The sequence below is a fragment of the Crotalus tigris genome, unplaced genomic scaffold, assembly GCF_016545835.1.
Source record: "Crotalus tigris isolate CLP2741 ecotype Arizona unplaced genomic scaffold, ASM1654583v1 scf7180000024391.5723578, whole genome shotgun sequence".
In the NCBI taxonomy this organism is placed as follows: domain Eukaryota; kingdom Metazoa; phylum Chordata; class Lepidosauria; order Squamata; family Viperidae; genus Crotalus; species Crotalus tigris.
The window spans coordinates 2,349,786-2,421,874 of record NW_024100561.1 but is presented as its reverse complement, the minus strand read 5'-3'; the positions used below and the strand labels follow the sequence as shown (position 1 = coordinate 2,421,874).

Here is a 72,089-nt window from a genome sequence, read left to right as displayed (position 1 = left end):
GGCAGTGCTGAGGATGACTGGGAATTCTTTAGGGATGTTGTCCATTCAACTGCACCTGAAGATGATAGTGCCCACTACTCAGAACCAGCATGACTGGTTTAATGAGAATGATGAGGAGATATAGAGATTGAAGATTACTTCTTGAAAAGCATCATCTTCATTATATCCATCAGAACAATTGTGACACATTTGCCATGTGAGCCAGTGCAGTGTCCTTCTACTTCGTGCTGGCTTCTGTTTCACCTCATTAAGGACTGCTGCAATTGAGATCCACATAAAGTTAACAAGCTTCTATCAACACCAAAGTGTTCAGATGATGAATTGAAAATAAAATTAAAAAATGGCTGAAAACACCAGACCAATTGCTCCAAATCAGGGAACAAAATAGAAATTAACTTCAGTATAATATTAAGGAGATGTACATTGTGTATTAGCAGAATCTCTAACCTGGAATTTGTTTTTAATTATAAAGGCAAGTTGAATGCTTTATTAAGAATATAAATAGGGATCATTGTGACAGCTCAGCAAAACGTTAATGCAATGTAAAGCAGTTGTGGAAGAAGCAAATTCTGTGTTCAGGTTCTTTGGAAAAAAGATTGAAAATAAAATTGCCAATGTTTATGATGTCTTCGTTGTATTAGAGCTCTCCTGAGGCATCTCAACAGAAATTGTGTAAAGCTGAGAAAGCAGAAAAGAACAACCTAATGATCAAGAAAATGGAGCACCTTTCATATAAGTAAAAGCTTCTGTGATCTTTATTTTTACGTTTAAAAAGGAACACAATGAAGGACTGGAGAACAGCACATTAAGGCAGCCCTTGGAGAAAGAATTCTTGGTGAGGAGACCTTGGTGCTTTCTGAATTTGGTTGTGCTGATGATGTTACCTAATTTGGGTAATGAAATTTCTGCAAGACAACAACCAAGTTCAGACAGCATCAAGGAACCTCATTTCAACCCTGAGCTACAAATATTCTTCTTTACTAGAACTTTTGGTCTAATGATTAAGGTACTAGACAAGAAACCAGAAGAACTCTTATTAATGTTATCAAGAATAGAAAGCAGAAAAGCAAGACAGAAAACATTTACTATTTATTATTTGGTGGCCTTCAGGTGCAGCATAAATGATTCTTTTACATCTGCTGAATCCCAAAGAACGGAGGAACACAAATGGGTAAAGATGACTTAGGTTGAGTCAGCTGATTCAGCTAGAACGCCATCCTACATTTGCACAAGGCCACTGCAACGTATCAAGAATATCTTGTGACTTGACTTGACAGAGGTTTAGACTGAACTCTTCTACTGAAAATATAAATCATTTCTTTTAGTCAGAGTGTATCTGCAGGTTTTAGGCTGATAGTTAAACACATAAAGAAAAAGAAAAAAAATATATCATGAGTCTCGTTCATGTTAAATCTGAAATCTCATTTGTTAGTATGGGAAGGAGATTAGCTTCTATCCACCAAAGTTCATCTAGAGTCACCCTGCCAGACATTTGTTAGTTGAACCTCTTCCTGCACCCCCATTCCCAAATATCCATTTGAATACTTGGTTAATATTTTCTTGTTTAAATCTCTTATTTGGGGTCAGTGACCCAAAAAGAAATTGCATCTTTTACCACAAATGTAACAGCTGGTAGTACAACTGATGGCCTTTCCGATACATACACACACACACAAACTTTAAGGCTATCCTATCATTCAGAACAATTCAGAAATAGACACATGGAACATTTAACCAATAACATATCTAGCAATGATCCTAAAATGTCTTGTTTTCTGTTTTGTATTAGAAAATCTATCATTTTTATGTCATGTTCCTTGGTGTCTACATCCACATCATTCCTTGAATTCAGGACTTTTGATTTGTAACAGCAGTTGCTTGATCTAAATTTTAGTTCCCCCATCAATTTCAGATGTTATTTTCTAATTTGGACCATTTGGGATAATCTATAACATAAAAGGTAAATGGACCATATTATTCTCCTGCGTTAAGCAATAGCTGTTTATGAGTGGATTATACTGAAGATCCTACAGCAGAGAAAGAATGCATTTTTTCACTATTCCATTATCTTCCTTAACTAGCAAGCAATTCCAGAGTTAAATTAACTCCTGCTCCTCCTGAGATTCCTGACATAATGTCTAATCATATGTTGCTTGTAACATTAAAAGCCCTGGCTCATGATTCACAATATTATACAACAACAGGGTTTCAACAATTAAAAACTACCTCAGAAGGTTTAAAAATCTCTGTTGAAGGACTTGCTTCTTTGATAAGAACATGGTGGAGCTCAAACAAATAGTTACTCTGTGGCATGAGAAAATAATAAATCAGCTTCAAACCACGGATAAGCAGCACATTAAGGAAATAATGCTACAAGACTATTTATAGGAATTTAATTTGGTAAATATATGACAGATCTCTGAAATCAAAGCCAATATTCTTTTTTTCCCAATAGAATTTTTTTCTGACTGGATTCATTTATAAATTCTCACATTTTAATTGGTCAGGTATATTATTACAATTTATTGACTGAAATTTCTGATCAGGTCCAGCTAAAATATAATTACTTTAAAGAAGAAGCATTCTATATTTAAAAATGCCATTTGAAAAAATACTTATTTAAAAATCATGCTTTATAAGGGAAAAGGAACAGAAATTTGATTATTTTTTAATATAAAAAGATATTCTGCAAATTTAGGGGTTTGGATTATTGCTTATGCTCCATGGAAAAAGAAGCAATAAAAGTTAGAACATTAAAACTGGAAAAGAAGATTAATATTGTTAACAATTTGCAAGGTAACTTTCACTGAAACTACAATACATTCTCTATTAAAATGAAACTCAGTCATTTTTATCCCCTCAACACTGAGTATCTTTTTTAAAATTATATAAAATCAAATTATTGGAAGTAAGCAAAAAAATTATCATCTTTTGCATTAAAAAACGCCAGCAACAATTATTCCTATAGAACAGGATTTTTTTTTCATTTTTACACTCAGCTTAGGATATACTAATTAAATATTTTAATGGAATAAAACTTCCATAGATTATTCAAGAACAAACAACTTATTTAGCTGCACCATTATCTCCACAAAAAATAAAGAATACTATTAAATTGATGGAATTAAATAAAATATCTAGTCCTGATGGCTCTCTCGAGATTGCTATATGACATCCTCTGACTTTATATATTAATTGACTTTCCCCATACTATCGACCCAACCAACTTGATTCTGGAGGATTGGTGGGCTCCAGGTTCCAAACAATGTCATCTATCAGGACCCCAGGTGCATGGTTTTTCTGTGGCAGCACTTGCCCTATGCAGGGGTAGGCAACCTCGGCTCTTTTATGACTCATAGACTTCAACTCCCAGAATTCCTGAGTCAGCTATGCTGGATGCAATGAAACAATTGTAGTGCACCCACATATGCCAGGCAATCTGGTGATATAGCCTGACTTCTATCATTTAAATATATCATATCCATCTAAATATGAAGATTTTTTTATTAATACCTTTATTGATTTTCTTAGAGTATACCGATTAAATAAAACGCAAATAGAAGAACATATCTTATGAACATCAAACAATTTGAACTAAACTACATATTTTGAAAAAAAAATGAATAATATAATTTAACAAAATAAAATTTAAAAGAACAAGAAATAATACATAAAAAGTAAAAAGTGAAATGTTTCTATTTTTACAATACAAAAGTAATAGTTAGGTCTTTATGCACAATATTAAAACCATGTTTTTAAAAAATTAATTGAACCGTAGAACTGTATTTTTCAAATTCCTTATTATTGCTACACAGGCTAAGAGCAGACAAATTTCATTAAGCCAAACTTTAAAATCAGATATATAAAGGTCTTTTCAGGAGTAGATAATGAGCTTTTTTGCGAGTCCAAAGTTTGAAATATGTAAGTTATCGATATGTTAACATCTTTACATTTTAACTTCCTTCTACCATGATGCTCTTGTCTAATCCAAAAGGAACCACTAAACAGCACATCTAATCATAAGTACTAAAAACCTTCAGTTTTATTGCATCTCCAATAAAAAGGTAATAGCCAGCATTTTGTGAAGTTTCATTGAGGAAAATAATAAATTGGAAAAAATTCAAATTGACCCCTATTTTTCAGATCGTAAGAAAAATACTTAGCATTTATTAAGTCCCAGACCATTGTTTGAGTAATATAAGATCTTCTATTTCCAATGTCTGTGTAATTGCAATTATTTTGGATGAAGTTATAAAAATATTAATTTACTGATGTGTTGATTTAGCTTCTGGAACAATCCTTCCCAGATATATTCAAAGCTTCCAGGGTTTCAAAGGATGTCCGGTCTACAATTCAACCTGCTGTAAACAATTGACCCCTTCCACTTTTCTTTGAAGGGTAACAACCCTTGGTGCAGCAAAATTGCTCATCCTTCTCAGCAAAAGAAAAAGGAAATGCCTTGGGCAACAAAGAAGAGTCTTCCTTGCAGCTCTTGTTCTGCTGGAAACTGGAACGATGCCAGCATGGCAACTACTGCAGAGACAAGAGACCACCTTTCTCCTCCAGGCACAAGACTAACCATATGGCAACAACTCCCACAAAGTCACTGTAACAGAAGCCTAGACCTTAAGGAAAACAGAATGAACAGAAAACGAAGGCAGTGGCTTACACATGTAACTGACTATTAAAAGAGTAGAACATGCCAGCTTTGAACAAGGATGGAGGGGAACGTTGTTGCAATTCAATTGGGATTTGGTTTGCTTTTATGCATTCGTACAGCCACGCAACTGTTGTCTCTTAGCACAGCCTTTCCCAACCTGCTACCTTCACAGCTTGCTACCCTATACTTTCTACATGTAACTTTAAAATAGGCTCTTTCTCATTCTTTCCTCCTTCTCCCTTTGGATACTTTTGTTTTGTTGCAGCATATTGTCATTTTTTTTATTTATATTATAGCTAGAAATCTTAAAAAGCTAGATGCTTCTTTGGCCTTTCAGAAACTCTGAGAGAGCCTAAAACATTTGCACTAGGGATCCTGCAGTGAGAGATGATTACAAAAAATAGAATGTGCCCCTCTTGGTATTGGAGCGCTTCTGTGTTCTCCCCAAAGAATAAGTCAAGGCTTATACCCACCTTCAAGTAAGTAAGAAGAGCCCTTCTTTATAGACAAAGCTCTCTATCCAATGCTGCTTTCCAAAGAAGCCAGTCAGAGGCCCCTGGAAACCCACCCTTAGTGGGGCATGATAGCCCACCCACCCACCATATAAACAAAGTATAACTTGCTCCGAGAAGACCTGCCTTAGGCACAAAAGCAGAGGCCGACCTTTGGTCAATTGGTTTCACTTAGTCCTAGGAAAGAGGCAGGGACAAGTCACTTCCCACCCCCCACCCCTCCCCACCCACCCCCAGAAAAACCTTGCCAAGAAAACTGCAGGGACTAATCACCGTGAGTCGACACTGTCTTGAAAGTATTAAAAAACAAACAAAAACACAAATAAATGTATTATTTACCTACTTACATGGCTTCCATGCTGCTCCAATCAGCCAGACACTGAGCAGCTTATACAGTAACTCCTACATATAGTAACAAGGTTAAAAGAACAATAAGGGAGGGTAAAGAGATGTACTGAGGTGGTTCAAGAAAAAATATATATATTTATATACATTGGTGAAATCTGAGAATAGAGCCATCAAATGTAGGTCTCTTCACACCACTTTTATGTTTCCCTGGTTGCTTCTATCATATATCAATAAAAAAAATCAACATACTCATTTTTGACTGAAGGGTGGCTTTAATTAGAACTTCTTATGCAGGTTTCAACAGCTTTTTTATTATCTATAAAAAGGTGCACGCACACACATATTCTTTCCCAGGAAATAAGAGCAAATCTGTCTCTCCAGCTCAAAAAGGAGGAAATGAAAAGACTGTTAAAAGTATAAGTAATTTTAACTGATTCATTGATCTGAATATTTTTTACTGTAGGTATTTCTATAACGCTTTGAAGTTCAGCTCAGTGCTCAGTTACATCCCTTAGGGTTCCTTTACAGCCATTAAGAACATGTACCTTTTATCTGGTGCCTTCAATTAATTGAATTTCAGAAATATTTCAAGATTCTTTTCTCTCTTTTTTTCTTAAAGAAAATCATTGCACTCCTGGAGGACATTCCTCTGTGATTTACTGTTACAGTAATTAAAAACACTCAGTATTACAGTGGTCACTGCTGACGCTTTTGTCTGCTCCTGGCTATATTTTTGTTTAACTTAAAAGAATAAAGTAACATAGAATAGTTGTCAAGCCAAGCAAAACTGTCTTGTTTCTCCACTTCTTGTTCCTCCAAAGTCTGGCACAGTTTTTGGCTGAAGCACCATCATATTTACATGACCTTGATATAACCAATAATTAAACAAGATACATATATTAAAAAACCTGAATAACAATGTTTTGTTATTGTAAATGGTGTTTCATCCATCCCCTCTCTCCTCGGTGATTTGGATATATTTTTCTCCTCCCTTCTTTTTGGGGGGAGAAGTTACATCCTCTTCTTCTACAGCAATGATAGTTGTGAAAAGCCTTTTTAAAATGCTAATTAGACTCATTAGAAGACAGTTTTGTTCAAGCAGCTAGTAACAGGAATATATAAAAGCTGTATTAATTACAATATTATGGAGTAATTGTCAATGCTTTGTTAACTTCCATTTGCTATTAATCCCAGTTGTTATTAATTTAAATATGATAAGCATTATTCCTTTTAAAGCAAATATTCTTAGGGGGAGTTGACTTTTTAATGCAAGGTTTTAGAGCCACTAATATTCCATGTGTTTTAGGTGCAAACATGAGATGTACAAAAGTATTGAGTAGAGAACTGAAAAAGCTTCTTGGGTGAGAAGCAAAATGTTTTCAAAGAAAAAAAAACCAAGAAAGTCCAGTTGCCTTTTAGAAAAAGCACCTTTGGGACAACCATGACCTGGATGAGTGAGAATCTCCATGGATATCAAGTAGAGTTGATATATCATTACAAGGTAATCTTCATTTACCCAACCACTTGGTCAACAAATTCTCTAAGTTATAACAGTGTTGGGGGGGGAAGACTTGTGACCACTCTTTCAAGTTGTAGCTATTGCTGTGTCCCTGCAGTCACCTGAATGCTATTCATGCGCTTGGCAACTGACACATGTGATGAAAGTTAGCCCAGAGAAGAAATATTAAAAAAGGGCAGAAAAATATATTTTTCCTCAAAAGGACTTTTTAAAACCAAACCTGGCCCCAAATCTATCTCTCTGCCCCAAGCAAGAGCTAGCCCCATACAAATGCAAATGTAAAACCATCAGAAAGTTGAAGCCAGAGCAATCAAGAAGACAAAGGTGAAGATCTGCATACCCCACCCAAACTCTAGGAGTCATTAGCCCCATCACCTGGGAAACAGGATATGATAATAGAATTAAACCACAGATATCAAGGCCTAGACAAACACTCAGAAACAGCCTCAAGGTTCATGCCACAGGAACAGGAAACTATTCCAAACAAGGCTAGAGGGGGTATAAAAGCCTACTGCCCCATGTGCTCAGCCCTTCTCCTTCTTCTCTCCTCTGCACTTTCCTGAAGAACCATCTTTCTGCAATAAACTGTAACCTTCTTCCCAAAGCAGTCACCATGTTTGCTTATTTATTCCCGGCTTGGATGAACCAGGATGAAGACTTTACTTCTAACACATGTTTACAATTGTCACAGCATCCTATGGTCACATAATCACCTGTTCCAAACTTCACAGTCAGCTTCCAATAAGCAAAGTCAATGAGAAAGCTGATAGGAAATCACAGGGCCTGGTCACCTGGCATCGTTAAATTGACAACCACAGTTAGAACTGGCATCATAAATCTGCGCAGTACATTATGTTTCATTTCACAGACATGTTGCTTAGGAACAGAGTTGCTGGTCCCAATTGCAGTTGGTGAGGACTAGCTATATATTCATCAGAGAACTGTGATTGGCTGCAGCTACCTGTCTCTACCGACTCATACAAAGAAAGAAGTTATATAGTCTTGTATGAACATGAGAGGGAATATTACAAAATCCTTAACAGGATAATACTTCCTCACTTTCCCTGACCATGTCACAAATCTGCCCCTCCCCCCCCTTTTTTTGTCAAGTCCTCATCTCATATGCAGCCAATACTTGAGACAGCTTAAAGTAGGTCTTAACTGCTTCAATTTTAAAGTCAGAGGTTTTTTTTTTTTCTCTTCTACACTGACACAGGTATGATCTGGAAAGTATCATGGCCAGAGTTAGGATCTGTCCAAGTCCAATTGGCTATTTTCACTGGTGGGATTCAAATATGTGAACAACTGGTTCTCTGTGTGGATGACACTTCCGGAGGTCCATTCTGGGCCTGTGCAACAAAAAATTAGCTACTGGTTCTGCCAAAGTGGTGCAAACTGGCTGAATTCCACCACTGGCTGTTTTATACTGCTTCAGACACACCCATCCTTTTTGGTGTTGTCCTCCCTGCCCATTTTGGTTTGAGCTGTGGAAGAAACCAGGCCTCTGACTTCTGCAGAAACATCTGCCCGTGTGCCTGAGCTGCCCTCACCAGCTCTCCACATAAGCATGGGTTTAGTGCTACTTTGAAAGAATTCTAAAGCTGTTTTCTAAACATGGGATTAGCAGACTTTTGAATGGGCCCTAATCCTATGCTGCCCAGAAAGTTGATGTAAACTGGGTCCAGTTTCACCCAGGACCACTTTCATGCCCGCCACCTATGCATCAAGCAAGTTGAGAAAGGCACCACTCTATGTCCATCCAAGAGTGATCCAGCCACACAGTGATTAATCATTGAATTTTCCCCCAATAAATGATACATGGTGGGAGAAGAAGGGAAGTCAAGGAAACCCATCCATTCCTATCCTTCTTGTGGTAGAGATTAGAAATGGGGCTAATACTTTAGAGGCGACATACTTTTCTGCCAGCTCAGGTAGACTGCACTTTAACTTGGTCATCTGAAAGATCCCCTTAATTAAAACTAATTAAAAATAGTTTTTGGGAGTAGGCAGTCACAATCAAGAGGGAGAGAGGGGAAGAGGGGGAAAGAGAGAGAGAGAGAGAGAGAGAGGCTGCCTTTCTTTCAGAAGCTTAGTGAACTTAGCATTTTCTCTTCCAATTTTCCCAGCAAGAGGACTGAAAATGAGTAACTAATCCAAAGTCACCAATAAATTTCCATGTCTGAGGGTGAACTCCAGCATGAATTTTCCCATCTCTGCCCAATTCATCCACTATCATCATATGTAGGAAAGACTGGGGAGACTGGGCCAAGAGACACAGCCAAGGCAACAAACAGCAAGATAAGAAATAGCATAGGCTACAACTGGATAGTGGGTGAAGCAAATGGCTAAGAAGAGTCCATGGATAACTTTTCAGGCTGTAAAGGTGATGGGGGGACGAGATTGATGCTGGCCTCGTGGAGTAAACCAGGTCAAAATCATGACCAGATGTACCAATTTTACTTTATTATAAAGCTACATTAACAGAATCTTGCAAGTCTGAAAATATATTTCTCCCCATGTTAGAGCAATATGGTCCAGATGCTTTAGCAGCTTCAAAGTAACCTAAATATGGGGATTTTTATTTGAAGTAAAGTCACTAATTCAGTTCTATACATTTACCAACCACAACTGGGATTTGCAATTGTCACATGACCATACCCAACTTATGATGTCAGTTCCGGCTGTGGTCATTAAGTGAATGACCACAGCTTCTTAAGCTAACATGTCTGACCACAGCTTGCAACTTCCTGTAAGCTTTCTTATTAACTTTTATTTTTTATTTTTAAAATTTATAAACTGCCCCACTCCTGCAGGACTCCGGGCGGTTTACAATAAAAACACCATATAACATGACAAAACAAACAATACAATAACAGTCATCCAGGGGTCAGATTTTATAAACCCCAGGCCTGCCGGAAAAGCCAGGTCTTAAGCAGCTTGCGGAAAACCAACAGGGTGGGAGCGGTCCTAATCTCCAGGGGGGAGCTGGTTCCAAGACGTGGGCGCCATCACAGAGAAAGCCCTCCCCTGCAGCCCCGCCAACTTTGTTGTTGGAAACCAGCTATGAAGGTTGCAAGTGGCAATAGACAGTTGCAAGTGGCGATAGAAGGTCGCAAGTGGTGATAGAAGGTCGCAAGTGGCTGTGGAACACTGCAACCATCCTCAATATGCACCAGTTGCTAGGTGCCCAAATTGTAATTACATTGGGGATTCTGCAAAGGCCACAAACTTTAAGGACTGGCTGTGTGTCTGCTTTTTCAGCACTATCATAACTTCAAATAATCACTGAACAAGTGGGCAATAAACAAGGACTACCTGTAAACATAAGGAATACAATGAAGATTACTATTGGGGGGGAGGACTCAATGGATCTAAGCTTTAAGATATGTTAAGTATACTTCTTATGACCTAGGTCAGGGGTAGGCAACCTTGGCTCTTTTATGACTCCTGGACTTCAACTCCCAAAATTCCTGAGCTAGCCAAACTGGCGCAGGAATTCTGGGAGTTGAAGTCCACAAGTCATAAAAGAGCCAAGGTTGCCTACCCCTGACCTAGGGATATAGTTCATTCATTAAAAAATCTTCTTTCATGTTTACTCTGAAAGGATTTTTTTTTATAAGATATAAGTAACATTTTTGGTTTTTTGTATTGGCATTGTAAGAACTTTGATAAATGATTTGGACACATTCCTTTTTGGCTACTTTTTGGTTTCAAACATTTCATATGTTAATTCAACTTTGAGGGAAAACATCATGTAAATGAAATACTGAATAATACCCCCAAAATACAAAGTTTGACATTTCATGAAGAACTCCAGTTCTATGACTTTAAACTTTGGCTAAGAGAATCACCCTAAGGTAGAAAGAAAACAACACTCCAGATGTCAAAGGATGTGTTCAAGAGATGAGCTCTTTTTAAACATATTATATCTATATTGTAGAAATAAGAAGATTAAGCAACATGTTTCTATATTGTAGAGATCTAATAAAGTGCTAAAGAACTTGGCTAGTTATATATTAACACTACTTGGATCTTTTTCCTTTTTTAACTTTTGGTTTACTTTAGTTTATTCATTATTATATATACTTTCTTTGTATCATAAATTTATTAAAATTCACTATTTTTTGTAAACACTTCCAAAGTAGTGCAATTTTACCTTTTTAAACAAATTATTTCTTCAACTGTGGCTCAATTAGTTGACTGCCCAATATATTAACCACTAGATGGAAGCGAAGAGTTAGATATTTGTGCATCTGCTCAGATTCCAGTCTCTCTCTCATAGCCAAAAGAAAACTAAGGAATGGGACAACAGGCCTGAAATCAGATGAAAGGGAGAAATTCTATAGGAAACCAGCAGAACCAGCTGGAGCCACAAGTTTGTTTATTTGCAACTCGTGATTTCCAAATGCTTCCCCTATGTGCATCAACATGCCTTACATTGTCCACATGCAACATCTAGAGCAGTGGTTCTCAACCTGTGAGTCGGGACCCCATTTGGGATCGAACGACCATTTCACGGGGGTTGCCAATCAACACAGTCCGCCATTTTTTCCCCCTTTTCCTTAGCTGTGCTACTCCCTTTTATTCTATTGGCTTTTGAAAGCCCATAGAATAGACTCTCTTGAATAGAGTCTAATTCTATGGGCTTTCAAAAGCCAATAGGAATTGTCCAGGCTGTCTCTGCCCTGCTGAGCCCACCAAAAGTCCCATTCTGCGAACGGTGCTGCACCAGTTGAGTAGTCCTCGACTTACGACCGGTTTGGGGTCGCGGCATTAAAAAGGTTGAGAACCACTGATCTAGAGGCAGGATAAAAAAGAAAACACCACTTCTAGAATAAAGACCTTAAAACTATCTTTGGGTTGCCTCAGCTTCTGGTAGGCAAAAGATGCAGGTGTTGGCAAGTGGACATGTCTTCTGGATGGTTAATAAGCAGAAACCAAGGCAACAAGGTTATGTACATCTGCCCTTAGAATATGCAATTATTTTGAAACAACTGAAATAGTGAAAATCTTTAGAATCTTTGATAAAGCCAAAAGGGCTCAAGCTGGAAATATGCAAGGTCTCCAACCCTCAAGGAACCATACATAATAAACATGGCACCTTAGATCCCTGAGCCTGCCAAATTGAACAGGAAGATTAGAGTGCAACATTGCTAGTAAAGACAAATGGATACAGATAAATCTCTTGTCCTAGTAATATTGTCACCGACTCAGATAAAGGTCTGCAATTCTGCTGAAATGAATGAGTGAACAACTCCCCTGCTGCAGATGTTGCCATTGAGTTCACCAAAGCTCAAATATATTAGCAGATGGGATCAACCAGCATGGCTCAAGTCCATGTAAAGTCATCAGGCAATAAGAAAACACACAAAGAAGCTTTCAGTCTAGCATCAACTCATTGAGTGGTTAGTTTGTCTGAAGATCTCACCATACTTTATACAACACATAGTCTTTTCTGCTCACTGTATGTTATATGAATTCATTCTCCAATAGCCTGTCCTGCTCTGGCTTCAGAGTTCTCTTACAATATACTTTACAATGTTTAGTAGACTGAAAACCTGAGTCCAGTTGCTCCCATACAGTTACTTCCCTTTAGATACCATGGCACTCTTCATCCTAGCTGATCTAATTTTCCTAAGCAGTAAATATACTTCTAAACAAAATAGTAGACTGCACTCTTGTGTCAACCTTCTTTTCTAAGAAATATATAATGTATTGGGACTAGAAAAAAAAACCCTGGAAGTTAAATTTGCTTTATATGTGTGAGCTTCCTGCACCCATACAATTTTAAGATTGTAAGTAATGTTTTAAAAAATAAATTGGTTGGGCAGAAAGCTTGATAATGCCAAAGAAAGTTTCCATACCATATTGATAACCATAAAGATCACACAAGTTAAATATAATAGAACCTTAATTACCATAAGACGGTTCCATAGAGTCCAATTCTTCTTGATAACAAAATATGAAAATGGTTAAATCAAAGCTTTTGCACTAACATTTTACATCCAAGAGGCAATGCATATTGTAATTCCATATCAGCAGAGAATCCAACTTCCTGCAGACTTATACATATTTCCTCCATCCTCCATTCACCCATAGTTTCTAACCTATAACTGTGTCACACTATGCTTAAGAGTTTGCTGATGAGATCAGATAAAATATCTGAACTGGGTTAGCATCTTGATTTTCCCTCAGTCAGGGAAAACTGAATAAATAATGCAAAGTAGTAAGAAGTGCACAATGCAGTCTTCAAAAAAGAACTGCACTAACTTATTTCATCTTGTGGAAGCACAAGTTAATCAATACACTATAATGTGTTAATTTGTTGGCATCAAATATGAATAATTCTGAACAGAGATTATCGTGTCATTGCTCTGTACCAAATATCAGAATTTAGAACAGAAGGGCACAGCAAAACATGAATGAGAACACACGTATGATTATATAATCCTGAAAATGCCATAATAGCTTACCTACCTCCAGACTGTCTGATGCAAATAAGAAATTTGCATTTGCATGACTGCCTCATCCTGCAGCACATGTCATCACTTTCCAAAGCCCATGAATCTTGATCTGAACAGTTTTAATGTTTTCATTCTTAGCATTTTAGGCTTACTGTTTTTGGGGCACTGAAGAAGAGAGAAAATTATGCTCCTTCATAATCTATTACATTATTGCATTGTTTTTAGATATGGAAGTAAAACCATAATTTATAGACTATCAGAATGTATAGTTTCCTAATTAAGATTAACTGCATCTGAAAGGAAACATATGAAATAAATAACACTACAAGAGAAAAGAAATTACAAGACTTTGTTACAAACCAGGAGGGGAGATTATATAAACACGTATTGGCAGACACCTCCCAAAGGCTCCCTAGGGGAAAAAGATTATTATACTAAGCTGCAAGCAATCAGGCTGAATCTTAGTCTGTCCAAGGAATTCTTCCTTCAACTCACTTTTAGGCAGGAAAAAAAAAAAAAAAGCAGGATCTTGGATCTTTGGATCTTTTTATCCAAAGTTCAGAAATACAGAACTTTTGTAGTACCCATGAAACACAAAAAGCAGTTGTGTAACTCTGCAGACCTCCATGAGAAGGAGAGGAAGGAGAGGATTTCTTTTATTAAACCAATCAACTGAAATGTGTAGATATGAAAAGGAATGTATGACAGAAAAGGGAATACAGAAAAACAAAACAAAATGTATTCCATAGTTTGATTTCATGTAAGACATACTATTTAAATAATAAGAATCAGTTCTCTATTATTGTTCTTCTCCTATGTCACCTATATATATATATGAGTAACATATGTGTGTGTGTTACATATATTTATATTTAAACTCTTCAGTTCTTACACTAATGGGATTGAATAAATGCAGGTCAATACCAGGTAAATCATTAATTTTTAAATATACTTTCTGCCATCATAGTTCAAATTAATAATGTTCCTTTCACTCTGAAAGCCCTAAAGGGCTTCCTAATATGTTTCAGTCCTTTGAACATCACATCATGGTGTGAAAAGAAAAAAAAATGTTCCACTTTGTGGATCCTTGTACATTAGAACCAGTAATGCTCTCTAGGCATCTCCAAAAATGAGCAACAAACAGGGCCCAAGGCAGAAGCAGATTCAAAGCATTACAACAGCTAAGATCAGATCTCTCATCCATTCAGTCTTCCTGAAATATTTACTGTATAAAATAGCTTGCTAGTTTTGCAAAATCTATCCAATTTTAATTTAAATTAAAACAAAATTAGACAAACTACTAGTTTTACACTTAGGATGGCTTTTTTAGGATTCCAATTTGGTATTTACAGTGTGTTATTTCCAGATTTCAGAGTGAGCTTCCTGGATTGTATCCAACACAGCCTTTGAGATTGGCCTCAGATAAAGCAAAAGTTCATCATTGTTATTTATAAAAGACTCAGTGAAAATTCAACTTTCAAGTGGACATTTGAAAGGGAAGGAAACCTCATCCCATGCCAAATCACAATACAGGAATAATACTGTCCTTCCTTCCTTGCAAAGTTGTTGCATAGAGGTCATAACTGTGAAGCTCTTTGAACATTTGCTAAATAAATGCATTAAAGTTATTATATTAATAGTGAGTGTTATGGCCCATTCCATCCATAATTTTCATGCTTATGTTTTCATATACTACACCCATGAAAGCACAACATGTATTTCTTATTTAAATGTTCTAGCCTACTTATTAACCTAATATGTAAAATAGGCATCTCAGTATAGGTAATACAAGCTAGCAGAATGTTCTGAGGAAATAAGTTTAGTAAGGTCCAGTTGCTCCCAGAAAGGTATATACAACAGCAATTTGAATACTTGCATACCACTCATCAGATGCACCTTCATCCTTCTTTCTTTTTTAATAATCTTTCATATTTGAAAATACCAGTAGCAAGGAAACATCCCAGCCTTTGAACTAAATGATGTTGAAGAACATAGAAGTTAGTTTCAAGGAAACATCTTTAGGACTAGTATGTAATATTTTTTTAAAGGTCAGTGCAACATTATGTATGTCTAAGCTAAGCTAGCAGGCTTCAAGAATAAGGGACAAGAATGTTCTAATTTCAAATATCAGCTAGCATTCTAAAATGGCTTTCTTCAAAAAATATCCAATTAGAACAAGATTCGTCTTCCAGGTAAATATGTGCAGGATTCTTGGAGGGGGGGGGGGGCTTTAATTCACTCATCGTCATTTATATGATTTGCATGGTTTTCCACTGAATCCATTCCAGTTAAGGATTTTGGTGATCAAAATATAAAGATATGAAACCCTGTTTAAATTAGTGTGTTTTGCTTTATTTTGTTTTGCTTTGTTTTGTTAATAAGGGCATATAGCTTCCATGTACATACTCAGGTGGGTACGTGATTAAAAAGTTCTCCTGACTATACAACATTAGGGTACAGATGCAGAGTACAGGTTAACAAAATCCACAATACATAGAAAACTATCACCTAATGACCTTTTGTGTGTGGCATCCTGTTTTGAAATGTGCATGGACAGTTGTTGTTTTTTTTTTTATTCTTGCTTTTCAAATCTTTCCTTGGGCAGAAAATTCAAACATGCAGTTTTTCTCTACATGAAGCCTGTTGCCTGTTCATTGCAGTCATAAATCGATAAAATTCTACGTACCCGTGAAGTGATCCAGTTCTGGAAAAAAATAATTTGATCCACTTGAATGTTTCTAGTCTAGCAAACATTTCAAATTGAGGCAAGATTTCAGTTATCTGAATAGAGAAAGTAGGGAGAGGGAGGAGGGAGGGAGGGGGAGAGAGAGGGAGGGGGAAGGAGAGGGAGAGGGAGAGAAAGGCAGAGGGAGAGAGAGATTTAAAGGAAGTTTGAACCCATTTAGCATGAACCGAGATATTCCAGATCAAGATGTAAATGTTACATCTAAATTGAGTGAGATTCCCTCCTGCCTACTGTACTTGGACATGCTTTTAAGCTTGCCTCAAGTCTCTGGGTGCTGGAAAGAAGTTTTTCCTGTACTTGATGGGCCTTCAGCTGGCTGCTTTTGAAAATGAAGGACTTTTAGTAAAAGTTAGCTCTTTTACTATTTAAACTCCCTCCCGAGACTGCCAAAAGTCTATTCTACATCCAGCTAGTAAGAGTGTGTTGTAACAATAAATTTTAGCCAATTTGTTAAGTAAGTGGGATGGGTTGTTTATGGATTCCTAAAAGCTTATTCTGAATAGGAGAAGAGGCCAATCAGACCAAGGCCACCGTAGCTACTGAAGGCACCTCAAAAATAAGCCTCACTAAGGATCCCAATGTAATTCAGAGGATTCTGTATGAAGAAACTGAAAAAGAGTCTAAATCTGGGATTCTATCTAAAGGGTAAACTCCTCAGCCAGGCAAACAGGCCTAGGCCTGTGCTGCAATCCCTTGGGCTTTCCTTAGGAACAACTTCCACTGAACTGGGGGGGGAGGGGGGCTCCCTTCAAAGAAAAGTTCAGAAAGCCCCTTGGAGGCTCTTAATAGTGGGCCAGCCTTCTGCTCCGTTTAGCCTCTTGAGGGGCACGAGGGACCGTTGTTCGCATCTTTCACCACCCAGGCTCCCCATCCATCCATCCATCCATCACGGGGCACGGGGAGCAGGGGGGTGACAAATGGACCTTGTTGCTGAGAGTCCCGGGGCCAAGCAAGCTCTTCTCCAGCATTCGAGTTTTCGGGACAAGCTTGCCTGCTGCCAAGAGCCGCCCAGCCACCTCGAGGGTTCCTGAGGTGAAGAGCTACTGCCCCCACCCCCGTCCCGGAGCAATGGACGCGTTTGTCTCTCCTAAGCACCGTGGGGGTTGCGGGGGTGGGGGTGGGGGTGGGGGGGTTGCCTCGGCTTTCTTTAGCCAACGCCCGTTTCGAACCCGCGCTGGCAACAGCCGCCAACCAAAGTTAGGAGCGGCGGCGGCGGCGGCGGCAGCAGCAAAAGCAGCAGAGCCGCCAGCGAGGGAAAGTGTTAATCAGGCGGCGCGGAGGTGGGGAGAGGCGCGCGGCGAGCGCAGCTATTCACTCGAACGTCACTCCGGTACAGGGGGTTAGTGAAGTGAGTGGGGCGCCTGGGGACTGGAGGCACTCACGAGCCGGGCTGACTCCAGCCAGGTATACACCAGATACCCTGAGCAATGTCTCCATTAGCGCGCGGCTGCCGCTGCCGCTCCCTCCTCCAAAGCGAACCGCAGCGGCTGAGGCGGAAAGAGGCGGCCCCCCTTTGCCATGGACAAGCCCTCGCCCGACGAGCCTAGGCGCAGCCCGGCGTGAATCCGCAACTCCCAAGGAAGACAACCCGGCTCCTTTCCCGACTTCTCCAGCTCGGCCTTTTCGCCCTTCCGACTCCCACCCCCCTCCTTCCACACCCTCCCCGTCAACAACCACCACCGCCGCCGCGTCCTTTATTTAGCCTGTCTTTCGGCAGCAAAAGCCGCCTGGAATAAGGAACCGCGAGCTGGAGGTGAGAGCGACGACCGGTGATCAATCATCCAGCGTCGGCACTGCTGTTTACAGGGGGAAAGGGACGCGTGGGGCGGGAGCTGGCGTTGCGGGGGGGGGGGAGCAAAAGAAGCCGACTGGCTCTAAAGTATAACTTTCGTGGGTATCCGCGGAAAGTGGGGTTGGTTGGTTGGTTGGTTGGTTGGTTGGTTGGTTGGTTGGTTGGTTGGTTGGTTGGTTGGTTGGTTGGTTGGTTGGTTGGTTGGTTGGTTGGTTGGTTGGTTGGTTGGTTGGTTGGTTGGTTGGGAGGGAGGGTAAAAGACAGCGATCCGCGTTTGCTGACCTTTGTTATGAAAGTTTGACGGATTCAGAGAAGTGCTAGCTTGTGTTCAGCGTATGCGATTGGGGGGGAAAGTGTCGGTGTAAGGGCTTGTGCGCCGGGGAGACTTTTCCAAGTGCAACCCTTTCCTTGTCTACCGAGGAGTAAGTGGATTCAACACGGGTTACTCCCCGCTGTGTGTGAATGTAGGGTTGCGAGCCCATTTTGTGCTGTAGTTTTCCGAAGAGCGAGGTACGCCTGGTTGAAATCGAACCCACGACTTCTTGCTGGAGGGAAGGAGGTCGACCTCTTTTGCTCGGTGGTGATGGCGCGGCACTCTGTACATGCTCGGGAGACCCTTTCATTAGGATTTGCGGCTCTGGGCTAGGTCTGCCTAGAGAGCGGGGCTGAGAAAGGCATCCCAAGCTGGCTTTCGCTTTAAGGATGCTCTCTGGGCTGAAGTTATTCAGGGACTGCCCCGCCGAAGTGGAGCGTAGTATGTTCTGATGGATTTCGCCGCAATGTAAGCCGCGAAAGAAAGGTAACGGGGATCCCGGTTGTTACCCACAATGGTAACTAAACCCCACCTGGTTTTGAGCTAACAGGAATTTTGTGTTGCTGGAAGCTGCTCTCTGACTTTATTGCCCATTACACCGCCCTTATATAGCGCACGCAAAAGGCGAACGCCTCAAAACTTCCGCGTGGAGCTTCAAGCTTTAAGCCGGGGCGGCGAGGGAGGGGGCGAGGGCCCAAGAGTCCCCTGGCCGGACAGATTTTTAAAAACAGTCGATGCAATTGCGACGGTTTTGTCCGAGACACCACCGGCTACTTTACGTTCAGCATCATCCCAAGCGAAGGGTCCTCTTCGTTTTTGCCCGGGCCACTTCAGAAGCCCCGCCAGCCCTGAAATAAAGAGCGGGGAAAGGCGGCAGCTTCTCCAAGGTCGCCGATTCTTAGTCCGCTTACTCAGCAGGACACCCGCTGACTTCGCTTGGAGTTATTCGCCGCTTAAATAAATGCAGGACCGCAACTCTCCTTCTCCCCACCCCTCACCACCACCACCACCCCGCGTCATCTGGAGGCCCGAAATGAGAAAGGGATAGGAATACCCCATTTCGTAATTTAATGCCGGAGGACGAACTGCAGAGTGCAATCCGGACTGAAGCCTTTTTACATTCAGAACTCGAGGTAGTAATTTCTGGGCATTTAAAACGAACGGCGGCTGGAAAACTCTGGCGCACCTGGCCAGATAAGACAGGCGTTTCTCTTACTATTCTGCATCTGCCAGCCAGACCGCCTCCCTTTGACATCTTGCAGAGCATCTGTCTAAACCGCTGGGCCTGTTCCCGCACTGCCTCCAGGTTTCAACTATTCCTGTGGAGGGGAGGGGGAAGGGAGGGGAGGGGGGGAAGGCACTTAGAAGCATCTGATTTTATTTCTTTAGAGGAGAAAGGCGCAGCTAGACACATGCGCGCGCAGCGAGATCCTGCAGACATACCCATGTTTCCCCCGCCTGCTCCTAAAGGTAGAGTTGGTTGGATATTGGATTGTTTCCCCTTTCTTTAGTATAACTTATTCTTTTTGGGATTTGAACTCTCGTGCTGGTGGAGGGCGTTCATTGGTTTCTCTGTCTAGAACTCTTGCGCCTTTACATTACCTGTGATTTGCCATTTAGTGAATGCTACCAGCGAAAGCGCGCCTCCACACTTTCCCCAGGATATCCGGGTGGGTAAGAGGGTTTTTTTTTGGGGGGGGAGCTCTGTTTTACGGGACGCCATCGCTCGTCCCTGTTCCTGCCTCCTCTAAAAGTTGGGGTGAAGGCGGTATGGACTACGACTCCGGGTAAGAAACCCAATAGCTGGGAAAGTGATCTTTTTTTAAAAAAATGGAAGCCGGCTGGAGAAAGTCGGGGAGTGCTTCAAACGCATCAGACTACAGAGCCCATAGTCCCCAGCGGCACTGTTGGGTATAATGATGAGACATGAAGTCCCCATATCTGAAAGACTAGACTGGAGAAGGTGACAAATTGGGGGGGGGACGCTTCACAAGGACTGGCATTCTTTACCCCACGGTAGGACTCGTTTCTGAATTCTTAGCGCAGACCACCATTCCTTAACTTTCTCTGGATAAGACGAGGCTAACTTCCCGGCGGTAGACACGGGGATGTGTCCCTGCCCTGCCCTCTAATCTAAAGCGTCAAAAATCGGCCTCCGAGTCAACCTGGTTCAGAAGAAAGTGTTGCGCTGCACGCAGAAGCGGATCCATTTTGAAAACAATCCCAGCGCCAATGGAACCGCCGGCGTTCAAGCAACAGGGACAGAAGAAAGTCGCCTTCGGCCAAGACTTCGGAGGGGACTCTCTCCTTCCAAAATCGGCAGCAAAAATTCCCCTGCCAGACTCTGGAGCAGCGCCTAAAAGAAGGAACCCTTTCGGGTTGGGGAGAGAGTCCTCCCTGTAGGCAAACTGGGATAAGCAGCAAATTCCCAGTACCTAAATCGGGGGTTGAAAATCGTCGCGAAGTTCTGCCCCCCCCCCCACCTCCAAGGTCCAGTGATGGGATTCAGCCAGTTCGCACCAGTTCGGCAGAACCGGTAGCTAATTTTTGGTGGCCCAGGCCCAGAATGGACTTCCGGAAGCGGCATCCACACAGAGAACCGGTTGTTCACATACTTGAATCCCACCACTGCCAAGGTCTCTTGCCCGCCCTTCCTCCCTCCTTCCCCCAAGTGCGGCGTCAAAGGTTGGGCTACTTTGGCGATCAGAGAAGCTGCACATCCACCCGCCCGCCCGCCCGCCCGTCCCGGTGGCCCCTAGGGTTGCAGTCCACAAACCCAGCTGAGGCTGGGCTTGGTTTAAGAATCCTTCCGCTTTCCAGGGGGTTTCTTCCTGGTCGTAACTGGGCTTAGGTGTGTGGATCCGAAGCAGCCCCCACTTCGAGCGGTCTCTCCCGAGGCTTAACATTCTTCGGAGTTAAACTGGTTGGAAGGGTTGCTTCAGGCGCCTCGCGGGGCCTCCCCTGCTGTTTTCCAGGGTAGCTTAATTGGCGAACTCCAAGTTTCCTGCAATCGTTTTCACAGGGAAAAAAAAAAAACCCGGGAGGATCCCGCTTCGCCTTTCGCTTTTAAGGAAAGTTGCCACCCGTTTCGTGCGCTCATGGGTGTTCTGTTGCTTCGGGGAAGCGGGTGCCTTTGAGCCCCTGGGGAAAGGGAATAAACCCCTTCCGTTTTCATCTAGACGCCCTTACTTGCTGAAAGGCAGGCAAGCCTCTGGCGATCCTCAACCCCAACCACGCAACGCTCTGCTCGCTTGTATAGACGGGATGATCTGCTACAACCCACCGGGATTGAGCTGCTACGCGCCGGGGAGCCCACCAAACCGCTTGGAACGATTCAGGAGTCGCCAGTGCCGGCTCCGCGGTGCCTAAAAAAGTGAAAGTGGCCCTGGAGGGAACGGGACTTGCCTCCTCTCCCAGAGGAATGCCTCTCTGTGTCAACCGAGTTAACCCTCGCTCTCTCTAGATCAGCCCGTGCTTTGGGTTCCCGCCCCTCCCGCGCCCTCCCCCTCTTCCCTCGTGTTCCTTGTCCGACACAATCTGGAAAGTTGCCCTTGTGCCTTGCAAAAGGACGCAGACTCCCGGAGACTGCCTTCCTTTTGGTCCAGCAGTGTTTGGAAAGGCCTCCGCTTTTGCTCCCGCGTTAAGATGGGAAAATAAAATACAAGTCCGGGAGGCACCAAGACCGTCCAGGGGACCGAAACCTTATTCTTGAGGTCCTAAGGTCCCCTCACCCCCGTTACGCATTCTGGAGAAATCTGTTCAGCTACTCGTTGGGTGCATTTATTCTCGTAAAAACAGCTGGGGCAGAAACGGGGAGGGGTGGACAGAGGAAGTGGACCCGATACAGCTTCGTTTCCCCTCCGTTTGAAACTCACCTTCAGTTGTCCTTTGCCTCCCCTTCCCCTCGGAATGAAGTGGGACTTTGGAATCACGCGGAGAACACGGTGGCTACTTGGAAGTCAGCCCTTTTGGGTGGCTTCCTAAATTAAGGAGATGTGATGAAATGAACTGGAAATTAAGAGTGCCGGCTGTCCTCCAGGTAAAAGTGACTGCCGACACCGGAATCCTGCAAGGATCTCTTTTCCAGAGGCGTGCTTGGGATCGGGGCCGTCTTAATTTTTGAAGGGGCCGCTATTGCGAAAACTCAACCTTCCTAGAGCCAAGCTTTTGCCTCGGTAAATTACAGCAATTACGCAGCAGATAGGATTATATGAGGTGTACTGCGGTCTCCAGATAGTCATCCATCACCCTCAATCGAGCTGTCAGAGCGGGCAGATTTGTCCCTGGGAGGCACCAAGTCTTCCAGCTGGGGAGAAGAAGGGAACATCGTCATTAATTAGAGTGTGACCCTGGGGCTATTCACATGTCTGAACCCAGGCAAGCTCTCCGAGCAAGTCTGCACTTCTGCCCTCCCCTCCCTCCACCCCAGCTGCCCTTCTCACTACAAATACACCAGGAGGCTTGCAAAACTCCTGAGGAGCTGGTTAGTTGCCCATTGCAAGGAGTCCTCCAAGCCCAGGACTCCTCTTTCCAAAGAATTCTTTCTCCTGCCTCCCTGTCCCAGACTACACACACACACACACACACACACACACACACACACACACACACACACCATACCTGGAGGAGAGGTGGGGGTGTCCTGATCTTAGCAAGGAGACCTAAGCAAAAGGGAGAAAAGTGGATGGGTAAAGGAGATGGGTACACTTTGAACACCTTCCATCCTTGTAAAGAATTTCTCATTCTAACCTCCTAAACTAAAACCAGCTCTACCAATAGGCAGAATGGAGCAGTTGACCTTGAGTTTCAAGAAAAGGCAATGGCATAAAAATTACTGGGTGTTTTGTTTTTTTTTTATTTCTGTCAATAAGAAGGAAACATATTTGTGGGATAACTGCATCTCTTTTTTGTAGCAACCACCTAGGTTTGGGGTGAGGAAGGTATCTGGCAGCAAAGTATCTTAAACTGGGCCTTGCCTAAGTAGGCTCTGACAAATTCTTTTGGATTTAGAGTCTATGTGCCACTCTTAAATGACTTTAGGCTCCATAAAAATGGTATCTAACCCTGCTAAGGTCCCTTAGCAGGCTTCCTGAATGGACTATTTTATATTCAGCCCTTAAGTTACCTTCATCCAAGGGTAAGAAACTAGTGATGATTTAAGGGCACCTTTGTATATCTGCTCACTTGGAAATAAATGGTCATTTAAATAAAGGATTACTTTAGGATTAATAATAAACAGGATGGGAATAAATGTTGAGGAAGGGGAGGGCAAGCAGTGTCTTGCATTTGTATACCTATATACTGCTGCTCACCTCCAACATGGAAAACATGTGGGTTTCCCCAGCTTTTCCCAGTTCTTTAGCCAGATTCCATCAAAATATGCTGTTCTACAAAGAGCATTTGCTCTTTGAATCCCTTTACTGAAATGCCATTTTTTTCCCCACTTTTATCTTGAACACTCTTCCAGAACTTCATGGGTTGAACCAATATGAGTCTCAAACTATCTTTTTTATCTGGGATGTAAGTCCAGCCAAGCATGAGTAATACAAACATAATCCCCAAATGTTCATTGTGTAGAGTTCCAGTCTAAGAATCCCTGAAAGCCATCTAGGGATGGTCTTTTGAACTCCTGCCTCCTGGGTTCTGCTACTGAAGTATTCAGCAGTACAGAAATTCCAGCTCTATTAAAATTAATTTGGCATTTGGCTGTTGACATCAGTGAAACATTTCTAATAGCAATGGTGTTAGTGATTTAACCTCACAGGCACATCCAGAGGGCTTGAGCAATTATTCTCATTAAATGTGAAAATACTGTACAATGATTAAACATGAAAATGTATTTAATGTTCAGATTAAAAGGGCCTAGCAAGAGCCTTGAGAACAATTGTCAGTGCTGAACTTGGGTAAATAGTTAGCATTCAAACCAACTAAACCTGGACACAAATTACACACATTAGGCATGTCTTGAGCTTATAGTAGGGTGGCTTTTATCTTTTAGTATTCTCTGTGTGGCTGTAACATCTGATCTAATGCTACCACCTTTTCCTGCTTCTCACTTTCCACTTTGGCTATGTTACAGTCTTAGCCAGATCAGACAGAAGCAGAGCAGGTGCCTCTGTGCAGCATAAGTTTGGTAAAATTGGGTTCAGTTTCCCACTACTATCATGGATTAAACATCTAGTTGGTTCTAATAACAGCATTGTCAAATTGTTAATTTGGAGGACTCCCTCCCATCATATGGCTCCGTGTTTGAAGAGTTTTTCATTCTTACTAATGTAAAATTTTTAAAAACTTAAACCATCAGACTTTGGAAGGGAAAATAATGCTACTTTGCTTCTTATTATTAGCAAATTTTGTTTTTTAGAATGGTCAAGTAGAATTCTGGAACTGTGGTGAATGTCATCTAGATTTAGATGGGACAGAACTGAACTTTGCAAAACAGAATCAAAGTTTGCTGGTCATAGGTGGTGAACTTTCATTCTGTCAGAGAGACAGAGAAAAACATCCTTACTAATTTTTTTTAATTGCTTCTCAGCAACACTTCAAGCATCATGTCAAGTATGTGGAAGGTGATGGAAAGAGATGAAGAACAAGAGCAATAAAGCGATTTCCACCCACCCATCAGATTCCAGCTGATAATTTACACTAGTGATAAATAAATCAAAGGAGGACTTGAAAAGCAATATAAAGAGCAGGCACAATAGCCTAGAAAACCAGGCCTAAAAGATCCAAATACAGGCCTTGAATATAGTCTTTTGCAATAAGAAATGAAAAGTTACCAGTGGCAGCATTTCACCAGAGCCTTATTTACACATAGACCAGCACTGTGGACAGATACTGGTCAGAACAAGCCAGAGCGAGTAGCACTGAAGAGATCAACGTAATCAGCTCCCAAGTCTCTTTCTCCACCTTGCATCTTACTAACAAGCATTGCCTTTTGCCCACAAGGTCGGGACGATTACACTGTCCTACTTTGCGGGACCAATGCTTGTATATCAAATGCCAGCAGCATTTCGAGGTATTCGCTAAAAGCTGCGGATCGGTATATCAGACTCAATCAAAGGTCGTAAACCATTTCGTTCCTCCATAACGGGACGTAGAAGTCCTCCTCACCAGACATGCCTGTTGTCTTTAAGATAATCCTCCCCCCAACCCCCACCTCCAAAAGTGCCCTTCTAAACAACTCCCAGCCTCCTAAAACAGCGAGAAGAGAGAAGTGCCTACTCTGAACGGGAGCGAGAGCTGTGGCTAATGGGTTCACAGGATCGGGGGCGAGGGCGGGCCAGGAGAGCAGGGGGGGGTCTCCTCTCGGCGCGCGCTTGGCTGTCAACCTCGGAGCTGCTTTCAACTGTTGATTTAAAAGCGCTGCTGGCACGCGTCCCTTGTTGGCCTCGTTTGTAAGCGGACTGATGACTACAGGACGGGGCGGGGGGAGGAGAGAGAGAGAGAAGTGGCAGGGCAGCTGCTCATTAATTAATTTCTAATTAAAAGTGCTTACCACCCTTCAGTGGTTCCGCGCACGCGCGCCGGGAAACGCGTGGGGAGGGGGGAGAGAGAGAGAGAGAGAGAGAGGAGAGGGAGAGAGGGAGGGAGAGAGAGAGAGAGAGGGAGGGAGGGAGAGAGAGAGAGAGAGGGAGGGAGGGAGAGGAGAGAGAGAGGGAGGGAGAGGAGAGGGAGGGAGGGAGGAGAGGGAGGGAGAGAGAGAGGGGCGGGAGGGAGTCCGAGCGTAACGTGGATGCCTCCTGCTTCGTCCTGGCGTGGTTCTCTCGGGGCGCCGCAGACTTCGGTCCCGCTTCACTACTAATCCACGGGCGAGAGAGTCGCCTTCCCCCCCGCCCCCAAGAAAGCAAACTCCGAGCTGTTCTGCGTTGCTTTGGGCGCCGCTTGAATCGCAGTCGCTCCAAAGGGAACACCCAGCCCAAACAAAAGAGGTGAACCCGGGGCAGGTCCTGTGGGGGGGGGGGTCTTCCCTGGCTGTTCCTGGCCTGGATTCGCGGATGGAGAGACGGGTCATTTTTCGCTCCCCGCCTTCCGCCGCCTGTGGATGGGCAAAATATGTTGTAGTGTGGTTAAGTGAGACAGGCGCCACTGGCCCAGCTCCTGAGGCAGCTCTTGCTTAAAACTGTTATTTGCATTTGTGTGCCGGCCGGAGGGGAGGGAGAAATACATCCACGCTACTTTTAAAAAAAAATGCAACGTCAGTAGTAATGTTCAATGTATTTTTATTTTTTATTTTTTGTATTTGGTACTCTAAGGCTCCTGGAAGCCCGAGTTATTCACTCACCGGGACCAGTAAGGCTGCCTCCCAAGCTCACAAACCCACCGCTTCTGCTGCTGCTTCCTGGACTTTGAGAGCACTCCAGTTGCCATGTCCTACCCCCAGTTTGGATACCCTTATTCATCTGCACCTCAGGTAAGACCAGCCCTACACAGACTGTACCAAATATTGCACTGGAATTCCCACACACACACACACCAAAAGTTCCCACTAAGGATAAATGTGGAAAAGCTTGTTTTTTTTTAATCTTTCTAGAGCAGTGTTTCTCAACCTTGACAATTTTAAGGCATGTGGAGTTCAACTCCCAGAATTCCACAGCCAGCAATGCTGCATGTGGAATTCTGGGAGTTGAAGTCCACATGCCTTAAAATTGTCAAGGTTGAGAAATACTGCTCTAGAGGGCAATACTGATATCACTGAAATCAAAAGCACTTACATCCAGGACTGCAAGATAGAAATGTGGAAGCTGGACAACCATTTTCACCTGGATAATTAGGCTTTGTGAACGGAATGTCTTTGCAGTCAGTGGGTTTTACTTCACAGTAGGATCGCCTGTCAATCCAAAATAAAGTTCAGTTGGAATCAGTTTATGGGTGGAAGGAGGACTGTGAAAAGTAAGAGACAGGGCAATTTTGGGAGGGAAGCTGCAGGGTTAACGGCCCAATCCCCTTTGCCTACTCCAGGGGTAGGCAACCTTGGCTCTTTTATGACTCATGGACTTCAACTCCCAGATTAAGTCCCACAGAATCTTCAGGGAACCCTAAACTAACTGAGCAAATATGTAAACTGTCTTTGATTCTCACAATACTCAGCACCAACAGGAAACCAAATCAGTTGGGCTTCTGGCTGAGTTCCATTCAGTTCTGCTTCCAGATGGGCAGAAAAGAAGACTTGGTCAATTCATATGACTGAGCACCTGGGAAAGAAAGGGTCGGGTGGAGGGTGGGTTAGCAGACCCACAAAAACCCACCATGCAGGCAATTCCACTTAAGATCCCCCAAAATCAGTCTCCCATGGAATGGCTGTCTGTACCTTTAGATTAAGCAATCTATTGCTCAAGGCAGGTGGGTGGATTAAATATTCCCTGAATCCTGGAATGACTGTTATAATAATAATTATTGAATGATTTTCACTGAGGACCTGGGAGCATATTTCTCAGAAGAAATCTGGAGCTTTTATTTAAGGGGGAAATGTTATGAGGAAGGCCCAAGAATAATATTCTGCCAATGTCAGTATAAACAGGTTTCTCCTTGGAAAGAATGAATTAATCCTGTAAAATATTTTTTTCTTTTCAACTAGCTTTCCCTCTTCAAGTGCTTTTTACACTACTACACGGTCTATACACTGGTGAACTGTAAAATACTTATTTAAAGATCACTAAAACCAGATCAATTATTCTTTCACTAGTTTCTTCTAGGGCAGTGGTTCTCAACTTGTGGGTCGGGACCCCATTTGGGGTCGAATGACCATTTCACAGGGGTCGCCAAACCACGCTGTCCGCCATTTTTTTCCCTTTTCCCTAGCTGTCCTACTCCCTCTTATTGGTGGCCACACCCACTTGGGGGTCACCACAACATGGGGAACTGTATTATGGGGTCACGGCATTAGAAAGGTTGAGAACCACTGTTCTAGGGATTGCAGAGAGCAGCTATACTCCATGCACAATTTTCTTCACAGCCAGATTAGATTAGAACAGTCATCTGAGTTAATTAACCCACTGAGCTGAGTAGGACATATTGCTGTATCTGAGCAGATATGCATAGGATCACTCTGGTCTTTGAGAGTTCAAACTATTGTTGGGGTTGGGTTCTGCAGATGACCATTTTGATATTTCTTCCATTTGAGTGGAATAACGCTCTTCTTACCCTTGGTTGAGATGATGTTAACTCTAAAACCCCAGGGCTGTACATGTGTAGGTGCCTAAACGGAGGGCAGGCAAGGGAGAAGAGAAAGTTTATTCCAGTTTATTATTAACTTTGAGAAACTGCAAATAATTTGCCTTGAAATCAGAGCAATGTTTGCCCCAGAAATGAGTTCTGTGATTTGGCATCAAAATGTACTTTACATAATTGATTGCTGGGTTGGCTAACCAGCCTCCTTGACTCCCAGGTCTCTCTCCTTTTCACCATCCTGTTCTTTCTTCTTCTAGTTCCTGATGACCACCAACTCCTTGTCAACTTGCTGTGAGACCAGTGGTAGGTCCTTGGCGGACTCGGGAGCAGCACCCTCCACTCAGACCCCTGTCTACTGTCCAGTATATGAGAGCAGGCTGCTGGCCACAGCCAGGCACGAACTCAATTCAGCAGCTGCTCTGGGAGTCTATGGGAATCCCTACACAAACACTCAAGGCTATGGCAATTATGTCACTTATGGGACAGAGGCATCAGCTTTCTATTCCTTGGTAAGTCTCTGCCATTGCTGTGCCCTGAATTTTCTCAAGGGAAGTAAGGAAGCCTACCAGCTGTTCCTAAGAGACTTAGTAAACTACTTCAGAAAACCTGGATTGGTCACCAATTGGGCTTGCCTAGATCTTAAGATCAGCCTCTAAGGCTGGGATGGAAGCTCAGTCTTAGAAAGTAAACATTTAGCTCAAAAATGAACTGAATTAGGATGAAAAATGTAGGAAATTGGGGTAACAATACCATTTAGCCCCTCTAGAACCAGTGGTTCTTTTTTTCCTAGACCTAGAAAGCTCTACATGCTTTGGAGAAAATTGGTGTCTACCACACACTTGGAGGGTACCTGATGGGGGAAGTTTAATAGGGGTTGGGCAATCTTCTCCACTCCAATTACACGCAGGTCTGGATGAAAACCCACATAGTCAACTGCAGACATTTTAATATAATCAATGATTGATAACCAAAGATGAATGCATGTAAAAACATACTATCCTCATTACACTCCACACTACACTACACTACACACACACAAATTTATACAGCAATTTTTATCCTGCATTCCTGATGCATATTCATCATAATCTTCTATAAAATATCACATACTGAATTGAGCAGGTAAAAGATCTGATCTGTTGAAAATTTTAAATATAACATAAACTTTGGTGTAAAATATTTGCTTCAAGCAAGACCACCATTAGTATCAATGGATTGGGCTCCTCATTGGAAGAAAGTGGAGTCTGATCCTCCACAGCTGTGAAGTTTCATTTTAACTTTTAGCTTCAACCTGGTTCAGAATTGCAATTTAGAATTTCAGGTTTCAAAGGACAGTAAATCTGGGAATTCGTGACTTAGTAGAGAGCTAGCATTTCCTGAAAAAAATGGATTTTTTTGTTAATCTCTTAATCCCCGGAAGAAAATTGCAAATCAGTGTGGATAATATTGTGCTCAGTGAAGTGTGTGTGTGTGTGTGTGTGTGTGTGTGTGTAAAAGAGAGAGAGACAAAGAGAGGGAGGGAGGGAGAGAGAGAGAGAGAGAGAGAGCGTCTTCTCCATACCCAAACAAATACACTTAGAAAGATCCCACTTGTTAGGTGTATTTCCTAACCTAAGGTGGTCTGCCATGATGTTTTCAATTTCAAGATCATTTGCCTATGCTTAATGACTTACCACATTGATAGCAATCTGTTTTGAACCCCTGAATGAAGAATGCATACAATTAAATCTTAGTCAAGTACAAGGGTGTGGGTTTAGTTTGGAAAAATACCCATTACATACCTGTTTTTGAATAAACAGGCATGAGTTTGGGCTGGTAATCAGTGCAGAATTTTCTTGCTAGGGGGAAAATACTCTATTTTTGATTGCATGGAGTACTTTGCTGTCTTGTTCCCATCTATGTTTCCTCGTGAGGAAGAAGAAATTGCCCCCTGCTTTGCTTTGTTTGCTTTCCCATTACTGGCAAGGAAAGGGGTAAGCTGAAAGAAGCCATTCTTGGTTTTCCTGTTCTAGAATAGCTTTGATTCAAAGGATGGGAGTGGATCTGCGCATGCGGGCATTACCCAGGCGACTGCTTACTATCCCTACGATCACACGCTCAGTCAGTATCAATATGACAGGTAAGAAACAAACAGCTATTAATTGCGAGGCGGGACAAGGGAGGGGCTGGGGGAGGACACTGGCTGTTTGCTCCCCCATTGGGAACCCGGTTTAAAGATAACTACACCCGTAAGCGTTTGTGGGGGTGGATCTCAGCACTTATAAATGTGGAGCAGTTGTGCTGAATGTCTGACTGCTTGCATGTTGACCTGGATGAATAATCCTGACTAGCAGCAGCACGTGCAAAATATATTAAGCTAAAATACAAATGATTATTCTGTTTAAATCAGTATGAGAAAACATCTCATTGACTTCTGTTGAAGCGTTCTCAGGTCTTCTTGTATTCTAGCCTATAGCTGAGAGATTATTTGTGCAAATGGATTACGCAAATCCTTCTAACCTCCATTAGGTGTTATGTATGGATTAGGTGTTATGTATGAATGCGTTTCCCACCCTGTGAAAAGCCCATGCTTTCAGCTATGGGAATGTTCGCTCTAGCGGTAATGGAGAGTAAGGCTGAAAAATGAATTAGGGAGTCATTTGGTCACATTCCCCCCACTGTGGAGGCTTAGAAAAACCTTTATCTTAACTGCACACTATCCCCATCTACAACTATAGGAGTCATTATGGACCTTCCTTAAAGGGTTTGAAACGCTGTACTGAAGTCAGGGGAGCCCCAATGACAATTGAAAGGGGCAGTATCCTATCACCCAGCATAGGATATACAAACAATTATCTATGCATTGATGTTCCCAAGTAATGTTTCTTGCATAGGTGAACTAGCTTTTAAACTGAACTCATCCTATTTACTTTAAAAAAAAATCTCAGTCGTATATAAGCCAGATGAAAAGACCTAGAGGGTTCAATTCAGCTTATCCCCATATTACTGGCTACAGGATTATCATCTGCAAAAAGTCCCACTGCATTTATTCACTGTAATTCTTCACACACTTCCCTGGGAACTGAGCTTTATGTCTGAGCATGCATGCATTGGTTTTTGCTATAAGCAGTCCAAGAAGGAAAGCACAGAAAGCAACTCCTTAATGAAACTACTTGCAGAACTCCAGTTTACTCATGCGCCTGCCCAGTCTTCATTTCCATATTGACTTTTTTTTTATCGTCTCTAGTCACAAACCCATAACTTTCTTCTAATCCCTTTTATCACTTTGGCCTCACAGCTCTATTTTCAAATTCCTATTTGTATTTCTTGAGAGGAATACCTAAGTGATCACACGAAGATCAGTCTCTCACTGATCAAGAGCCAGATCCGCCTTGGGTACTAGGTAATAATGACTGTGTTGAGTCTATGACCATGGAAGATTTAGGAATCTGCCTAGGTAGGTGTCATGAAAAAATAGCTTCTGCAAGGTTTCTCTGGGTCCAGCAGAAACTAATGTTTTGAAAGTTCAAGCCTGAAAGTTTTAGAGCACCTGAGATCACAGTGTTTCTCAACCTTGACAATTTTAAGGCACGTGGACTTCAACTCCCAGAATTCCACAGCCAGCAATGCTGGCTGTGGAATTCTGGGAGTTGAACTCCACATGCCTTAAAATTGTCAAGGTTGAGAAACACCGGAACAGTGAACCTCTAAACATTGTAGTCACCCAATGAGAATAGAAGTAAGCTCTGATTATGGAAGAAATCTTGAAGTGAAAAGATTGGGGTTTTTTTCTATAGTGATTGAATCCTTGTCTAGTTGTTCTCCCCTTCAATATTTTGCAGCCTTTAGGGTCAATGACAGCATTATCTTTAAATCTAGATATTTCCCTCATTTCAGTCCATCAGCATTGATTTAATCATTGCTTTCTCTTCGTTTATGATTCTTTTTTTCTCTTGGCTGCTTCACATAGGCATAAACCATGTTTGTTACCCAGAGCATTTTGCACTTCACAACTGGCATCCGAATGTGTGAACTTGCTCTAAGAATCAACCCTTAACTCATCCCTATGTATACTTTTCTTTCAGAGGCAGATTTCCAAATAGTTCCCATGAATTCAGATAGCTTAAAGTTGACACCCCCTCTTTTAACATCATGTTAAACAAACCTTTTTTTATCTTTGATCTCGTTTATTGCTTGTTTTCTAAAAGAACATGCGCCAAGAATCCCCCGCTTCCACTATTTCAACCTTTTAAGCCCAGTGGGTGCAGGTGACCTTTTCTTAGATGATGTATATTAAATATTCAGGCACAGTTTCAATATCTCTTTCTGTGTGTGTGTATACGAGAGTGAGAAGGAGAGAGTATTTTGCCGCTAATAAAAGGAAATATTTTTATTACCATCGCATGCAGAGGTTACTCGGAGGTCCTTACTGGAGAGAAGTAGCACCCCAAAAGGGATATTTTTCTGACACATTCCTTTTATATTAACTGTATATTAATTCCTCCCAAAGGCCACATTTCTTTGGCAAACCGTCTGCTGTAGTCTGATCCATCCTTCCCCGAGGAATCTCTATTGAATACAGTGATGCTTTCCAACAGCCCTGCCCTTCATCCCCAGCAGACTGCAGAGCCCATCCACATACTTCTACATAGTCAGATTGTTTATTGGACAAATGTTGAGTACTTACAGTTCTTACCCCCCAAATGAATGATTTGTGAGCTAGAAGAATCTCTATTCCATGGGTAGCAGTGAGACGTTCTCCTCAGTCAGAATAAAGGTAGGTCTGTTAAGTACCCGTCCTCTTTTTCTCACACTCTTTGTAACCACAGATATAGCACCATGGATGGAGGGACAAGGAGGAAAAACGCCACTCGGGAAACCACCAGCACGCTGAAAGCCTGGCTGCAGGAGCACCGCAAGAACCCTTACCCAACGAAAGGCGAGAAAATCATGCTGGCCATCATCACCAAAATGACCCTGACGCAGGTTTCCACCTGGTTTGCCAATGCCCGGAGGAGGCTCAAGAAGGAGAACAAGATGACATGGCCCCCGAGGAATAAGTGTGCCGATGAAAAAAGACCCTACGAGGAAGACGAGGATGGAGAAGGTCAAGGGGAGAATCTAAAGAATGAGAAAGTCGAGGGTATCGCTTAACACTTCCTTAAAATACTGCAAGCTTATACTTTTTCTCCCTATATTACCTTTGCCCACCCAGGGACTTTTAGACCTACTGGACTATAATTGTGTGTTGACCTAGGATGGTGGCAACTATAGTCCAATACATTTGGAGGCATCAGGTTGGGGAAGGCTTCCTTACATCTTCTGATCATCAGAGCAAATTGGAATATGCAGTCATCATCTGTTCCTGGGACTGTACAATATAACTATTGGGGAACACTTGGATATGGTATCCTAGTTCTCAGTTTATGGAGAAATTATCTATGAGGGGACGCTCTAGATTATATTTGATAATACAAGGACATATTTCACTCTTAGCAGGCAATAGCCTTGTAGTTGCATTGTGCAAACCAATACCCTTAACAACTCAATGGCTGTATTCGCATGACATGCTTTAACTTGATTTCCAAGTTAATCCATGTTCCCATAGCCCCATAAATTAACCTGATGTGTTGAGGTGGCGCAACACCCAACACCTAAAACAAAATCTAACCTAGATTAACACTAAACAAATTGTGCATGTTATGGTAATAGACCTTCTAAATCTTTTGTGATTAAGGAAGTGTAAATCCATCCACTACTCATAAGCAAATACACTTTCTTAGAGTTGCGAACAGTACTCTTGAATTCGAGAATTTTATTTTAGAAGGCATGATTTATAGCCAGTCCTGTCATATCATTCTTTGGGAAACTGGTACTCTCAGGTGTGCAGTGATGGGACTGTATTTATCTGGAGATGAGAGAAAGTTGCTGCATTCAGCTGTGTGCCAAGCTTAATCTGGCAGGGTGAGAGATGGGTATCAAATGATTGTTCCAAGGGTGGTTACTTCTCCAAGGCTCAAACCTAACTTGGAGAAGTAAAATTACATGCAAGAGGAAAAGAGTGGTAGATATAAATATTTAGTTGAAGTATTTTTTACTCCAGCTGGAGCGAATATCTTATTTCAGGCAGCATCTGTATCCATTTGAAAGGTTTTGACAAGTGACTACCAGCTTAAGTTTCCTAATAACCAGTTCCAAATAGTGGCTGACCGTTCACCAGAGTTAAGACTGAGGAAAAGTGAAAGGGGATTCTTGTGAATGATTTGTGCCAGACTGAGGAAGAGACATTTCATTCGCAAATGCTAGATAAGACGAGAATGAATTAAACAGTGTTTCCCCCTCTTCTATTCCCAGAATCCTCCGGGAAGGAGGACAAAGAGCTGGGCCTAAGCGACCTGGACGACTACGACCCACTAGAGTCGGAAAGCTCGGAGAGCGAGCTGAAGCCGCCAGCCTTCGGCCACGTGGAGAGCAGCGGCGCGTGCGCCAACGAGCCAAGCAAGGAGCCCACTCTGGGCGCGGGCGCGGCGGCTTCGCTGGAAAGCACCCTGGACAGAACCAAGAGCTGCCTGAAGGAGTCCGCGTCGGGGCCGGAAGGCTGCGAGGCGACGGAGCTGCTGAACGCCAGGCAAAGAAGCTGCGAGGCCAAGCCGTGTTACCAGCCGCAGCCGCCGCCTTCGCCGCTCCTCGAGGGCGGCGGGAAGCCGAGGATCTGGTCGCTGGCGCACACGGCCACCTCGCTCAACCAGGCGGAATACCCCTCGTGCATGCTGAAGCGCCAGCAGGGGGCGTCGAGCGGCGGCGGGGCGGCGCAGGCGGCCGGCGTCCTCGAGAGGCCTCCGAAGGATTCCCCCGTTACCAACCTCAGGAACTGGGTGGACGGCGTTTTCCACGACCCCCTCTTCAGACACAGTACACTGAACCAGGCCTTGAACAGCACTGCAGTGTCTTGGGCGACCACCAAGGGCTCCATCTTGGAGACGGGAGCCTTGGGGCGCTCGCTGGGGGGCGGAGCCGCCGTGCTCAAGGGGCAGCTGGCCGGCCTGGCTGGGCCTCAGGACTCCGGTAAAGACTTCCTGGCTTTTCCCAAAGCGGGTGGCAAAATGTTCTGCTCTTAACGACCGAGCCCCGTCCGCGTCCGCCTTCCCTGGGTCAGGGTGGGGGAGAAAAGGCAAGACGGGGGGAAAGACTCAGACCTGGTGAGCCGCTGAGGCCGGGATGGGTCCTGGCGGGGAACTCGAGAAAGACTTGGAGAGAGCTGAGATTTGGGCAGAGCACGTTTTACAGGAGCGGAACAGAACGGGGGATTTTAAAAATGCGGCTGGACATTTCATGCGGGAGAAAGAGATTCCCATTCTCAGCTTTTGGGAGGGGGGGGGGAGTTTTGATCACTTCCAGCAATCGAAGTTTTCATCACGAAGCTTGCCCTCTTGCGCACGCGGTACTCGCGCCGCCTTTGGAATGTCCCGGGGCAAGTTTACAGGGCGCGAGATTCAAATTCAGCTTCTTCGAGGAGGGGAGGGGGACGTTTGTCTCGTTCTTTTATTTCCTTTTAATTTGTGGCATGCCGATCTTAGTTACCAAAAATACTTTCTCGGACTTCCCCCCCCTCCTCTTTTCAGTATTAACATCTCATACACACACACACACACACACAAATCGCACTTCTTTCACCGAGTTAAACCCCATTGCGCTCCCGTACACAAACACAGAATTTTTGACCTTGACAAATAGGTTATGTCGAAAGGGTATGTTCACCCAAATAAATTGTCTGTCTCTCAGAGTTATCCTATGATTTGTGATCTCTTTGCCTTGCTTGTGAAAAAACTCCCCCCAGTGGGTTTTTGGAAAGGGAGACAAAAGTGAGTTTACGGGTACTTTTCGCCAGTCTATTTATTTCGAATGTCTATTTCGAAGTAGCTCCGTGAAAATGAGTATCACTTCCAAGTTAAATAGGTATCGAGCTTTTTGGAAGTCAGATAGTATAAATATGAATATTTTCATCCAGACTAGAGTCCGATACTGTACTTTCTAGAGTCACTTCACATGGCCTCCAGCGATAAAGGTCAAAAGACAAGACAAGGGGAGTTGTGGCACAACTTTTAAATCAACAGAGAATCTGTTGCAGCGCGAATTTTCTTATTAAACGACTTTTAAGCTCTATCAAGGGTTCGGTAGTTCAAGATGAAGCAGCGACGCTGGAGCAGCGGATGGTAGTGGCTGCTTAAAGAAAAATATTTCAATTATTTCTTACCGGGATCCCAAGCAAAATCATTTACATCTTTCATTTTCTCTAAAACTCATTATAAAAACTCAAAAGACGATTTGTGAAAGGGAGTTAATACAACCCATCATTTTGGGAGGAGGGTGCTTATGGAGTTTGGCGATGGGTAGGGTAATCCGGAGAACGCGAAGGGCCAGGTGCTGGTTTTAGAATGTTTTTAAAAATTAAGAACGTTTATCATTTATGCTCTTCTGTTGGAATATTTATAATTGTACCCGCGGACAAAGTGGGACACACCTTTTCCTATTTTTCTATAACAAGTTATAAACTGGCAAAGAAAAATTTGGATATGATCTGAAATTCGGAGGAAAGAAAAAGATTATCTATTAAGAAAAGTCGTATTTTTAAAGGAACCCAATAATAATTCAGCTTCTCAAGCCAATCAGGAGAAGGGCAATATCGTGACCAACTGAGGCTTGCTGCCCTTCTGTCTCCTGACCAAAAGTGCAATCTTAGACAAGTTTGATTAAAAGGAAGCCTGGAAGAGGAAATTGTTTCTTAGAAAATTTCCACAAAATCGAGTTGCATAAAGAAATTTTAATTCGGTTCCCCAGGTAGAACTGATTATATAGACGTTCAGAATTAAAAGCTCGGAGAGCTGCTCGCTTATTCGGGTTGAGAAGCAGGGGTTTCCCCCCCCCCCGAAAAGGAAAAAGGCGAGCAGGGGGATTTTAGAGAAATGAAATTGTTGGGAATGTAAAGTCGCCAAGGAAGTCTTGATACTGTATTGCAGCCGCTGCCGGCACCTCTCGCCCTCCTCCCCCCCCTCCCCGCCCCGTTAATGTGAGCGAAGCAATTGATTCACATGGAAGATTTGATGTTTTAAAGCGCCGTTTTAACTTGAAGCTTCTCCCCTGGTATGGAGAGCGAATCGTTGGATTCTCTATGAATATTTCAGCACTTCAGGATGGATGCTTTACCGTTTTGACATTAAATAGAAGCGCAGCCAAGAAGAAGAAGGAGTGCTCCCCCCACGGCGCGGGACTTTCTCGAGAAACGTCGGGCAATTTGCCACTTAGCCTGCAGAAGACAGCGCCGTCAAGATCCCCTCTCGCGGCCGCCTGGGGATGGAGACGGGGAGCAGTCTGCGGGTTACAGGGAAAGCGAGGGTTGCCTGAAGTCTGTCCTCTGATTGAGACGCTTTAAAAGACATCCTTTCATCATTCCGACCGGCAAAATAAATTAATAAATGAACTTTGTAAATTCCATAGAAATAATTTTGAAAGGAATATTAAAAGCCATGGAACTAAAAGTTGTCCGGTTAAATTCACCGGGTGTGTGTGAGGGTGGGGATTTAAATCTCTGGGACGGTTCCTTTAGAGCGAGTGGATTTCTGGCCAGGGGCTGGTTCTGGTTTCTCCGGAGAGGGGTCTTGGATGGGATCACGCAAGAGGCCTCTGCCTGGAAAGGCCCTCTGCCTCCCCCGTTCCCCCCCCCCACACACACACACCTCAGCCCGCCTTCAAAAGCCAGTATGTGTTTGGTCTTGCTGTTATTCTGAACCACATACGCGCAGGATTAAATTGCTAACACAAAAACATACGGCGCTGTTAAGAGAGTTCTGAGGGAAGCTTGTGTGTGTGCTAGCTGCATTTGTCATCAGTCAACACCAACTCCTAAAATAGACCGAGTGCGAGATATTGCAATTTAAAAACGCCACCCACTAAGTAATGTTCATCAGATTTATTCTGAACTGAGTTTGTGATTGTGCGTAAAGTCTGCGCCCCCACACCTCTTCAGGGCGCCAATTCAACCTTCCAACCTCTAATCCTTGGCCTGACTCATATTTTCTCAAGAACTTTATTTGGTGGGCTGCAATGCGGAGCACTGGAAAGCAGAATTGTACTAACAATCACCTGCGATTCCAAGTCAGAAAGGGAGCGAAGAGTGGATCCGGAACTCCAGCGACTCTCTTTTTGTCCAACAGCAACTTTAGACCAGCCAGGCGCCCAATTTTAGGGACCGCTGCCGGACTGGAGCTGCGAGGTAGCCGAGAGGCGCTCTGGAGCCGAGTGCCGAAGGAAAGGAGCCCCGCGCAGCCTTTCCTCCGCTCTCTTCACAAGCGGCCCTAATTGGACTCCGAACTTCCCCTTTCCTTGTCCTCCTCCTCCTCCACCCTGTCATTATATTGACTTTCGCTCTCTGGGATGATATTATCGGAACCTCTCTGCTGATGGGGGCTGTCAAAAGGCGGAGACGGGAGGCTCCCGGCCTGGGGAAAAGAAGGAGGGGGGAGAGAAAGAGGAGAAGCGGGGGCCCGTTGCATCAGCCAAGATAATTTGAAGTGAAAATTTCATTTTGACAGGAAAAGAGGGAGGGGGGGGGACAACCAACCTCTTCAATTTCTAAAAGGCTCTGCATCCAGAGATCTCGGTGGCAGGGAGCGAGGGTGGAAGCGGGGGGGGGGGGGGCGAAGAGGGAGGGGGAAGGAAAAGGGTGGAGGGAACGAAAGGAGGGCAGACCTCGCAGAAAGCCACGTCTTGGAGCTGAAAAGGGCAAAAGAACTCGAATTAGTTGTAATAGATAAAAAGGGCAAAAATAAAGAGTCAAGGGTACTTGACAGTAAGAGCGAAAAGTGGAGTCTCCGGGGAGACGGGTTTGCAGCCAGAGGCTGGACCAAGAAGAATGTTAATGCCGTCTGGACAAGCGGGTGGCTGCCGAGAAAGGCGCTGGCGGAGAGAGAGAGACAAAGCAAATCCTCTTGGCAGCTCAAAGAAGGGCGGGAGGCCGCGTGAGAGGGAGGGAGGGAGGGAGGGAGGGAGGGCGGGAGGAGGAGTGACTGGGGGGGAAGGTCCACCCTCCGGCGTGGGCAACTGGAAATAAGCCCCCAAATTCATGGGGGGGGGGATTGAGATAGTATCTTCAAGAAAAGCTCTCGCTCCGTCATCTCTCGGTGGACCCTCGTGACTCTAAATAAATATATCCTGCCTGGGAGAATCACTTGTTTTGTCCAAAGATTTGTCTTTCGCGCCTTGCGGTTCTTTCCCCCCCCCCCCCTTATTAAATCTCCACATTTTCCTAAGCCAATCAAATATTTACTTTGGCACCACCGAGCCAAGAAAAGGGGTTGCCAAGCGTCAAAAAGACACAAGGCAGTTCCCACCCCACCCCGGAAGCCAACCAATTCCTCAGAAAATGCCAGGCCGCTGTCGCGTCTCTCTCCCAAACCTCTCCCTCTCCCGGATACTGATATCCAGGAGAAGAGAACCCCTCTTCTTCGCCGGCTTTGGTTCGGTTGGAGCAGGAAGCCAAACGCACGAGAGAAAAATCTCTTAACATCCCTTTCACTTCCGGCGAGAAGGGCAAGGTCCGAGTTAAGGTTCTCGCCTGGCAGCAAACGCAACTTAAAAGCGCCTTAGGTACGCCAGTTGAGGAACGGGCCTCTTTTGGCAAGCGGAGTTAAACTGCCCTTGGAGCGGCGCCTAAATTTGGGAGGACCGTACCCACTATCGGAAATACCGTAGTTTCTATAGGTTCCTTTAAAAAAATAATAATAAAAACCGGGATCTGCATGCTGGGATCTAGGCTGACTAGCAAAAGGCGGGAAGGTTTCTGGAAATTAGAAAATAATAGCAAGAGCAGCGGGGGGCGGGGGAAGAGAGGCGCAAACCTGGGAATGGCTCTCCAGCAGCGACACTTCGGAGCGGCGAAACAAGTCGCTCTCCGTGGCCTCAGTTCCTTGGGGGGGGGGGAATCTCCCACACCGAAACAGGTGTTGTTGTTTTTTTTCTCAAACTGGCGCGGCAGAACTTCATCTGGGCAGATTGGGTGCCTTCTGTGTTCATACCAAGAGGGCCGAGATCTACCGATTCCCAAGAAAAAGGCTGAACGGTCGCAGGGAAATTAATCACCAGCATGGCTGGATCGATACTTCCACATCTCACAGGTGCAACCGTAGGTTTTTGTTTTTTTTAAGGGAAGTTCTCCGATCTCCTCGAGGCGGCGTGTTGAAAGTGTGTGTGTGTTCCTGTGCGTGAAAGAAATTATCGAGCATGTAAGGGGGCGCCTCTATAAGTCATTTGGCCGTGGCAAATTCCAACCCACCGCGGAGGAGACGGGAAATTAACGGCGCCTTTTTACATAGGGCCCACATAAAACTGTAATCAGCGGCGCGTTACTTTTCATTAAGAGATGTTGACAGCGCGGCAGCGGCGGCAGCAGCTTCAATCTCGACAAGGGAATAGGAGCAAGGGAAGGGGGGGTCTCTCCCGGCCGGAGTCATAAGATAATTCCTTAAACTCCATTAACAACTCTTAGCCGCAGGAAATGGGCTCCCTGAAAACATCTTCAAATCTAAAAGCTTTATCGACCTCGCAAACCTCGGCTGATGGGCCTGTTTCTTTATTTTCTTTCCTTTAAAAAAAAAAAAAGAGTGCTTAAAAAAAAAAAACCCTCGGAAGAAGCCAGCCAGGCAGTAGACTTTGACACAACGCTTCTTATGGAGGTGGGAGAAGAGGGAAGACGGGAGAGCAAGACCTTAAATGATATTTAAAAGGCAGCCAATTAAGATTTCAAATGATTGTCTCCCGAGATTATGCATACAATTTATGTCACTTGCTTTTCCTTCTTCTCCCAAGCCAGCCTGCACAATCGCAAGCCAGCACTTGGCTTGCCCCTTCCACACATCTGTTCAGCAGAGTGGTTCAGAAGCTAATAAATAACCGGACTTCACCTGGGCAAAAGAAAAGGTTCTGGGGGATGAATTAGTAGTCAAGTTTGCTTTTTGTTTTTTTTTTTTGAGAGTGTATGAAAAGCTTAAAGAGAGCATCAAGGTGTTTTCTGGAAACAGGATATTGAGATTTTCCCTCTCTGTGTCACCCTCCCCCCATTTTTTTCTCAAAAGGGCTGTAGTCTGACTCCCTTAATTAATGGATCCTCCCAATACACCATGTATAATAATAACCTGTCCTCTGTCTAGGCCACCAGAGAATAGGCAGAGTATTAGAAAAATCAGACCTTATGCAGGGAAGCTAAATGTTTAATTCAGATTAATATCAGTTCTGAGGAAAGTCTAGGGCAGCGGTTCTCAACCTGTGGGTCACGACCCCATTTGGGGTCGAACGACCATTTCACGGGGGTCGCCAAACAACGCAATCCGCCATTTTTTTCATCAGCCGGCGCAGGGGTGGCGCATGCACGCCGCACAGGGGGGTGCCACCGAGCATTGTGCCGCGCAGGGGGCATCCCCGCGCATGCGTGCCACGCAGGGGGTGGTGCCACGCATGCGCGCCGCCTGCTTATGACCAGGGTCGCCGTATAAAAAGGTTAGAACCACTGGTCTAGGGTCTAATATGAAGCAATTTGTGAAGAAGCTCAACATATTTCAATGGGATATGCATGGACCAGATACCAGAGATACAACTTTTGTGGCTTGACTGGTTTTAGTTCAGTTTTTAGAACAAAGAACTTCCAGGAAGCTGAACCATAAAATTTCACTTGGTTATAACTTGTTGCTGGAAATAATTGTTTTGCTGCATCAAGCAAAAAGCTTGTTTCATTTTCATCTAAGCAGCTACACAAGGATAAGCCACTGAATGTTCACAAGCAGAAAACAGTCTCTTTTCCCCAGCTGCCAGGACTCAAGCTCATAGATCAGTAATGGCGAACCTATGGCACGCATGCCAGAGGCGGCACTCAGAGCCCTCTCTGTGGGCACTCACGCTGTTGCCCCAGAACCCCCTCCTGGAGGAGAGTCACCCCCAGCACAGCTGGTATGGAGCAGTCAAGAACATGGTAGCTGGGCAGCAGGGACAAGATTCCGCCCTTGTGCCCCGTGGCGCGCAGATGATGCTGTGAGGCGTGAGCAGAGGGCATGGCCACCATGGCGCTGCTGGGCCACCTGGGCAATCTGTGGCGGGCCATGGAGGCAGTGGGTGGCCCTGCGGGCGGGTGGGGGCGGAGTGGGAGTGGAGCGGGGAAGGCGGGGCTGGTTTTTGGGACCTCAGTCTCTAAAAGCTTCGCCATCACTGTCATAGATAATGGGAGATCAGTTCATCCTCCAAGAACTCATACTCCTATTTTCCAGATTTCTGCCATGGCCAGTTAAAAAAAGTTGGTGACCATCACACTATTTTATGATCATGAGCTCCATAAGTTAGCTGAGTGATGAACTACTTCCTTTAGCTCAGTGGTTCTCAACCTGTGGGTCGGGACCCCATTTGGGGTCGAACGACCATTTCACGGGGGTCGCCAAACAATGCAGTCCACCATTTTTTTCCCCATTTTCCTTAGCTGTGCTACTCCCTTTTATTCTATTGGCTTTTGAAAGCCAATAGGAATTGTCCAGGCTGTCTCTGCCCTGCTGAACCCGCCAAAAGTCCCATTCTGCAAACGGTGCTGCACCAGTTGAGTAGTCCTCAACTTATGACCGGTTGAGTAGTCCTCGACTTACGACCAGTTGGGGGTCGCAGCATTAAAAAGGTTGAGAACCACTGCTTTAGCTTGACTGAGCCTAGTTGCAAGGCAGCTTCTATTTGGTATCATCCCACCCCTTCACAGCTGAGGTCTTAGAGAGGAGAGAAACAATTTTTTGTGCCCTGTCCTCCTCCTGAAATATTTAAGATATCTTTAATTTTTCCCACTTAATTCTTACATCTGCATTGTTTTTATTAGTGGCTGGTTTGCCATTCTTACAGAGGCAGGCATTCTTCCTAAGGGAAGGCTTCTTGAAGCCCCAGCTCCTGAAAGTACCATCCATCTCTAATAATGGAAAGGCATAATGAGATGTATAAGACAATGCATGAGTGTGTACGTGTAAATTACAGCAAAATATGCAAAGCATTATTTCCAACAGTCTTTGGGAAGATGGTTTGGCTCCCTTTCCCTCACTTTAAAGGAATTTCCCTTTATTTCCACAAAGGGATTTCTCCTCACCCTGTTTTCATACAGTAGGGTGTGCATATCTGTGCATGTGTGATGGCTCTTGTGATTTTAGATGATGGGAGTGATCTAGTGCAGCCATTTAAAGCACCCGCCATTCAGCACAGTAGCATGTAAATACTATTCAAAGAAATCTGCCTATACATTTCTGCATATGTGTGGAGAAACAAATGCCATGGGCACAACCTATTATTTGTAATGTTCATCATCTAGGTCTGATCTCCCAAGAATTTACATGGAGCAAGGGGCTGGAAAAGAGCTCTCTCTTGTGCACTCTGTGTGCGAGTGTGTTTGTGTGTGATAACTGTTGCTTGAGATATTTTAACAGATTTGGGCTAGGTCAGCGGCACAAGATCAGATCTAGCCACCTTCTGGCTTTCTGAAGTCCCGGAGGAGAGAGCTCCCTCCCATTCTACAATGTCCCTTTAGACCAGTGATGGCAAACCTTTTAGAGACCGAGTGCCCAAACTGCAACCCAAAACCCACTTATGCATCATTGGGTGCTGGGTGGGTGTGGCCCATTGGGTGGGTGTGACCCATTGGGTGGGTGTGGCCCACTGGGTGGGCTGCAGTGGTAATGGCAGACTGGGTGGGACTAAAAAGTTCAATCAATCAATTCCAACTTTGCAAGATTTTTTTTCTGTGAGAAGTTGAAATTGACTGATTGAACCTTTTTTTTTTTGTACACGGCGGCAGAGGCTTAAAGCAAAAAGATTTTATAAAACCCAGCTGAAGGCCTAGGACTGGGGCAACGGCGCGCATGCCCACAGAGAGGGCTCTGAGTGCCGCCTCTGGCACCCGTGCCATAGGTTCTCCACCACTGCTTTAGATCTTTAGACGAAGCAAGGAGAAGCTGACTTTCCACAATGCCTACATCCCCCAGAAGTGGCAGCTTCTGAAGATGCTGCTCTTTTTCTCTTCTCCATGAGGTCTCCACCTCACTTCCCTCCCACTTATGTGCAAAGGTAGATCTGAGTGAAATGGTTGTGTGCATGAATGGAATGGATAGTATACATGCAAGACCAAATTAGCAGCTGGATTAAACCTTGTCTTAAATCCCTTCAGCTGCTTCCAGCTTGGGAATAAAGCCCCAAGTGAATGTTTTGGAACTGGACCTTGCAGTGTAAAACCCCTGTGTCTTACATTTGTAATAAAAGGAACCCTAGACCGGTTCTCACTGGTATCACTAAAAACAACACAACACTATGTTGGATTTCATGTCTTATCTTTCACAACCAATCCGATTGCTTTGCTAGAGAGGAAAGTTGTAGTCCAATACTATGGGTTCCAAGCCAGTAAAGGCTACATATACAATTCCACTGTGTGTGTGTGTGTGTGTGTGTGTGTGTGTGTACACACAATAATAACATAGCTTTGGGCTATCTCAAATAGCAAAGGTTTCAGTAAAATGATGTCTGCGCTGTGTTATATTGTATGATATCAAACTCAAAGAAGCTATATAGAGAATCAAGTGTTTTCATACTGTATGCAGGGTAAGACAGGAGTAACACAGGAAAAGGAGCAGATGAAATTGAAAGCTAAGCTAAAGCCATTTCTTCCTTTTATTCAGATTGCTTTGTACTTACAACAGGGCAGCCATTGTCCACAACTTTCCACTAAATTATATTTTTTAATGTAGCTGAAGGGAGGAAATACTTCAAGCACAGCCAACAGTTCAGTGAATGCAATTTACACGTAATGCAACAGAAATTTAAGTTAAATAAAAACAAATCCAATCTTATTGTAATTACAAAATATTGCATGTCCAGAGCATCCCCTTCAGGGGCCAGGCAATATTTAAGCTATCCTATTCAGGATAAAAACTAGAGTTAGCACCTGCTTGTGTGAATTCTGCTTTATTGGTATATATTATTTAAAGCAGACTTTCTGTTGTTCTGGTGCCTCAAGCAATCTTTTATTCACAGAGAGAGTTGCACCGATTCTGTTGCATAATTTGATACTTTAAAAAAATTCCTCCACCTAATTCCTGTTTGATTTAACATGGGTAGATCGAAGCAATGCAAACCATCAGAAAAGTCTTTAAATGTGTTACATATAGATTAACATCCAACACCCAGAATCCTGGGTGTTGGAATCTCCCCCCTCCATGATACCGCTTTATTTAATTTCCTTAAACTGCAAAATAATTATTGATTTCACTTCAGGGGTCAATAGGTCTCCAGCTGAAATCAATTGGTGTTTTGCCAATTAATTTCTCTGAGGCAAAACCATGGAGTGTGTCCTTACCATTTGTTTTCTCTTTGAAACATTGATGTAAGCTTTTCAGACTTCAAAGATAAAACCATGCTACTGTTGTAAAATCCCTAGGTGTATCAAATGGGGTTTCATGTTTGAAGAAATAAAAATTGTGTAAAATTACATTTTCCATAAATATTTGGCGCAAAGTGCTTATCTAATAAGTCCGCTACTACACTACTGTATGTAGTAAATATGAGCTGCTTTTAGAATTATTTTTGGAGGCAGATTAGCAATACAGATTGTTAGGCAGAATAATATAGATGAACAATTGCCAGTTAATAAAGTTGCTATTGCTAAATAAAGTTGCAAATGCTTTAAACACATTTTATGAAAATGAAAGCAAATATTAGATAAGAACTATTGATAATATGTGCATCATTACCTTCCACCTCAGATTTCAGGTGATTTTTTCCCCCCTTGTTCTTGGCAAGCTTGTAACATGTGCCAGCTCTAAGAGGCAAGTAGCTGAATGTAATCTGAAATTTGAAACTGGATTTGAAAGAAAATTCTGAAGTATTTCTATTATACAGATCTATTATTTATTTCTTTTCAGTATTCAACCCCATAGAAGACTTAATGAAAAAAAAATACTAAGCTGAAAAAACATGTTAGAGGTGTACTGATCCAGGAGAGATATGGTTCACATTTTCTGAAATTGTCCCTAAGTAAGATTATTTCAGAAATAAGAAAACTGAAATGTGACTACCTATTATCAATGGTCCTAGAACATGTTTAACTGTGTTCAAATGTAAAAATATAGAGTATTGTCTAATGACGTCTATGTCTAATGATGTGTGTGTCTAGTTTAATGAAAAGAAAGACTGGGGTGACATGATAACAGTTTTCCAATATCTAAGGGGCTGCCACAAAGAAGAGGTGGGTCAACCTCTTCTCCAAAGCACTTAAAGGCAGCACAAAGAAGCAATGGATGGAAACTAATTAAGGAGAGAAGCAACCTAGAATTAAGGAGAAATGTCCTGACAGTGAGGACAATTAACCAGTGGGATGTCTTGCCTTTAGAAGTTATGGGTGATCCCTCACTGGAGGTTTTAAAGAGGAGATTGGAAAGTAATTTGTCTGAAATGGTATAGGATTTCCTGCCTGAGCAGGAGGTTGGACTAGAAGACCTCCAAGGTTACTTCCAACTATGTTATTCTGATATGCAGGAAAAGAATCCTAGTGATTTAATGGGACAGTTTAATCCCTAGTTCTCTAGGCACTATCCAAATTCACTGGGTACCCAAGTCTTTTCACCTACAGCAGCCCAAAACATTATTTAACAGAAAAGGAAGATAGCAACGAGCATGGTGAATTTATTGATCCATGGGTGTTTCTGATAATCAGCAGGTATTGACAGCTTTCACACAGTGCTAAGCTGAACTTTGAAACATGATTATTTGGAAAAATACATAATGATTGGGATACCACCTTACAATATATTAAAACAATAGAAAAGAATATATCTAGCTCAGGGGTGAACTGGAGTCCTTGCTCAGAGAGTGTTCTCTGAACTTGGTGGTTTACTTGTAGACATTTCATTACCCAGCTAGGTGATGTCATCAGTTCTGGTGTGGGATTTGCTGCTTTATACAGCAGCTTGCCCTGACGGTATTGGTGGGGGTGTGGTTTTCTGCTTGGTAGTTCTTTAATTATGGCATTACGATTGTTTGTCTGGGTGTTGATTGCTGGAGAGGATGTGTTCTGATCTTTTAATTTCCTTCTTAGCTTTTTATTGTCTCCTTTGAATAGTGTGCAAAAGTGGTTTATCTCCATGTGTCTATTGATGGTGATCAGCATCACAGTGCACATCTTACTTTATTTATTATCTTTGAACAAAAGGAAATGGTGTTCAAGACAGCCAACAATAAATAAAGAAAAATTAGTGTTCCTTCTCAAATTGGTTTCTAGAAGAGAAAGGAAACATTTTTTTAACCCCTTTAATTCTCAACTTTCTAGCCATCGGCTGTTAGAAGAAAATAAGTCCATCAGTGCCCTCATTTCACAAAATCCCCTTTGTACATTTATATATTGCAGATGAGAATTGCCTGGTTAAAGAGGCCTATTATCTATATATTAATGTAATCTACAGGAGCATAGATGAAACTCCATGTTTGTTACCTGAGAAAAATAAAAAAACTAATTTCTGATGATTTCCAGTGATTTTAATGTATTTTAAAACCAGAAGTTTCAAATCAGCCTTCTCTGATTTCTCAGCCTTGTCTGACTGAGTAAAGGCTCAGAATGAACAAAGACTTGCAACAAAAGTCAAAGTTAATAAAAAAAAAGTTTCAATATATAAATAATAGAAAAAAGTCAAGGAAAAAGTTGGTCCACTAAAGAGAGAAGATGGCAAGGAAGTAACAGAAGTAGAGAGAAAGCAAAGCTGCTTAACTCATTCTTTGCATCAGTCTTCACACAAAAAGAAAATATCACCCAATTTATCAAAAACATAACTGTAAAAGACAGACTCAAAATAAACATTAAAATAAGCAAGAAAATGGTAATAGAACACTTGTCTGACCTTGATGAATATAAATCACTGGGACCTCCTGATGGATTACAGCCCAAAGTTCTGAAGGAGCTGTTAGATATTATCTCAGAATCATTCTATCATATCTTTAAAAAATCTTGGAGCACTGGAGAACTACCACTGATTGGAAAAGATCTGATGTGGTTCCCATCTTCAAAAAAAAGGGGGGGGGGAACCAGAGGAAACTACAGAGCAATGAGCCTAACATCAATATCTGGGAAGATACTGTGAACAGATCTGTGAACATCTAGAACAAATAAACTTATAACTAGAAGCCAGCACGGGTTTGTTAAAAAAAGATCATGCCAAAGCAATCTTATTTCATTCTTTGACAAAGTGACCAAATTAATAGACCAGTGAAATGCTGTGGACATAGTATATTTAGACTTCAGCAAGTTGACAAATTAGACCACTACCTACTTCTTGGTAAGCTAGAAAAATGTGGGATGCACAGCATCACCACCAAATGGATTTGTAATTGGCTGACAAACAATGCTCAACGAGTAGTCCTTAATGGCACTACATCTGCATGGAGAGATGTAAGCAGTGGGCTACCACAAGATTCTGTCTTAGGCCCAGTACTCTTCAATATCTTCATCAATGACTTAAATGAGGAATAGAAGGGGAACTCATCAAATTTGCAGATGACATTAAGCTGACAGGAATAGCCAATACCCCCAGAAGACAAGCTCAGGATCCAAAAAGATCTTGACAGACTTGAACAATGGGCCCTAGCCAACAAAATGAAATTTAATGTGGAGAAAAGCAAGGTTTTATACCTGGGCAGGAAAAACCAAAGGTACAAGCACAGATTAGGCAAAACCTAGCTCAAAAACAGTAACTGAGAGGGACCTTGGAGTACTAGTGGATGATCACGTAAACATGAGTCAGCAGTGTGTGGCAGCAGCCAAAAAAGCTAATACAATCCTTGGCTGTATAAACAGAAGCATAGAATTAAAATTATGTGAAGTATTAGTACCACTTATAAAGCCTTAGTAAGACCATATATGGAATATTGCATCCAGTTTTGGTCACCACATTACAGAAAAGATGTTGAGACTTTGGAAAAAGTACAAAGAAGAGCTACAAAGATGATTAAAGGCCTGGAGACTAAAATATATGAAGAACGGTTGCAGGATTTGGGTTTGGCTAGTCTAGAGAAAAGAAAGACTAGGGGGGACATGATAGCAGTATTCCAGTATTTGAGATGTTACAACAAAGAGGAGGGGGTCAATTTATTTTCCAAAGCACCAGAGAGCAGGACAAGAAACAATGGATAGAAATTAATCAAGGAGAGAAGCAACCTGGAATTAAGAAGAAACTTCCTAACAGCTAGGACAATTAACCAGTGGAACAGCTTGCCTTCAGATGTTGTGGGTGCTTCATCATTGGAGGATTTTAAGAAGAGACTGGACAGTCACTTGTCTGAAATGGTATAGGATCTCCTGCTTGAGCAAGGGGCTCAACTAGAAGACCTCCAAGGTCTCTTCCAGCTCTATTCTAATGCTGATTCTGACTTTGGGATGTCCCAGCTATCATGGCTGTAGCGGTGGCAGAAGGAAATGATGAGGATTGTAACCCAATACATCTGGAAGCTTCCAGGTTGGGCAAGCTTGTTTTAGATGTATGTAGCATTCAATTCAAAATGGTGTCCTGTGACTATTAGGCAATTATCCACATCCCTTCTTGTTATAGTGACTGATCTTCTGCAATTCTTGACTTTGGACCTCACCCACCTCCTCGTGTCTGCTGTTTAGCAGTTTGTTTCATCTTACGTAACTGCTTCAATGAAAGATGAAACCCCCTAAAACCAAAGAAGCTTGTCTACCATTGCTTTTATTTTCATCCAAAATGTTCTTAGGAAGCTGCAACAGAGCTTGTAAACTGTTGCTCCAATGGAATCTGTCAAAAGTTGGAATGTCCTGGACACTTCACTTCCTAAGATTGGTACTTTATGTCTGCTGCTGTAGGAGCATCCATAATACAGGCTGGTCATTCCCACCCTAAAGTTATTCATTTTAGATACTTTGGCATGTTGTCTCTTATTCTTGGCCAATTAATATAAATTAATGTCATTGCCAAAGCAACACAAGAATTACATTGTAATCCAACAACAACAAAAACAGCCAGTAGCTACCATCAATCAAAGCTGACACCAGCCACAACATAGAAAAACTCAAAGATGTAGTGCAAGATTAGAAGATGTGGAGAGATGACCAAATTGATACCACCCACACCACCACCACCTTCATCATCATTATCATCATTATCATCATCATCATCTACCATAATAATGAATACAGGGATGACATGTCCACCATGTTTTAGATAGTTGTAGTTGTATATAAACACCTCCCACCTCCCTAAAGGTATTCTTTTTTTTTTTCTAGCAGAACAACTGCTATGAATGAGATTTAAAAGTTTATTTGAAAGTAAAATAAAAATCATCATTGCTATTTTCAGTTTATGATACATATTTGAAGAAACAGTCATGGGCAAGATATACTAAAAATTCTCTTTCAATGAATGGAACCTGTTCCTGAAAAGGGAATGCTCTGTATTTCAAACTACGCAAAAGAGCTTCTTGCTGATTAAGCCTCAAGATAACAAAGTTTCACCTAGAATTCTTTCTATCAACGCTATTGCTGCCAAATTATCATCGCTGAAATAAATATGGTACATTTGTAACTCAACTGTAATAATATCACCAAATGTTTATTTTTAATAAAAGGACCTTGTGGTATAGAATCCAACAATTTACATAGGCAATATATTTTACTGGAGTTGTTGTTAGTCAAGTAACAAAATCAAGCCCGTCTGACAAAGTTCCACCTATAAAATGATGCATAGTGCAATTAAAGTTTCTGTATTTAAATATGATTGACTGAAATTTGTATTAGATTTTCCTTTGTTGGGTATGGAGATGGGATAAGGATCCAATTTAAATGGCATATAATTATCAGCACTGTTCAATTTTTTTTCAGTTGCATTGGTATAATATTAGCTCTCCCCCCCCCACACACACACATTGCCACCCCCATCTCAGACCTCTTTAGTATGTTGTGATATCTTCAGATTCATTTCAGTGTGTTTCTTAATCATTTCACAAAGGAACAGTTTAGAAAGGGCAGGATATAGCTAAATGTCAAATTATATTTCAGGAGCAATTTTATTTTTTCATTGAGCTGAATTAAAGATAACTAACATAGTGGGGGAGGGTTGCCTGAGCCTTAGGAAATGCTTAATTTGGGCTCATTCTGTCCCTTTCTGATGTACTTGATTCTTGATTTTAATTGGGGGGGGGTTGAATAATATAATTGATAGCTTTGCAAATATGACATAGGGCAAAGATTGAGTCTGGGTGCTCTAATTCAAGTTAAGTCTCTAGAGCAGTGCTGCCTGGGGAATTCTGGGAGTCAAAGTTGACACATCTTAAAGTTGCCAATGTTTAAAAAAAACACTATTCTAAAGAGACAGTAGTTTTTAGTAGAATAGTAAGAATATGGATCTGATTCCATGCCATGCTCAACTTTTCTGGCTAGTTACCAAGCTGTTACACAGGCTCCTGTTGGCTGGCAGCTCTTACTTGTAGCTACCATGTCTTAAGACAGCCTTCCTCAATCTAATGCTTCTCAAATATGTTGAACTACAGCATCTGCAATATCCAGGGGCCTGAGAGTGCTGGATGAGAAGGATGGATTTTGTAATCCAGTACATCTTGGTATGTTCCAGACTGGATAAAAGTACTTCCATGTTTTTCAAAGTATTATACATAAGCTTCTATTTATAATGCCTGGTCTGTAATTAGAACAATGACTCATGTCCAACTGGTGTTAAAAAAAAAACCTCTTGGTCTTAAAAACCTTTGCCTTTAGCACAAATTACAGACAATGAAATTGCATCTTATCTGCCCTGCCAGCTCTGTTCTGCACCTAAGCCATTACAAAGGCACTTGTATTTCTTTCAGAGAAGTATATCCCTGTCTCTTTCTTGCCACAAACCAAACTGAAGAGATAAAGCAGAAGCCAAAAAAAAAAAAAGTAGATGTTCAAAATTGAGGCTTTTTCCACTTGCACCCAATCATGACACAATTGTGCCCTTTTCCTGCCCTGATTCCATGATGTTGCCTTGTTTTCTCCCAGTCCTTTTGTCCAAGGATGTGTAAAATCTGTGAGGCCCTGTCACCAATTGCTTGCAACAGGTGGCTGGCACTAACTAGGAAGAGAGTCAATGGAAGCCATAAATGGGGTCATCGTTCAGGATATCAAATTTGATGCAGGTATAGTTTTCTGCCCATTTGCAGATGGATAGAAGGCATTCAGACTAAGCAAAGGGGAAGATTCTAGAAGAGTCCAAATCACATATTCCAATAGAGAGAGGTTCCCTGCAGACGGGCTCCGGCACAAGTCTGAAAGCTCAGAAGAGTAAATCTCTGGTCCCAGTGACCCACCCAGATTGGATCCTGCAATATCATCTTATGGGGCAGCAATCTCATAAAAACGCCTTGCCCATGATGTCCTTCCCCATGATGGGGAAAGCATTCCTATAGGTTTTACCATCCAATCACATAACTCTCCCTGGGAAGAACAACAAACATTAAGGAGACCTCATGAAGGTGTATATTTTTATTACTCTTTGGGATGCTATAATAGACCTCTAGGTTTATTTATCATGAGCCATCCAGCCTTTTTCCCTAAACCAAAGGACATGAAAGACATAAATGTGTGGCAGGTCAGCCACCTGTCTTCTTATAAGCATGAAAGCATCTTCTAAAGTTCTGACTGGCAGTACATTTTTAGCATGGACCACACCTTTGTTTCTATTGGTGTCAAGAGGGCCAGCAACCCTTGGATTGTTCCCCTGCAAGCAAAACCCCCAGCCAAGACCCCTTTCAGCCTTTCAGCTGCAGAGTGAAAGGCAAAGGAGGCTTTGTCAGAGCACTTCCCAACCCATTCATCTGGAAGCCAGCAGCTATCATTTTTTGTGGAAGGGGTTAATTGTCCAATGCTCAGTTCTATCAGCAGTGCTCAGAAATGTCTGACTTTGCCAGATCGTGCCCTCCTGTATTTTATTTTATTTTGTCTCCTTCCAACATTTTATGCGTGTATTTCAGTGCTAGAAGGAAAGAGCAGCTGATAAGGAAGTATCTGGGAGACTCACCAAGTTATCTGCTCTGACCTTTGGAGAGCAAAAAGGGAAGTGTTGTCACTTTGAGGAGATGTAGAGGTCATGCTAAGCATGGGGCCAGCCAGGAACTTTTTTTAGAGTGTGTCAGAACCAGGGCAAAGTGAAGACAGACTAGCCTTAATCCTTTAACCTAACCTGTCAAGAAAGCATCAAGCTAGCCTGCCAACTGTGCAACCACCTCATAACTCAGAAAGGTATGCATGAGTGCATTTATGCATTTACGATTGGTAAAGGTATTTTACGATTTGATATTCAAGGCATCACAAACCCTTTGAACACATCTCAGGGTCTCAACAAACAAAGGAAAACTGGGATGTCTCGATAACAAACAGTTATCAGCAATACAGATACATCAGCAGCCCAAAGGAGATGGATTATTTAATTTTACACATATATAATATTTTAGTCAATAAAACAAATAGGAATTTATTTTATGCTATAAAAAAAATCCAGACGCACATATTTGTTATTGTTAATCTTCCATGCACAATGATGATCAACTAAAATTGTAAATATTTATTCAACAGACACATAGAAAGATTAGAAATAATGCAGCTAATGGTAATATGTATTTATATCAATGAGTGAGAAGTATGTACATGTATATCTTGATTGTATACTAATTTAGTCATCTAAATAATCTTTTCATACATATTGGCTGGACCCTGTTTTAGCTTACAAACCACCTTTTCAGCTGATCCCACAATATCAATATCTTGCTTATTCTGTTGAATGAATCATTGCCAATAATTGGTTTGAAGATTTGAGTCTTTCCATTTGCACCAAGTTAGACATTTAGTTAGACCAGGGGTGTCAAACTCAATTTCATTGAGGGCCACATCAGCATTGCGGTTGCCCTTGGGGAGGTGGGGGTGTGTGGCCTACTGGGTGGGCGTGGATGGAGTGAGTATGGCCTACTGGGTGGGTATGGCCAGCTCTACATCATTTGCCCCACTGCCTGCCAAAACCTCTCACCGGAGCCCATCAAGCCAGATAGGTGAAGTAGGTGAGGGCCATTTGCTGGCCACTTCCAGATGATGGTGCATTTCTTCATTCCTCACAAAGGGTGACACCTCCCCAGCATGCACCCAGAGGGCGGGGCCGACGCAGCAGGGGCTGTTTCCTTGCTGTTTCCAGATGGCCTTGTGGAACTAAGACTGAATGCGTTTCAGCATAGATGGCCACCACAAAATTGTACATTGGCTCCTGGCTGGCCTGGGCCAGGGCCAAGACAGCCGGGGCCATTCCCTCACTGTTTCCAGGATGGTTTCGCGGGCCACATGAAATCACTTCACGGGCCGCATCCGGCCCCCGGGCCTTGTGTTTGACATGTCTGTGTTAGACATATCTGGATTACAAATAATAATAAGCATGCAGCTTGAATAAAGGAGGTGGAGAAGGAAAAACAAGAAATTGAAAAAAAAATTGTAATAACAGCAGAAATGGTAGAGAAAAGAGCATGGATGATCAAGAATTGGTTGGTGCCCTGTGAAGATGAGTTGTATGGTTTTTGGTTGAAACATCTGACTGGTCTATACCGACTCATCTCCAAGCAGTTTAACAACGTATTGCAATTCAAGATTGGTTAACATCTGGCAGAATCTACCTGATAATGAAAGATCCAACAAAAGTGGCAGCACCAGGCAAATACAGGCTAGTTACCTGCTTAACAATAATGTTCAGATTACTACCTGTTGTGGTAGCTGATGCAGTCCAACAACATCTAGTTGAAAACAAGCTCTTTCCACTGGAGCAGAAAGGAAACTGCCCAAAACAAAAGAGGAACAAAAAATAAACTCCTACCGTAATTGACAACTAGAAATGACTTTAATCCGCCTCAGGTAACGATTGAGGAACATCATGAAGACATGACCTTCCCATCTGCGAAAGTGGAATCATAGGAATATCCTGAAGGGCTGCAGGAGATGGCAAGAAACAATTTGCCCTCTGGTAAATGTATATCATGATAAGCAATATCTGCCATGAGCCATTTTTGAAGGTATCCATAATTTCTTCTCAAAACTTCCAGATACATATGTTCACTAGCCTCCAAAGTGTTGGGTACCCCTGATACAATTAATGTTTCTTCTGATCTTTAGTATTCAAGCCATATTTCTGAGACATGTAATTGGTAATATTTACTCCATGTGTCTTTCTACTTATATTCAATTAAAGAATGGTTTAATCAATGAAATGCATCCTAATTAATTACTCAAATGCATTAGTTCAACCAAGAAGTCTTTTTTCCTTTTGACCCGCAGCAACAGAGAAGGAAAAATCCCCACATCTCCTTTTGTCTGCCTCTTGTTTCGTTTATTAATGGCCCAATGAAAGAAGCAAAGAAAATATATGAATAAAGAAATGGAAAGAGGTTAGTACTAGATGGGGCAGCTGAATTACAAACTACAAAGCTGCACAGCTAGAGTTAATAAATGCTCAAATTTCAGTGAACACCGATCTATCATTAAGATTTTTAATACTGCTTTTCAAGAGCAAATGTCTTTTTAAAACTGTTTATAGCTTAGAAGAAGGCACAATAATTCTCTAAGTAGCACCACCAAAGTACAGCATTTTTTTTTCAAAGACAAAAGTAATTATCAGTCATTTTTCCATAATTCCAACTGTAACTGTCTCGCCTAGGGAGATTGTGGAAACATTTTTTTAAAAAAATCAATTTTTAAAAGTCCACCTATTTCCAGAGTCTTTTCCAGTTCTGTGACTTAGGGCAATTTCACACAGCCACTGTTGTCATGCCTCATAAATTCCCCAAGTTCTGTAAGCCAGTTCCACCGAGGGCTGCAATTATCCTCACTACAACCACAGAGAATTCCAGATAGGATAATCAATGTTCCCTCCTGCTGTCCGATAAGCACTGCAAAAACTTGAATCAAACTAGCTATCATCTTGCTGAATTTGTTTTCAAGGAGGGGAGTCACTTTGGGAGAGGTGCAAAATTGTCCCTCTTCTCTATTGAAGAATCTGTGGCATAAAAACTGCAGGGAAAGAGGGAATCAAGGAGACTGAAGTTAAGAGTTTCCATCAGTAGGAAAATAACATGCTCCCAGCTCAGTGGGTCTCTAGCATTTCCAGTTTAAAAACTAACATTTTGCCATTGCTCCTGATCTACTGCTTCTTAATCTACAGGAAGAAAATAGTTTAAGTTCATTGTATTAGTAGCAACAATGGAGTAAAACACAGATACAGTGCCAAACTCTGGTGCCAAAGTAGAAGTGCCCTAAGCTTCCAGTTCATGATGGAGTATATAAATGAAATGTTGATATGCTTGGGGGGGGGGGGAGATGCAAGACCAGGTTCAGAGCAAAATTCTTTCCCCATCATCTTGCCTTCAGACACTGTGGGTGCTCCATCACTGGAGGTTTTTAAGAAGAGACTGAACAGTCACTTGTCTGAAATGGTATAGGGCAGTGATGGCGAACCTTTTAGAGACTGAGTGTCCAAACTGCAACCCAAAGACCACTTATGTATCATCGGGTGCTGGGTGGGTGTGGCCCATTTGGGTGGGCATGGCTTCGGTGGTAACGGCAGACTGGGTGGGAATAAAAAATTCAATCAGTCAATTCCAACTTTGCGAGAGCTTTTTTTTCTCTGTGAGAAGTTGAAATTGATTGATTGATTGATTGAACCTTTTTTTTTTTTTTTTGCACACAGCGGCAGAGGTCTAGAGCAAAAAGGTTTTATAAAAGCCAGCCGAAGGCCTAGGACTGGGGCAACGGTGCAGGTGCCCACAGAGAGGGCTCTGCGTGCCACCTGGGGCACGCGTGCCATAGGTTCGCCACCATGGGTATAGGGTCTCCTGCTTGAGCAGGGGGCTGGACTAGAAGATCTCCAAGATCCCTTCCAGCTCTATTCTGATGGATTCTGATTGATTGACAACTTTGGGACCACTTGAAAGAGTTTTATGAAATAACCTAGGGACAGAATTGAGAATATGAAATTAGTAGCTACTCCTCAGTAGATGTTTTCTTGCGCATGAGGATTGTGCAGCAGTTCTTAACAAGCTACTAAAGTTGTCTTTGTAAGATTTCATAAAATTTAGTCCAGAGTATATGATCCAGCTTTATGTCCTAATCTATGAATTTAGGTTCATAGTAAATGCTAAGAGAAGATAATTTCCGCTGGAAATATCTTACAGGACAGAGATCTAAGAAAAGATTACACTTAGCAATGCTATACAGATCACAGGTTCAACATTAATGTTTAAATATAATAAACTTACATTATGGTTTACTATTATGGGAATAAAGGTGCACAAATCTCAGCTTGTACTTATATTGCCTCTAGTGGGGCAAGGCAAAAGTTCCAGAATTAAGATTTAGATTAAGTATATTTCAGTTATATGGATTTTTTTTACCTGTCTCTTATTTAGATGATTTGGTCTATTGTCTAGATCAGGGGTCCCCAACCCCCGGTCCATGGACCGACACCAGGCTGCAGCATAATAGCAACTGGGCCACGCAAACAAGTAAAACCCCATCCGCTGGATGCAGGCAGCACGTGAAACCACGCCCCCTCTGGTCCGCGGAAAACTCTTTCTCCACAGAACCAATTCCTGGTGCCCAAAAGATTGGGGGCCTCTGCTCTAGATAATCCCTAATAGTTATCGCTTTGATAGTCAGGGGAAATATCAGTAGATAATGAACCCCGTTTATGCTCTTCTGAATTTTTCCATTATTATCCCCATTTACCTGACAAATGTATAGAAGGAATAATCATCCTTTTCTTTGCCCTCCTGGAGGTCACTGAGTGGTCCATCTCCTGCTTGTGAAGGAATCTCACAAGGACTTGGAATGCACCTAGTTAGTGTTAAAATGAATTTAATCCAATCTGGGATCATTTTAGAAAGACATCATTCAGAGTTTATTGTGGAAACAAAGAATATTCAACATAAGCAAATAGAAATTTAGAGATATTCAGAATTGGAAGGGTGCAACAGATTAAAACTTGTGTGTGTGTGGGTGTGTGTGTGTGTGTGTATCACGAGTTAATTTATATATTGAAAACTATGCAGTATTCTGAATTGTTTTGTAATCCCTGAAGCTAAAAATCTGTTCATAACTATTATGATTTGGAACACATAGCACAGATGGACAACAGTTCAACAAGGAAATAAAAGCTGATTTCTTGTTTTAACATTAGAGCTGGTAAAGAAGATCATGTGTTAATTAAATAAAAGACTAAATGGGACAAACCTTTGAAACAACAGACGTAACATTTAAGAATAAAACCAACACGACAGGGTAAAGGTCAGAGAAGATCAAGTTAAAAGCTAATAGTTGTGCTTTTCCCATTTTATTATTGATCAATATAATGTTTTTTTTCTTTCCAGTGTAAATGCAACAGCAGAGTTATTGCTGACCTTTTCCTCACCCTTCCATTGTATATAAAATCACAGCAAAAATAACAACTTTATAAACCACACAGTTTTTCTAACAGAAAGAAGGAGCGTGTCCAAAAAATAATGTAAGATGTTTATATCTTTGGAAAATAGGTCTTTTTGACAAACTCGCTTCCCTTTTAATTATAGATGTGAAAGCACCTTTGGTTCAAAGAAGCTTCCACTTAGAATCACAAATTGTGATTCATGGAAAATGCAGCTATCTCTGCCTTTGGCATTTAAATGAGTAATTTGACAGCTCAATCCTGAACTAGAAAATGAATACAAAATGAAATATCCCCTTCATAATGGGAATAGATTTCTTTATAGGCATGAAGACATTCTGTTTATGGTAAGGCAGCTCCCGTACTTTTCAGCTGGCCTTGATCAGCTTGATTTGTCAGTTTTACGCAAAAGTTTAATGGAAGAAAATGGTGCATTTCAGAATGAACTCTATAAGCTTACCTTTTTTTCAGCCAACATTGTATTAGCAATAGCAACACTGACTAGAGCAGGGGTCTTCAAACTTGGCCCTTTTATGACTTGTGGACTTCAACTCCCAGAATTTCTTAGCTGGCGTGCCCGGCTGAGGAATTCTGGGAGTTGAAGTTCACAAGTCATAAAAGGGCCAAGTTTGAAGACCCCTGGACTAGAGATTATGGAAGTTGCAGTTTAGGCTACCTAACGGCTATTACAGTGGGGGGAAAACATTTGGCTTCTTCAATCCCTTCTGTAATTAAAGTAATAAAATCTACATGATACATGATAAACATGAACATAAGAGCCAGTTTGGTTTAGAATTAAGGCACCAGGCTAGAAACCAGGAGACTGTGAGTTCTAGCCCCCACTTTAGATACAATGTCAACTAAGTGACCTTGAGCCACGCAGAGTCTCTTAGCCCTAGAAAGAGACAATCACAAACCGCTTCCAAAATCTTTCTAAGAAAACTGCAGGGATGATTCCAGGTGCTCAACAAAAATCAAAAACTGACTTGAAGGCACGTGCGCAGACAGAAAAACATGAACACCACCTGTCACTTGGACTTCTACTCCGTAAGAAGGCTTATGATAGTGTCCATTTAAGGTTTTAAAAGCACTGAGACCTGAAGATGTTTTTGAATATTACAACTAAATAGCATGGGTGAGTTAGTGGCAGTCTTTCAAGGCAATACATTCTAAGTCAGACATGTCAAACACAAGGCCCAGGGGCCGGATGCGGCCCACGAAGGGGTTTCATGTGGCCCGTGAAGCCATTCTGGAAACAGTGAGGGAACGGCCCCCTCTGCCTTGGCCCTGGCCCAGGCCAGTCGGGAGCCAATGTACAATTTTGAGGTGGCCATCTATGCTGAAACGCATTCGGTCTTAGCTCCATAAGCCCACCCACCCCCCGCCCACATGGTCTGAGAGGAACAGTGAGGCTCCTCCAGTGGACCATGCCTTGGCACTTGCCCTGGTCCCATCCCCTTCTGCCAGAGACCCTCAGATCTATCCCACTCCTGCCCAGGCCCCCACAGGCACCCTTGACGCGAATGATGTCAAGCTGGCCACACCCACCCAGTAGGCCACACCCACTCCATTCACACCCATCCAGTAGGCTGCACCCACCCTGGCCCCTGAGGGCAACCACAATGCTGATGCGGTCCTCAATGAAATTGAGTTTGATACCCCTGTTCTAAGTCATAGAGATGCTGCCACTCTCTTGCTGATAATCCAAGTAACTACACTAGAAGAACTACCAAGACAGGAGATGAAGGGGAGGGATAAAATGTGGTTTAGTCGGCAGTCAGGGAGGAGGAAAAAAAGTTCTTTCTGAAGCTATAGAACACACATTCCCATCTTCCCAGACCTGGCCAACATAATTAGCACAGTTGCAGGATGCATCTTAAATGAGTATGTCAAATCTGTGTGATTTCTCTCCCCCCCCCTCCCCCCATCCAGCAGGTACCAGGGGCAATGCAGAGAAGCAACATGGCTGGTTTTAGCACTTAGTGCTTCCTCCTAACCGCAGGGAAAAGGGAAGGCTCTCATTAGATTTCTGTTCCTATTTTCCAGAGAGGCCCAGTGCTGAGGAACAGAAAGTGTAGGAAATCAGTGCCCTTCCCTTTCGTTATATACTATTGTATTGATTTGATGTAACTTGCATATCTTTTACTTTGCGTTACCATCTGAAGCAACGTAGTAATGAATTTTTGACACAGATCTTAGACCACAAAATCTTTACTAATTTTTCAAAGGGATAGCTGGCTTTGCATGTAAAAAAATGGAAGTGTGAGCTACACACCCTCATCGTAAAGTGAAGCCCCCCTGCCTAATTTCTCATCATAAGTGCACTTTCAAAAACTTGTTCTGTTATTGAAGCAAGACACTGCAACAAAAGGGGGTTCTGAAAAACCTTCCTCTGCAAGGAAAGTAGAGGGCTATCAACAAGAAATATTGTGCCTCTGCCAGTGTATATTGGAAAATATAATACTGAAACATATCCCCAAGGTTACCATTTGTAGAAGCCAGAAACTAAGTCTTACAAACAGCCAAAGACCAGCTTTCTTCGGTCTTCAGCTGTATTGGGCTCCTATATTTACTAGCCACAACTCACAAAATCAAAACAACTTGGAAAATTCTTTGGAGATCATCTTGTCTATTTTCTTGGCTAGTGCAGGGATGGAATACAGGTAGTCCTTGTTTAGCAATTGTTTCATACAGTGACTGTTTGCAGTTATAAGGGAGATAAAAAAGTAATTTTGCAACCAACCCTCATATTTACAACCTTCACAATTCTGTAAAACAAAGGAAAAGCTAAAATAAGATTGACTATCTGTGCTGCAGTATCTTTAAGAGATGGCTGTTCAGCCTCTATTTAAACATCTTCAGCAAACTAGAGGGAAACATTCCTGTGCCACCTAACAGCTGTTACTGTTAGGATTTTTCTTTCTGTTAACCAATCAAAACTACTTTCATTATATTTTAATCCCATTGTTTCTCGTCCTTTCTTCTGGAATGATTCTGAACAATTCTGTTTCCTACACAACAAGCCCATCAGCTCCTTAAAGGCAGATATCATATCTCAAGAGTTGCTGTTGCAAATTGGGTAGCCATGTAATGTAAATCAGATAGATAGATAGATAGATAGATAGATAGATAGATAGATAGATAGATAGACAGACAGACAGACAGACCTGCTTTTATTTTTCTCTCTCTCCAGATGTGTCGCCACTCTTCATAAGTTTTTCCTTCCAGGCTCCTTATCAACTTAGTTGTTCTCCTTTGGACCACCACTTTTTCAACGTCCTTTCTATATGTAATACTCAAAACTGGATGCAATATTCTAAGTATAGCCTGGCAGAATAGACATGAACAATGTAGTAGAAACTATGGAGTTAAAACTTCAGTTCATCTGGGGTGGGTCAGGGGGTACAGGATAGGGACGGTTGATCACACTAAGTGAGCCATGATGAGATCTTTCTAAGCCTTGTTATGTGGAATATTTACTAAAGATTTAAGTTCAGAATCACTTGCAGTGTAAGGCAGGTGTTCCATTACTTCACTGAAAAGCTGTGCAATATCTGGAACATCTGGATCAGCCTGAAGTTTCACAGAACATGAGGTCTTCTACTATTTTTCTTCGTGTTTTCAGTGCTCATCACGATAGCATGTCAACCATTCCTCCCTTTGGTTCCTCCATCCAAGCATGCCACGATATCAGATAAGACTACCAGAAGTTGGATGGTGGGACAAGCCTGTCCTCTCCATTGGGAGGCCAGGACACAGCTTCAGACCCAAGGAAAGGATAACTGCCCATTGTGAAGCAGCAATCACTTCAAGCAATGGGTGTACTGTTCAGCAAGGTACACGTAGTCCTTGACTTACGACTGCAATTGAATCCCAAATTTCTGTTAAGTGAGACTGTTGTTAAGTGAGTTTTGTCCCATTTTATGACTTTTCTTGCCACAGTTCTTACATGAATCACTGCAGTTGTTAAGTTAGTAACAGAGTTGTTAAGTGAATCTGGCTGCCTCATTGACTGTGCTTGTCAGAAGGTCACAAAAGGTGATCACATGACCCCAGGACACTGCAACCATCATAAATATGAGCCAATTGCCACGCAGCCAAATTTTGATCTAGTGACCCTGGGGATGCTGCAATAGTTGTGTGAAAAATAATCATAAGTCACTTTTTCCAGGGTCACTGTAAATTTGAACAACCGCTAAATGAATGGTTGTAAGCCAAGGACTATATCACAATTGCAGGGCCCCAAATAATATTTGATCACCAAGGGGGTTATTTTGTGTCAAAACCAGGATTAGACTTTTGTCTTTCAAATAACAGATAACTGGAGTAGCTCCTTAATTCTTTAGGATAGCAATAGCATGATTACAGATTGTAAACTTGAAGATAGGTTTAGGCTTGCTTTTTTATGTAGTGTAGTAGTACATGTACTAGACTACCCTAGTGGGTTGATAAAATAATAATATATAGTTGACAGTGGAACTAAAAGAGACAGGACCTTGGAAAAGGATTCTAAAATTAGAGTTCTTGGTAGAGATTCCTAGACCAATAACTCAAATGACAGCTTCCACATTAGAGCATCCATGGTAATCAACATATGTGAATGTGGAGATATAAGCTAGGAGAGAAAGAGAGAAACTTTTTCAGTAATTTTCTCTTGAAGCGAGTAAACTGAGGCAAAATAGACACCAAAGTCTGCAGTCTAGTGAACACATGTCAACTCTCCCCACCCTCATAACCGTTTCCTGTCAACCTGTAGTCAGTCACAGTCAATGAGCAATGCTTTGTGTAGGATAAAAAACATACATTCTAGGAGAGACAGAGAAACAGGAAAGCTATTTCTGCTTTCCCAGATTTTTTTTTCCCTGTTGCAGCCCTTTTTCTTGGCTCATTGAGTCATTTAAGCAGTGATATTACAGGAATTGGCATTAGATGAAAAGGAAAGGGTTTCACTAAGGCAGTGAGGGCAAAACCTTTAGAGACTGAGTGCCCAAAAAGTGACCCCCACCCCGTCCCTGCTCCGCCCTGCCCGCTGGGCCACCCACCACCCTGACGGCCTGCCACAGATCACCCAGGCAGTCCAGCAGCACCATGGTGGCCACGCCTTCCACCCGTGCCCCGCAGCATCACCTGTGTGCAATGGGGCACAAGGGTGGAGTCTTGTCCCCACTGCCCGGCTACCATGTCCTTGGCTGCGCTGTTTCGCATGGGCCACGCCCAGGGGTGACTCTCCTCCAGTGGGGCTGCTGGTGAGGAGGGGCCATGGGAGGCTGCTGGGACGACGGTCCATGTGCCCACAGAGAGGGCTCCGAGTGCCGCCTCTGGCACGCGTGCCATAGGTTCGCCACCACTGCACTAAGGCATCTCCCATCTGATGTTCTACATAGCACATTACTGAGGAAATGAATTGGACCTTCTTGACTTACAGAGGGTTAGTGGGGAAGAAAGCTTTTCTATGATGGCAGTCTGAAAAAGTACAGATCCTAAAAAGGCTTCACTATTTGAGTTCTGGTGCTTGTATAAACAATCCCTTAAATGTATAGCTTCATCTTAAGCTTTCCTACAGCTCTGCATGGGTGCTTTAGGCCATTCTAATAGCTACACCATCAAACAACACGATGTTTCAGACACATTGCAAGCACGTATGTCAGTGTAAATTTTTAGGAATAAGGTGTAGAACCTTGGTTCACCGATGTAAGATGAAAACAGAAAGACCCAATATTCTATGTGTGGATAATTGTTTATAAGGAAGAAAACGAGTCTGGAAACAATGTACCTATCAATCAGTTTCTGTGGTGAACCGATTTGTTAAAGTTAATAGAGCAATCTATAATGTAAGACAAATTAGTGTTATTACTCTAGGTTTTATGGTCCAGTGCAAGTAATAATATGCAGTAAAGCAATAGGAATAATTAGATATTATGATAAAATGTATTTTTAATATGAAAAAATATATATGTTCAGTTTATTTGTTCTTGATTTTCTAATCTCTTTATTTCCCTCCGTAGCTGCCTCAGGGCAAATAATAACATCCTACCAAAGTAAGATGAAAAACTAAAAAAAAAAAAGCCTTTGTAATAAACACACCCACACCATTTCTCCCTCCTCCATGAGGAAAAGTAAAAAGCCGAAGCGTTTTAAAGTGAAATTAAAGTCAATTTTATGTCATAAAGCAAGCAAAGCAATTTGCATTAGTCTAGATTTTAAGTAATTCCACTCAATTAAGTGAGCGTTTGATGCATTACCTCCATAAGGCAGGTAAAGAGGGTGTATCAGCAGAGAGAAACCGCAGGTGGTACATCATGCAATGTCTTTGTTCTAGAGTGTACATTTTAGTGTTCTAAAAATGTTCCTTATAGGAGTTTGTGTTTTTAGGGTACAACTTCTCAAATTATTTCCCATATGTGAAAACTCCTTTAAAAGTTGGATATGTGTTGGCACGCGGCCTTTCCTGACTTTTTCTGAGTTGGCACAGAAAAACTCCACTTACAATTTTTCTGCCAGTTGCCTCCCTCGCCTCCCTCTGCTGCCTCCCTTCTGAGTCATTGCTGATGGGTGTCCTGATTGGTGAGTGTGCCGCTCATTCTAGACAAGGTGATTCATTTCCCCCTCCCCTTTGCCATTTAATCTTCCCCCCATTCAGCAGGCAGGAAAAAATATCCATCAATCAGAGCCCTACAACAGGAACTGGGAAGGTCTGATATTAGGGCATTGGATTTCTCTAGGCTGGCTTATTTACGCCTCTTTTCCCATGCCACAATTTGGATGTCTCCCAGACAAGGGGATAGAAGGGGAACTCATCAAATTTGTAGATGACACCAAGCTGGCAGGAATAGCCAACACTCCAGAAGACAGGCTTAGGATACAGGAGGACCTGGACAGACTAGAACACTGGGCGCTATCTAACAAAATGAAATTCAGTGATGAAAAAAGTAAGGTTCTATATTTAGGCAAGAAAAACCAAATGTACAGGTATAGTATAGCGGGTACCTCACTCAATAGTAGTAACTGTGAGAGGGATCTCGAAGTCCTAGTGGACAATCACTTAAATATAAGCCAGCAGTATGCTGCAGCTGCCCAAAAAGCCAACACAGTGCTGGGCTGCATTAACAGAGGGATAGAATCAAGATCACATGAAGTATTAATGCCACTCTACAATGCCTTGGTAAGGCCACACTTGGAATACTGCATCCAGTTTTGGTCACGACGATATAAAAAAGATGTTGAGACTCTAGAAAGAGTACAGAGAAGAGCAACAAAGATGATTAGGGGACTGGAACGGTTGCTGGAATTGGTATGTCTAGTTTAACGAAGAGAAGGACGAGGGGAGACATGATAGCAGTGTTCTAATATCTCAGGGGCTGCCACAAAGAAGAGGGAGTCAAGCTATTCTCCAAAGCGCCTGAGGGCAGGACAAGGAGCAACGGGTGGAAACTAACCAAAGAGAGAAGCAACCTAGAACTAAGGAGAAACTTCCTGACAGTTAGAACAATTAACCAATGGAACAACCTGCCTCCAGAAGCGGTGAATGCTCCAACACTGGAAGTTTTTAAGAAGAAACTGGACAGCCATTTGTCCGAAATGGTATAGGGTTTCCTGCCTAAGCAGGGGGTTGGACTAGATGTCCTCCAAGGTCCCTTCCAACTTTATCATCACCATCATCATCATCATTATTATTATTATTATTATTATTATTATTATTAAAATAATGTGAAATTTAAAAAGACACTAACACAGGCATAGCCACAGAGAAGAGGGAGGCAGGGCCTGCCCTGTTATGATTCTAAAATTCACTGGGTCCCATAGAATGAAAGAACCAAAACTAACCAGCTACTGGATTGGCACCTCCCTTACTTCTGGGAGGGGCAGAGAAAAACAGATAAGGACAAATATAGGCAAACTTTGGGATAAGTGCCCAAATCCCTGTTCATTGTCGCTCATTCTCGTCAGGATGCTGTAATGCTGTCCTGTCTTCTCCAGATAGAATAGTGGAGGTCTGTTCCTTTTGAAATATTGTCAAAACAGAAGTAACATGACCTTTCTTCTTCCCCAGATAAAACACGGTAGCTCTGCTTCCCCCCCCCCACCTTGTTGGGAGCTCAGAGAGGAGTTGGTGTTAAATATAGGGCAGGGGGAAGGTAGCAGGTATGAAAAGAATGCAGGAGACGAAGTGCTAATGGAGAGAACAAACCCTTGGAGAGGAAAGCTGCTGGTTATCAGAAGGGAAGGGACATGCCTATACCTCTCAGCATTGTCAAAATGTAACTCTAGTCAACAGAAGTGGTTTATGCAGAAGGCAAAAAAGGGGGGGGGGCGTATGAATAAAGCACTTTGGCATCTGACCTCACCAAAGTAATAGAAACAGTACAAAAGATCAACAGGCAAAATTCCTGCACTGGAAAACCTCTAATGCACTCCTTGGTAACAGCCCAGTTGTACTTGGCAGGTTCTCTTCCAGTATAAACCAGCCTTCTGTGCAGATGACTGGGATCAGGGCTGTCCTGCAATCCAAGCCAAGAGTCCATCATGAGCGGTCCCAGGCCTCACAATGGCCTGCCCCCAACAGCCCATAGTGGCCAATAGGAGTAGTTTTGTCCCTGATTATATCATCAACCACATTATCAATGACACCTGCTAAAATGTGACCGTGGCAAACTCGCTTCTGGAGAAGAGGGGAAAGCTCTACATTAAAACTGGAACAGCTAACGGTGGCATTAAGCAGCCTCATCTGTGGACTGGGGACAAGATGAATATAATGTTTATATTGATTATGGCATATAACAATTGTTACCAGAGCATGTTCATGCCACAGTTAGCGTGTGTGTGTGTGTGTGTGTGTGTGTGTGTGTGTGTGTGTGTAATTCAGAGTGAATTTCATTAGCAGAACACTTAGCAAATAAGTCACAGCAGTATGATAGAAGATCCTGTCTCTTCTCTAATGGGATGTGGACCATTTTAAGCAGTGCCACTAGATGACATTCTGCCCATGCAATGATGGTAGAGAAGTATTGATGTCTCACTTCCCTGATTTCCACTGTAAAGCTAAATCTGAGCATATATCTAGATGGCACTTCTGCTGCTTCAGTCAATACAGAGAAGATGAATAAGGGCAGTTATACCAAGCCCTCTCATCATATCTGAATTTCAGAGGTCAATCAGATGCACGGTAGAACTCTCCTCCGAAGCACTGTTAAAATTGCCAAGCATTTGCAGGAAACCTACCAGATTCATGAAATCGCTGAGGCACTTGAGGCTAATTAATCCCTCCCCCTTGCAGAGATCAGTTATGCTAGAGATGCCAAAGAGCCATCTGGTGACCCAAAAGTAATGGCAAAGGACTGATCATGACAAATAACAGATCACAACATCGTCTACATCAGTGGTTCTCAACCTTTTTAATGCCGCGACCCCCGACCGGTCGTAAGTCGAGGATTACTCAACCGGTCGTAAGTCGAGAACTACTCAACTGGTGCAGCACCGTTTGCAGAATGGGACTTTTGGCGGGCTCAGCAGGGCAGAGACAGCCTGGACAATTCCTATTGGCTTTTGAAAGCCAATAGAATGAGACTCTATTCAAGAGAGTCTATTCTATTGGCTTTCAAAAGCCAATAGAATAAAAGGGAGTAGCACAGCTAAGGAAAAGGGGGAAAAAAATGGTGGACTGCGTTGTTTGGCGACCCCCGTGAAATGGTCGTTCGACCCCAAATGGGGTCCCGACCCACAGGTTGAGAACCACTGGTCTACATTCAGATGACAAACTAATTATTCTAAAGTAAAGATCTAACTTATAGCCATTTGTATATTACTATTGGTGCAGTATTCAACTGGGACACGCTCATGGTTTTCCTTGAGGCTATGAACACCTAAGCAAATCCTTTTCCTACCTAAGGACATAAAGACTGAAGTCCCTCAATAGTTAAGGAAAACCTATCATTCTGTGAATCGAATTTAAAAGCATTCTGCTGGTCAGCATCCATAAGATCTCCTTCTACCTTACATAGTTTGAAGCATTTACATCCAATCACCTATTCTCATCTAAGGTATAATGCATTATCACCACCATCATCCCTTCCTGGCCTTGGGATTTTCGTTGCTAAAACACCCCCATTTTATTTTCAAATATACTGCAGTTTTTCACTGATTTATTGTATTTGATCAGAAGGGCTGGGGAAACCCATGGAAATGGGGTAAATTTAATTAATCGGGTTCTCAGCCCAACCAATCTTTTACAATCTTTTACCATTTTAATATAAAATGAAGAGAGAACTCTGTATAAGCTGCACTGGACTTTTAGAGAAAAACCAGGATTAAACCTAACAAATAATGAATAAATAAGTATCAAAGTCACGTAAAAAGAAGAGACAAAAATGAGGGCTACAACATTCAAGCTGCAATCATCAGGGTGGCCACCAGAGGGCAGCAAAGATTTAGATCTTGCTCTCTCTTTTTGCTTTGATGGTCACTTTGATTTCTGCAGGTTCAGATTTACAGGTTCACTTTTGTTAATTATGCAGTAGTTAAATATTAAAATTAATCATCATAATCAGTCCAACAGAAAATTATCTTGCGCACAGCCCATTGAAATAAACAGAAGCTATCAAACGGTGCTTGCACAAAACTTTTCATGGTATTTTATTCAGTGAATCACCTGGTATTTTGTCAATATTTGTCATCTTTTGAAAGCCACCAGATTTAAAAAACAAAACAAAATAAAATTGAAGAATCCCTGCCATAATTCCTTTGCTACCCTAAAAACCTTACATAGAACCCTCTATGTCAGAAACAATTTATGATTTTTTTTAAAAAAAGTAGCCCTTAATTAATTGAATTCAAATGTTTGTGCTTTGTGCTTCTTTCTTATATATAAACTGATATTTATTTCAGTGGGCATCTTACTACCAGTGAAAATCATAAAGGAAAGCTATCGCATAGTGTTCTCTTTGAAATTAGCATTTTACAGTATTGCAAATATATAATTCCTTTATTTCTTGAAAGCCATGGTGGAATTTCATGTTAATTACCTGAACTACAAGGTTTCAAGCACATCAGATTTCCTTTCAGGGTATTAGCCTATTCTTTAACCAATTACCCACATTCTCCTTTACTTATTGCAAATGTGACCTTTCGTTTGAATTTGATTGCAAGTTTCCTGCTGAGAGTGTATAACTATCTCTATGTCTAAGTATGGCTATTGTCTTCACATGTGATGACTGCGGTTAATTTTAATACACTTTGATGGCTGGAGAACAAATAAGTGTCGGTGACAAAGTGCAGAGACATTTGAAGGAGGATAAGCTACTACTTTAATGAGTGGGGATCAGCAACCTGAGAGGCCCGCTAGTGACAACCCAAAAAACTGGCAACCCAGACAAAGAGGAATGTTTGATTATCTGCAGGTAATGAGGAACTCGTTACTGTGGCTTACCCTGAAGAAGCAAAAAAAAAAAAAAAAAAGAATATAGGGCCACCAAAAATAGCTGTAATTGTTTTGAACAAGTCTTGCTTCCCCAGCTTTGCCATAAGATAAGTGAGTTGACATAGACTTGGAAATATTAGGCATCTTTGTGGGAACTGAGAGTTGGATATGAATCACTGTATTTCGCCTAACTAGAAGCCTGAGGGAGATGGGCAGTTTCAAAATTTGATAAATAAAATAAACAGTATAAACTGATTTCATGGGTCACGCTGGTTTTACTTTGTCAATAAAAAGAATTGCCACCATATACTGTTGCCCAGACTCTCTACTCTGGGTTCATAGTACCTTGTCTTCATGGAAGCCAAAACTAGGCCAGTGATTAGTCTGCTCTGTTATATGACTGGAGGATCACTCTAATTGGTTGTCTAAGCATAGGGTATGATCCAGTGGTGGGATTCAAATATGTGAACAACCGGTTCTCTGTGTGGATGCTGCTTCCGGAAGTCCATTCTGGACCTGGGCAACACCAAAGGTAGCTACCGGTTCTACCGAACTGGTGCGAACTGGCTGAATCCCACTACTGGTATGATCACATGATCTCATATACCTACAATACACTTCTCTGCAGTGGGGTTGCTGACTTTTACTTCCTGAAAAGTGGTTCTGAAGTGCACTGGATTTTTTTTTTCCTCCATATTTTGTTGTGGTGAGAAAACTCGGCTAGCTTATGCAAAGGAAATTGACTGTTTTCAGGACTAAATTCTGAGCTGGAGACAAGATAAAGCTATGAGGTCAAGGTGGAACATCAGCTCTGCAATGGAAGAAAAAGTCTCTACAGGGGCAGGAGTTAACCATCCATGGATTCAGAACTTGATCTTGAGAACTGAGAATGGACTTTAAAAAAACACCCATACTTTTTTTATCAGGCTTAGGAGAAATAGGAGTGAAGGAGCAATGTGTGACATATATATTGCTCCTTTATGCTATTTTTCTCTACACCAACCTTCTGACATAATGGGGAGGGTTCCTCTGAAAAACTAATTTTACAAACCACCAAATATAATCATTAATTTTGCAGAGTCAGAGATATAAAAAAGATGACCCACGCTGGAACTGGTGATTTTGATAGCAATAAGGTAAAAGAGGGATGTGTGTTCTGACATGGGAATGGTGATTTAGGCAAAACATGGGAGAAATAAACCCAATAAAATAACTATAACCATCCAAGACCTTTTAATAACAAACAATGGAGGTGAGGCTACAATCTGGATTTGATCTTCACCAGCAATTATATTAAAATATTACTCCCATTAAACAAGATAGCCTTAGGCCCAGGTGCGAATTCACAGAATCGGTGTGAATGACATTGTTTCTGAAAAAGCTGGTGAAAATGTTGAACTTAAACTAGTAAAGCCCAGGTTTCGGGAATAAGATAAAGAGGGATGTTTATTTGTCAACTTCTGTGCTGCTTCAGTTGCACAGTGACTTTAGGCCTTTTATATAATAACAATATAATTGTATTAATTTGAATTTATTTATACAAGAGAATGCATATAATTCAGGGAATTATAGTATTAAGATTAAAAAATTATTTATTTCCTGCCTTCATTATTTTTACAAACAACTCAAAGCAG

At 42.3% G+C, this 72,089-nt stretch overlaps 1 protein-coding gene across 6 annotated transcripts; it reads left to right on the top strand.

Annotated features, from left to right (window-relative positions):
* Positions 1 to 17,539: 17,539 nt before the first annotated feature.
* Positions 17,540 to 36,267, top strand: IRX4 (iroquois homeobox 4). 6 transcript variants are annotated; one of them, XM_039329318.1, is made up of 6 exons: positions 17,540 to 18,002; positions 26,610 to 26,767; positions 28,782 to 29,033; positions 30,537 to 30,643; positions 33,333 to 33,646; positions 34,858 to 36,266. In XM_039329318.1, exons 2-6 carry the CDS (start codon positions 26,723 to 26,725, stop codon positions 35,619 to 35,621), a joined length of 1,482 nt encoding a protein of 493 aa, XP_039185252.1. In that variant the 5' UTR covers positions 17,540 to 18,002; positions 26,610 to 26,722; the 3' UTR covers positions 35,622 to 36,266. The 6 variants fall into 6 exon arrangements, with proteins under 6 accessions (XP_039185252.1, XP_039185256.1, XP_039185255.1 ...); XM_039329322.1 differs by lacking the exon at positions 17,540 to 18,002 and adding an exon at positions 18,350 to 18,463; XM_039329321.1 differs by lacking the exon at positions 17,540 to 18,002 and adding an exon at positions 19,788 to 19,824.
* The last annotated feature ends 35,822 nt before the right edge of the window (positions 36,268 to 72,089 follow it).

Bases quoted from the DNA above. Each gene is read 5' to 3' on its own strand.
- IRX4 (XM_039329318.1), top strand. From the start codon at position 26,723: ATGTCCTACCCCCAGTTTGGATACCCTTATTCATCTGCACCTCAG. The intron at 30,644-33,332 runs GTAAGAAACAAA...TTGTAACCACAG, and splicing joins AGTCAGTATCAATATGACAG to ATATAGCACCATGGATGGAG. The intron at 33,647-34,857 runs GTATCGCTTAAC...TTCTATTCCCAG, and splicing joins AAAGAATGAGAAAGTCGAGG to AATCCTCCGGGAAGGAGGAC.